General features: G+C 40.0%; 1 protein-coding gene across 1 annotated transcript; it reads left to right on the plus strand.

The window, feature by feature from the left end:
* Window positions 1-7,492: 7,492 nt before the first annotated feature.
* SLC30A8 (solute carrier family 30 member 8) lies at window positions 7,493-36,080 on the plus strand. The gene is made up of 9 exons (XM_082752674.1): window positions 7,493-7,598; window positions 17,274-17,478; window positions 21,384-21,522; window positions 26,429-26,582; window positions 27,080-27,269; window positions 27,651-27,756; window positions 29,782-29,916; window positions 30,939-31,106; window positions 35,674-36,080. Exons 1-8 carry the CDS (start codon window positions 7,519-7,521, stop codon window positions 31,082-31,084), a joined length of 1,155 nt encoding a protein of 384 aa, XP_082608800.1. The 5' UTR covers window positions 7,493-7,518; the 3' UTR covers window positions 31,085-31,106; window positions 35,674-36,080.
* Window positions 36,081-72,089: the final 36,009 nt, after the last annotated feature.

Genomic DNA, 72,089 nt, shown 5'->3' on the forward strand with positions numbered 1-72,089 from the left:
CCTTCTTTCTTCCAGCATTGGCATGGCCCCATCTGGAGCACTTTCCCGGTCGTGGCAGCTCCGGTGCAATGCAGTTGCTGGTGAGCATCCAGGGGAGAGCAGTGAGAACAGTCCAAAACCACAGCCTGGAGGAATCGGAGCTGCTTGCTCCCTTCAAAAGGGAAGGAGCACAGAGACGCAATTACCACTTCCAGAGCTTTAAAGGTAGCTGCGGAGGGTGAAAGAATTAATTCTCCATTATAAAATAATAGCTTAAATTACAGCTAGCTTTACATTAGGAACTAGGAAAAGCTTTCTAATAGTAAGAGTAATTAAGCACAGAAATAGACTGCATGAAGAATATCCACCTTGGAGGGTTTTAAAAAGAGGCTAGAAAAGTACAAGTAAGCCATACAGAAATGAACACACGTAAGGCTGACATAGGCTGACATAGGGCTGAAAGGGAGAAAGAGCAGTTCTGATTTTGTCGCTAGTGAATGGAGAGGATTGACATTTTCTATGTGCAGACCTCATGGCTGTGAGAAGCTGTTATCTGTGTAACACTAGAACACAGTTGACCTGGAGCAAGTACTTCAATTATTGATGTGTGCAATTCCTAGTAGAAGGCCTATTTTGACAGATGACACCTCAGCATACTAGGAAGTCAGGGGACAGGGCATCACATCAAACATTCACCCCTACGTATGAAGTTAGCCCAGAGGCAATGCAGGAGTCTGGACCCAGCTGAAGCTGCAGTGTACTGGTATGCAGGAAAAATCTTTGATCAAGCAAGCAAATACAACCAATCTTTGTAATAACAAGCATGATATTACCTGATCTTACCTTTGTAATAGCAACCATGATATTGTCCTGCCAGATTTTGCTTAAAACATTTTTTTAATTAGCGTTTGAAAATTCTGGCAGTGGGGAAGTGAGGAAAGAGGCTGGTGAAAAAGTTTTTGGTTTTTTGTTTTTTTGTTTTTTAAGTGGGGACACCAACATGAATTTTACCAAATCAGTTCATATGTTGGTATCCTAAAGATATCTATAGAACCTGGATCCTTTGAAAAGAGGAAAACAGATCCAAATTTATCAACAGGATTTTAATATTAGAAGAGGCAAGCACCAGAGTCTATAAATGTCATATTAAATGCAAACTTATCAGTATTTACCAGCTTCACGCTATCCCTGGTATCATCAGGTAGCTCAGGGACTTGATTATAGTCATCATGACAATGCTATAATAAAAGATTATGAATAGGTTGTTGCTGGCTTGGGAGCAATCTGGAAATCTCATATCATAAAACCAGCATTCAGTCTCTTTAACTTTATTATATTAAAAAAAGTTATAAAAACTCGCTGTGTAATTTTTACTGTGCTCCATACACAAGAGAGCCATTATTTAACTCTTCATTTAATTTCCAGATGCTGTATATGCACCATATAAAAGGCATCCAGAGAACCCAGGCAGGAAACAGGCTTATGGTAGGCAGCTCAGAGGTAAGCATGTGTGGAAAATACCATTAAAATTATAGCTTGTCTAGTGTGCTCTACTTCCCTAAACTAGAAGTCTTTCAACTATTTCCACAGGCTGAGGGCTTCAGGCTCTAAGGTTGACATCTCTTTGTCTCTCCCAAGTGTCCAGGCATGGGCTGCCCTGGGGATCATGTATGTGCTGCACCTCTGAAGTGCTGGACCCTAGATCCTGTGGTGCTGTCTGCCTCAAAACCGAGCTGGGGCCCCACTGGGACCCCTGTGTGGGTGCATCACTGCATGGGGTACATCTTGCAACGCAGTGCAAAAGTGACAGTATTTGGAGTCCCGACCCTGGACTCACACTGGACTTTCCACTTTTTCTTTAGCAGAAAGGTAAAGAGAAAAATCTGTGGCTGTGGAGAAAATCTTAGCCAGGCAACAATTTACAGGAGACAGAGCTATGTGGGCTGTAATTCACCAACAGGCTTTAACCATGACGTCCCAGGGAAATGATGCAGACGCGCTCCTGTAGCTGGGGAGCCCTCACTCTCCAGCTGGGGTGTTGCCGGCTCTGCGCACATTGAACATGCTCAGAAATTGGAAAGGGAGTAAACAAAAACAACTCACTTTTTCAAAGTCTCACAGTTCTTGAACATTTGAATTGCCAGCCCTGGTTTCCTGACCTCCCAGCTTGGGCACTGCTCTTGGCCTTTCATCCTCCACCAGGAACAGGAGGAACAACACGTTTAGATCTTCCATTTGCTCTCCAAAGTGCCAGAATCGAGTTCAAAGCTTACATGACTACCTTGGACACCGTCCTTTGGTCTGTAGACACAGCTGCCTGCTGCTTCTTGAGGCAAGTGTGGCAGACTCCTTTTGACCTGGCTTACAGCCAGTCTGGCTGTCACTCCTCACCAGACTGCATGTCAGCTATGTAGCTAAATCTCCATAAAACCCATTGATTGTGGTGGTAATAGTAGCCTTCAATTCATGCTGGGTGTGGATAAAAGCAGCCTGTGGATCTCATGTTACATATTTTTGCAAATAAAATTTTAGAAGTCCTCCAGGAATGAAAAAGTGCTGGAGCAATGGTAAGTGCCTGCATGGCACAAGCGAGTAGGACATGGGCACTGTCTGAACAACAATGTTGTTTGGCAGGTTTGAGACATCATGGTTGCTGGGATGCCTTTATGTAGGATGTCCCTGGAAATGCTTTCACCAGGTTGCTCTGTCCTTTTCATAATTCAAGCTGCAATTACAAGGATGATAAAATTGGAAATAAATATATATATATGGAATAGCTGGGAAAAACCAATTAGTTTTGCACCGGTGAGAAATAATGTAGATCTCATTGTGTCTTTAACAAACTGACTCTCAATATATATTGTAATGTACCTTCATGACCCAAATCACTTAGGAAGAGCATGACAACAAAATGTATGTTGCAAGTATAATAAAGGAACTAATGCAGTGAAGTTCTTATATTTTATTATGAGAAGAAAACAATTAAAATGATATCCAGGTAGTAACTTAGGAACCAAATGTCATAGCTGTCTCTTTTGCTGCCAAAATATGTGTACTCTCTTCCTAACAGTCTCTTTCCCCAAGGAAAAATAAATGTATCTAAGAAATACTTGTTAGCAATGCAATTACAGGCTTAATTCCCCAACCAACTTCAGACATCATAAAAACAAAAACAAGCAGAAGCCTTTTGCAATAGCAATGGAAAAGAGAGAGAGAGAAAAACACTTAGTGTTCAGAGAAAGATAATAATATATTTTTATAACAAAGGCTGACGCACGCCTTGACAATAACATTTGAGGAGTCATTAGCATTTGTTTTTCAACCGTACTGTCCTTTTCTTTTAAGCTATGGACTAGAATGAAAAACCTTTTCTAAGGGTAGCCTATTTGCTACTACTGAACAGGACTTTTGGGACACTCCAACACCGATGTAGCTTGCCAGAGTCTCAGAAAAGCAAAGCAGCCATATCAAAATAACATTTTTTGGCATTGCTTACTTCTCAAGGTCTGGTCTGCCCAAGGAACTTAATGAAAGCTGGGTTATTTGGACAATGTGGATTCAACCATGAGAGCTGATATGCTGGGAAGCTTATCCAGAGCACTTCTGAAATGTTGGCCCTAGGAAAATAAGATAAAATAGAAAGCTCAAATAAATAAGATAAAAAGGACAAAAAGTGCTAAGCCTTATTTTTTTCTGTGACTGCTTGGATTAAACCCATATTCATATGACACCTGGGAAGGAAATAAATAAATAAATAAATAAATAAACACTTCAAGAGGCCTGGCATTGGCCATATGACATTTGTGCAAGTTTTATATCTGTGGTGTCTTTCAAGATTTCTACCTTGTACATACCACATCTCCTCACATATTTACTTTGTGCTCCCTGCTGAGCCTGGGTACCCTGAGGACTCCTGGTATCCATAGCAAGGTCTTGAGCTTCTCCAGGGATGCCTGTCTAAGCTCTGGAGGGACTGTCTCACACCATTAGGTTCACAAGGAGCCTAAGAGCTTAGACAACTCCTTGTGTGGGAAGAAGCTGTCTGATGCTCCTGACCTGAGGCTCCAGCCTGTGGAAGAACTCCTGTTTGGTTTAGTATCAGCATGGACTTTTACTTGTGAAGGTAATGGTGTACACCACAAAATGGTACCAGGCTTTGCTCTTCTAGATCCCCGCTCCCAGTGCAAACTCTAATCTCTTTGACAAGGGCTTGAAAAGTAAAGTCTTTTTCTCTCCAGCAACTTTGTGCAATTGGAAACACCCACCTAAGACACTGCAGAGGACATCTACCCCTCAGTAGTGACATAGTCAGTGACTATCAAAAGTCTCTATTCTTTTGAAATATTGCAATCAAACCCAAGATAAAAATATTGATGTTTAAAAATTCATTATTTTAAAATATTGAACATTAACTTCCTTTTAATGATTTTTAAATTGGCCCTAAATCAGGGTAGATATTTTCCTTTTGACAGTCACTTATAAAAGGTTATTGCGTTACTAGTTTCACAAGAAGAAAGTGCTTTTTCTCTCAGTTTGTCTTGAGAGAAGGCCTCTAGCCTTGGATCCCAAAATGACATATGCCTGGAGAGGTTCCAGCCAAAGACAGTAGAGCTCCATGTGGGTGAAAAAGTGTGTTCTCACTATCAATACAAAAATTCTAATAATGAAGCCCCAAAATCACAAATGCCTGGATCCCCAGGTTGCAGGCAATGAAGTGCAGAGCTACTTGAATTACCCCCAGAGAAAGGTGAAGAAAAACTTTGCAATGTTCTCTAAGATGTCTCATGCCTGGTAAAATTGACTGACTTCACTAGCATTTTCAATTAATAGATGTACTGAATTTCCCTCTTTACATTTAAGCTGTCAGTATCTACTGCCATAATGACAGGATGAGAGTTTTTATTTTTTCATTTCTAAAGTGTAGCTGATTAGGGTTGAAATGGGATCAAGGATATGCTTTCTTTTTATTTATTTATTTTTTTAAACTGATGGAGATTTTGGATAACAGTGATAAGGGACTTGTATTTGCAAAAGCCAGTGTGATGCCTCACATGTCTGCATTGGATGCAAATTTGGAGAAATGTCCTTGACTAGGGTCATTAGAACCAGTGTGATTGGTTATGTGACATTTTTAATGTAGACTCGGAAACAAACTGCATTATTACTGAAAGCAGAAGATGAATTTATTAAGATGGTCTGAATAATTTCTCTGAAGCAGAAATTCCACAGACAGCTGCTGTCTCTGTCTTAATGAGTTTCAGAGTCTGCATAAAGAGGAAACCCAAGTCTTTGTGGAAAATTCTGAAGAGATTTCTTCCTATCCTGCCTCACAGCCGGTCTCCTGAGAAGCACAACCTTCAGCACTGACAACAATAAACACAAAACAAAGGTCTGGATTAAATGCTGGGGATGATCTATGGCTTTGTTTTGTTGGAATGCACCTGAGGCTCAAGACCCTTTTGCAAAATGGTGGAAGGCCATCTATCTCACTAACAAAAGTTACATGCTTCCAGTGATTTGAAACAGAAACAGGCTTTATCTGCAATCTTCTGAGGTGGACTTTAAATTTTCCTTAAACTGAGGATGCTTAGACCTAATACTTTGGCTTAGCACCTTCGAAATATCGAGATTCAGTGTAAATCAGATACCAGCCCAGGTTTATTTTTCAGACATCCCTAATCAGTGACATGACGGTGGTGTCTGGTAATTTCTACAGGAAAGATGAGTTGAGAAGCACAGAGTGACACTGCAGTAATGGTGGCATTTATGGGATTGGAAGCCAGCAGAAGCTCTTGTTGGGTATGAATTATGAGCCTGTGTCAGGTTCCAGGGCAGACAGCTGGAAAGGCTGCTTTCCTTTTCCTTCCTTCTTCCCTCTTGGCTGCAGAATGAAATTGTTATTTAATAGCATTTCTGGGGTGGTAAGTAATGCGGCACTTTTGTTTTGTAACATTTCTACAGATGCCCTGGGTCCAAACTGTTCATCCTGGGAGCTGATATTCTTCTCAAAGCCAGTCTTGCCAGACAGCCATATTAGGTGTCAGGCCCCAGTAAGTGACTGCCACTGGAAAAAAATAAAATAAAATAAAATAAAATAAAATAAAATAAAATAAAATAAAATAAAATAAAATAAAATAAAATAAAATAAAATAAAATAAAATAAAATAAAATAAAATAAAATAAAAAGCAACTTTCAAATGTCCACAAGAAGCCAAGAAGTCCCAGAAACGGGTCAGAAAATAAATCTCTTCCACCAAAGGGGCTTTAAGGGTTCATATAAGCACCTGGGAAAATATTCTTGAGGAAAGGACATTAGAGGGGCAGTGAGGATGGATGCATTGTGAAAAAAATTATTTCTACCTTTTGTCAGTGGCTGCTCACAAACATGTTTGAGATACCATCAGCTCCTTGGCTTGCAGACTCCAGGGAAGTGTTAGCACAGCTGACATGTGGGAGGTAACATGTGGATGGATGTCAAAAAAAAACAAGTTTTTTCATTTATGTGATGTAGAAATACCTCTTCAACATGTGAATCTCAGGCTGGGTACATATCTATATGTCCTGCAAGCTGAGGGAAGGGAGGGGAGATCCCAGCTTGTTGTATCCATATTACACTTCCCATGACAATAAAAGCCAGTTTTTAAATGCAGCACCCATCATTTTCTCATTGCCTATTTCTAATCTCAAATCTGTTAATTTTTAATGGTGTATGATGCCAGCAGTGCCGGTGCAAGATTTCCCGTTAGCTCTGGAGGGCACATCTGAGGCCAGGCTATGAGTGAGGTGAGGCTGAGGTCCTCCCCATCCCCCAGGATGGTGTTTGCAGGTAGCTGTAGACAGGACTGGCAAACTGAATAAAGCAGCAATAACAACCCACATTCCTTTCTGGTGAAATGAAGATTTCAATAACCTGTGTCACAAACAGCAATAATAAGCAGTCCCTTTTGGTTTGAAATGTTAGGAGTAAACGTGCCAGGGATAGGAATAAGTCTTCAGAGCAATCATTTAGATGAAAGAGGCTTGTGCCGAGCTGGGTAAGGGAGGTGTGTGTTTCTTCTGAGCTGCGGAAGCAGAAAGGCAAATGGTGTTTTGACTGTTTCCAGGCAAATGGGTCTGCTTCAGCCCCTTTTAGTGTGTGCAAGTCAGTGTGCACACAGCTGTGCTTGACCCTGAGTTAGCAAGTGCGAGAGCACTCGCTCACCACATGACAAAAATCATATCACAGCATAAAAAATTGATGGGAAAAAAAAAAAAAAAAAAAAAAAAAAAAGAGAGAAAGAGAGAGAGAGAGAGAAGGAGGCCCAAACCCTCCAATCTTGCAGGCTCAGCGAGTTACTGTTTGGCTTGTTAGTGACGCCACCAGCAATAGGAAAGCCGCTTTCTCTTGCCGTGGGTTTATTGAGAAGATTATTAAAACCTTTTCATTGAGAAACATTTGGCAGAGACTTCTGAATAAGTCGAGGTTTTTGCCGGCATCCACTGCCAACGGAGCAAGGAGCATTGGAGGGGGAAACAAACAAAACTCCAACGATTGTCCTCATGGCTGCCAAAAAGGGACTTGAACGAGCGTGCCTTGTGAGTGAGAGAGACACCAAGAAGTACTCCTTAGCCCTAGACAGGTAACACAGCTCTGTGCTTCCCTCTCTGCCATTGCTTTGTCTCTGCCAACAACATGAAAGCACTGACCTGCAGATGAGCTGCCAAAGCTGAAGTATGGGGAGTTTCACAGTGTCTACAGGGAACATCTTTCACTACTTTCCAAATGTTTCGTTTGCTTTTTATTTTTTTTCCTTTTCAAACTTTCTTAGTAGATGTTTGATACATTTACTAGACAGCAGCCTGATCTATCTGCATCTGTGATGGATTGAACTAATCTGCTGCTGTAGCAAGTGTCTCCTGATACCCATTTTATAAGCTTAGTAGATTTATTGTAGGATGCAAAACCTTATGGATTATGCTGCAATTTTAGGCTGAATTATAATAGTGCTATTGACACCATGTTTGATTCAAGGCTCCTTCATGCTTGGATGTCTAAATAATCTATCTGATGTGAAAGAAAAGTGATACTGCAAAGGACTTGATCTTTCAAAGCTTTACTTATGTGAATAGTCTATTAGGCTTGAAGCTGATGTGCCAGAGGTCCAATAAGTAAATGTTTGCTTGAGTGAAGAAAGACCTTCTGAAAACATATGATGTGTTGTAGTTTGACTTCAAAATGAGTATAAATGTCTATCACAAAATAGTTTTACAGCTGAACTTATTTTCATTCTTCCTCTTGACTCAGACCAGCAAGTATTTTTAAAAGAAAATAGCTGCTCAGTTACAGCTTAGCACCTCTTGACATTTCCATTATCTCATTGGTTTTCAGGTTATTTATTGCTTGGCTCCCTTAAAAAGCGTAGGACAGAAACTTGGCATAAACACTGTCAGTTCTAATGGAAATCTGTCTCCCCATGTTCCTATACTGGGGTCACTGCCATCGTATTTTAGTCTTTTCAGTGTCTGGATTATTATTTAAATATTATTACATGGCTCCATAAATATACATGGCACTGTCCAAGAGGACTTTTGTGGTAATATTTATATTTTTAAAAAATGTCACATGATTCTGCAATTCATTTTTGTTACTGAAGAATCTCAGAGCCTTTTTGATAATTTGCAATGGTGTGGGCACAGCTCCAGTGGTTGAAGTCCTTTGACCCCTTTCTCCCTCTGGACACATGGACATCTCTGGACAAAGCCTTTATATGGTGCAGGGAAGGGTGTCCTAAGACAGGGCTTGTTGTTAGGACAGGGATGTCATACAAGTACCTGATATTTGTGTTGCACCTATTCCTGGCCTTTTTATTTATTTATTTATTTATTTATTATTATTATTATTTTTGTCAAGTGAAGTTTTATTAATGGAAAGAACTAATTAGTCATTCACAGACATTATCATCAACACATTCCAGGATCCTCTTGGGTTGCTTATGCCCTGCTGTGCTGTTCCTCCAGAAGATACCAGGGCAGTTGAAATCCCACTTGAGGACCAGGGGCTGTGAACATGAGGCTGTCCTATCTGTCTGTAGAGGGCCTCTTCTGTTTGGTCTTCATGGCCAGGTGGCCTGCAACAGACCTCCACTATAATGTCACCTGTCCCTGCCCTCCCTTTAATCCCGGTCCATAAACGTTCATCAGCCTCTCATCCATCCCTGGGGACTCCATCTAGTCATAGACATAGAGAGCAACCCCCCCTCCTCATCTCCCCTACCTGTCCTTCCTAAAGGGCCTGTAACCTTCCATTGCAGCCCTCCAGTCACAGGAGACATCCCACTATGTCTCTGTGATCCCAGCAAGGTCATAGCCTTGCAACTGTACCTATGTCTTTAACTCATCTTGTTTATTCCCCATACTGCACGTTTTTGTGTGCAAGCACTTAATAGACACACCCCAGCATGTTAGGTTTTTGGGGGATTTCTCCATAATGATGCCTTGTATGAACTTCCTTACCTACATGCAAGTGCTGATGACCATATTTAACCCTCATTTTGTTGATTTTGTCGTCCCTCCCTATTGTGTCACCCCATGCCTCTGTTCAGCAACTCTGTTCATTGCTCCTTCACAGGGCTGATGGTTACAATTTCCCTCCCTCATTTTTATTCCAGAAATGAGAAGGGAGAGCCACAGCCTCCCGTCTCCCTCCTCCTGGGAAGATTTGGTTGCTCAGGGGAAGCCCTCACAGCCCAGTGGCACAGAGGACACATCCAGTCTACCCCAGGGACCCGGCATGGTGGTGGGGAGGCAGCCTGCTGTGCTCGGGCTTGCACAGACCAGCTGCGGGCACAGCTTCAGGTGTCTTAAGCCGATCAGTAGCAATAAGCTCATTTTAGCCTTTGGTATAAATTACCACATTTTTCCATTCCCTGTGTGTAGGCTTAATGAGCAGCTCCAATGCTTTCAACAGAATCTATTTTGCACACAGATTGCCTCTTTCTTTGCCAGCCCCCAGCCTCTTTCTTTTTAATAAATGCCATTATTACAATACACAGGGAACAAAACTGTTTTTATCTCAATCATATGAGTAGGAAGTCTGAATACAGGCCCCATTCCCTGCACACAGGCTGTGGGGAAGAGTGTTTTGCACATGCCAAGCCTGTCAGTAGTCACTAGCGGGTTTGGATGTGTTGAGGCTTCCCCTGCCAAACTTCAGATTCTTAAAAGGGGCCTGGATTTAGCTGAGCTCCCTGAAAATCAGGTCAGCCATAGGCTTATGGAATAATTCAGGTTGGAAGGAACCTCAGTAGGTCTCTGGTCCAACTCCCTGCTCAAAGCAGGGTCAGCCCAGAGATCACACAGGGTTGCTCAGGGCTTTATCCAGTCTAGTCTTGAAACTATCTCCCAGGATATAGACTGCACAACCTCTCTGGAGAATCTGCTCTGATACTGAATTATCCTCACAGTCTTCTTCTTTTTTTTTTTTTTTTTTTCCTTCTTCTTTTTCTTTCCTTTCCTTATATTCAGTCTGTACCCCTCTTTTTTCACTTTATGATCATTGTCCTCATCCTTCCTACATGCACATTAATAAAGCTTCATCTTCTCAATAACTTCCTAAAAACATTGTAAAGCTGTTGCTAGGTTCCTCTGAAGCTAACTCTTCTCTAGGTTTGACAAGTCTTGTTCCCTCAGGGCAAGTGCTCCAGCCCTCAGCTATCCTGGTGGCCCCCTGCGGATCCCATGCTTCTTTCCTGCACTGGGGGCTCCAAACTGTGCACAATATTCCAGAGGTGGTCTCAAAAGTCTGTTTCAAGTGTATTTATCCTTGCTGAATTTCACAGTATTTCTGTCATCCCAGCTGCAGCCCTGGGTTGGAGTCATTTGCCAACTTGATCACGGTGCACTCCACCTCCTCCTCCAGGTCATGGATAAAGATATTAAACAGGACTGGTCCCAGGATAGGCGAGAGGCTCTACTTTTCACCAGTCTCCAAGAAGGATATGAACCATAGTTTTTTACAAGTGTCTGAAGCCGAGCACTCAGAACTTCCTGCATTATTCAAAAAATGTCTGTAAGTCAAATCAGATTAGACTTACATCACCTCTCTTTAAATTAGGCCCACAACAGTTTTCTATTGTTTTTTAACAGTCAGTGGTGGTGATGTGGGAGGATAAATTCTTCAGAGAGTTTATCATTTGGTATGTTGGTTATCTATCAAGTGATCTAGATAATCACTTATAAAGACCTAGGGAAATATCTTGACCAAATTCCTGAAGTTTCCATGAATTCAGTTTCTGGAACGGGCCAGCTTATTTCTTGCTGGCAATAGATCAATGTAATATTGACCAGAAATATTCAATATGCCACCTCATAAACCAGAGGATTTGCATCAGATTGTACCAGCTACACTGTGAGCTATATATTGGCTTGATGTAGCACAGATTTATGATTATGTTCTTTATATATCATTACAGTGGGATTTTGAGTACAAGTGAAACCCAAGGTTTCCTGTCTCAAGGTTTATATTTTTATTTTACTGTAACTGAAATGAAAAGACCAGCATATATAGAGGTAAATGAATTCAAAGTTTTAGTCACCTTTAGTCTAAAGCATAGAGTTAAAGTGGCAAAACTGCCCCTACATTTACTTCTTCTGTTGAAGGTACATGATGGAAATAAAGTTTTGCTGCTCTCTGCTAAATCACCCTGACATCTATCCCACATTACTACTAAGGGCCTACGACTTACAGAAGAACTGACTGTTACCAACTCCAGCCCAGCTGTATAACAATAAGCTTTTGAGACAAGAGACAAGAAAAAGGGCAATGCTGAAGGCAGGAAAGATGTGTAACTACCTTAGAGCATGTCTTCATGCATAAGTTTATAACATTAAATTAACTGGTAGTTATTCTATCAGTGAAGCCTTAGGCTTGTACTTGATTCTTATCTGTTCAGTTCATATCACGAGGCAAAAAGTTTGAAGAGTACTTGGGAGATGATTTCTTCAGGTGGAGATTGATTTTCTATTAGAGATGTGTAGGAAATATTTTCTTCTTTTTCTGTGTTCATGTAGATGATATGAAAACACTTACAGGACCAAAGAGCCCTCATCAAATAATGGCTTTCCACTACTCCTGGTACCTTGTGAAAGCCAATGATGAGGAAAACTTTAAGTGCTTCTTGTGACTTCTGAAAGGTTTTTGTTGTGGGCTCTGTGGTTATGTCTCCTTCATAATGGCTTGCCAACTGACACCAAGACCAAGCAGTATCTTAGGGAACTCAACACAACCCGTCCAATTGCTTTTGGACTCATGTTAGGTGATATGAGGACCTTGTAGAAAGGACTGTGTCTGCCCAATACTGCCATACACCATCTTCATAGAACAGTGATGCCCACTTCATGTCAGAAAGAAAATTATAGCCAAGATAGTAAGAGCTATGAAACAGAAATTAATTAACTCAGTCTCAGAAAATTGATGGTGGAAGGTTTATAATAATGATACATAAAAGCATGATTGATGCGATGAAGGTAAACAGGGATTGGTCATTCATTATTTCTAACAGCACAAGAACTAATTATAATATAAGGCAGACAGCTTTATTTGCATTATTTTTACACAAATCATAATTAAACTGTGGAACTCACAAATTTTTAAACAGCCATGTTCATAGAATCCCCGAACTGCAAAATGGTTGAGGTTGGAAGGCACCTCTAGAGGCCATATGGTCCAACCCCAGCTCAAGCAGGGACACCCAGAGCAGGTTGCCCAGGACCACGTCCAGGTGGCTTTTGAAGATCTCCAGGGAGGAGATTTCACAGCCTCTCTGGGCAGCCTGTGCCAGTGCTTGGTCACCTGCACAGTACAGAAGTGCTTCCTGATGTTCACAGGGAACCCCCTGTGTTCTAGTTTGTGCCTATTGCCACTTGTCCTGGACCTGGGCACCACAGAAAAGAGCCTGCTTCTGTCCTCTTTGCACTCTCCCTTCAGGTATTGATAGACACTGATGAGATCCTCTGAGCCTCCTCTTCTCCAGGCTGAACAGTCCCAGCTCTCAGTCAATCCTTGTAGGAGAGGTGTTCCAGTCCCTTTATCATCCTGATGCCTCTCTGCTGGGCTCTTTCCAGTACATCCATGTCTCTTTTGTACTCAGACCCCAGAACTGGACACAGTACTCCAGTTCTGAGCAGAGGTGAATGATTACCTCTCTTGACCTGCTGGTAACACTTTGCTTAATGCAGCCAAGTAAACCATTAGCCTTCTTAGCAGCAAGGGCACACTGATGTTCAACTGACTCATGTTCAACTGGGCGTCTACCAGGACTCTAGCTCCTTTTCTGTCATGCTGCCTTCCAGCTTGGTGGCCCCCAGGATATACTGGTGGCTGGAGTTTTTGAGTTTTGTACAGAAAAAAATAAGTAAATAAAGGGCTATTAAACATAAGCTGTGGTTCATCCAGCTCGCAGTACTGCCCCAGAATGCCATACTGCCATGTTTGTGCAGCCTGGAAGAAGGGACCAGGGAGGCACCCCTCTGGACATGTTCTTTCCTTGTACTTTGTCCTTGTGTATTGCCTCATGCTCACAAGAGAGGCTGGATGCTACAAGCACCTTTGCTCTGAGTACAAGTGTTGCTATGCTGTTATGCAGAAGGAAATTTATTCAAAATAGATTCATGCATACATGGCCAAACCCTCAAAATGAGACTAAATAAAATAACCATCAGAACAATTACCATCTAGTAGATATCTAAATGTATGCAAATGCGCATTTGCCTTTGTTTTGTGTCCAAAATGCCATGTAAGAAAAATAAGTATCTGGATGGCCAGGCTGTAAAAAGGTATTAAGTGACTTGGAAATGCTCAAGTTTGGTACATCAGTTGAAATCAGAGTGGCATAAGAGATGTGACTTTGGCTTAGGTAATTTTTTCTCCAAAGGCACTTTCATATCCTTTCAGGCACCAAAAATTACTCCTTTCCCTTGGGAAGGAGATGCTTTCCTGCGGGAAGTGCATTGATTCCACATTTTGCTCTTTTCACTGGGGTCTCATAATGGTCTAGGAGGACGGCAATTATTCCCATCAGCCCGTAGATCAAGGCACCCAACAGATCAAGTGAAAACAAACAAAAGGAAGTTGCAATCAAAAACTCTTACTAATGATCTGTGTGGAATCTGCAATATGTATTTTCTCCTTCCATCCTTCCAGGCATGACTCAGTAAGTGCCTTTCTCTGATGTTTCCCCTGACTGTCTTTTTTAAAGGAAAGAGAATTTGAAATGGAGAAAAGATTATTTTTTAATCTGGGACTCTTCTTGTGGTGTGCTGGTGAAGAGATCTGATGCTCAAAGGCTACATCTTGCTCTAACACACTCAGGAGGGGTTTATAGTTTGACAGAGCTGATCTTTGCACCTTAAGCTTTTGATTCACACATTTATAAAACCGTATCTTGGATTCTTTTAATTAGTGGCAGGCTGCCTTTGGAATAATAATAAAAAAAAGGTAGCACACAGGAGCCTTCCTGACTCATGGGGCTGGATGCTGCTCTCTGAGTTCAAAGAGAGCAGCAAATGCTCGCCACCTCTGACAACCGGGCTGCTTTTATTCAGGCACCCCTTAGACAGAAAAGTGTGACATTTGTGGGTTTATGCTGTCTCTGTTTGCTTTTGCATCTGTTCAATGAGATCTGTGGACAGTGCTTTCCTACCCCTTGACAGTGCTCTAAGGTTTTGTTTGCTGATGAAGAGACTTGAAGATTAAAAAAGGGAGGGAGGTCAGAAAATGACCCATTTTGTTAGCAACAAGGAAAGGATTTGGTGGCTCAGAAATCAGCAGGGGTAATTTTGGCATCCCTGCCCTGACAGGCTGTTGAGCGGATCATGACTCATGTCGTTAAGATGATTTTAACATTCAGTGCCAGCTGATGAAAATTGAGTTAAAGGGAAATTAATTTTACATGCAAACTGCAGAGCATTGGAAGTTAACTCCAGAGAGGGATCATGAGAAAGAAAAACTCGCATGCCCCAACCTCCAGGGGAAAGTGAGAAAACTACAGTATTTTATTCAGCCATCTGGAAGGAATCAGTTTGTGGTACCTTCTGAGTCTAATTCATCAGCAAAACATTGTGTGCAAGTGACATGGTGCACACGAGGAGTCTGATGGATGTAAAACTCGAGCAGTGGAGAAGGACTAGCTGCAGGCACCCAGCCTGCCAGATGGGCAGCCCATTCCCCAGGCATCTCAGCTCCCGTTTATTTGTTGTTGTGAGGAAAATAAAGAAAAACACAAAGGGACTAGGAGAACTCAGCGTCTCCAGGCATCGGTCACTGCTCTTTCTCACAAGCTCCATGGAGGCACATAGGGGGAATCGGTTGCCTCCACTGAGCAAACAGAGACCACATGGTGACCTGGCTGGGAACAAGCTGACTCAGGGGAACACACTGAACCCTTGGAACATCTCAAAAATATTTACCAACCCAAATCCATGTTGATTATCTACAGTCGTGGGTCTCAGCTGCCAAGGAAGTGGAGAAAATGGTGGTGACCAGGTGGGGCAGCTCTTCTTCCACCAGGACCTCCGAGGAGGTGATGAACCCAATGGCTCTCACCCATGGGTGGGTGAGGGCTATGGGGTGCCCTGGTGGGACTCAGACCCACTGAGCAGCTGCAGCCCAAAAAGACAGCTGGAAAAGCTTGTGACTTTGGGGCAGCTTTTTTTTTTTTTCCCTCGACATTGAACAGAGTTGATTGGCAGCATGATTTCTTTCCAGAAAATCATCCTAGATTTTAGGCATCCTGACACTTCTCTAAACAGTGCAGAAACACCACAGAAAGCCACTAAGATGCTTGCACTTCCCCAGAGCACAGCTTTCTTTCATGCTTAGATTAAAGAACTCTTCTTGTCCCCAAAGGAAAGTCCTCACCACCCTGAACGGGGAAAAGTCATTACAAGGTGCAGTGAAACCTAGCTTCATGTCATGCCCCCAGACTGATTTCAGACTGAAATAGCAGATCTGGGGAGTTTAGTGCACTCCTGGACAGGCTTACAGACCATGACCTTGCGCACATGAACCATGAATAGCTGTAACATGATTATATGAACGTTACAAATGTGCATCTGGGCAGAATTCCCCTTTGCATACCACAGTGCGCTCCCACGAGCCTTGGTACATGGCAGGATGTATTTTGCCATGGGGGTATTACATGAGGAGCAGCTGCAGCAACAAATGGTGTAGCTGGAGTGGCATACTGGTTTTCAGATGAGCTTTTTTTTATATTTTATTTTCTTTTTCTTTTTTTTTTTTCTTTTTTTCCTCTTTGGGCTCTTCTTGGTTGGGAGATATGGAGGAGGGACCGTCCTTGCTAACCAAACCACCTTGGAACCTCACAGAATAAGCTGGGCAGATTCTGGGCTGCTCTAGTGAAAGCACTATGTGCAATGGTCATCCAGGAGCTCCTGCAGTTGCAATGCAATGTATCTCCAGGTTCCTCTTCTCCCATTCCATGTTTCCCAGGCAAAAATGATAAGGAGGACAGCACTGAAATTTTGTGACAAATCCAATTTGGCTGGGAAACCATCTTGAGTGATGCTCCAAGACCCACTTCTGCTGGACTTCTCTTTTTTTAAGAAATCAGTGGAACAAAGATGTCATCATCCTTTGGAGAACTGATTTTTTTATTATTATTTTTTAAATGCCTTTGAAACTTTTGGGCTAACTTTTTCCATGCTCAGTCTCTGCAGAAACAGTGATAGTTTTTGTACTTAAGTGGGACTTTGAGATGAAACAGTTCTGCATGCAGGGAGAGAAGAGAAATATCTTTAGACAATTATATTTGTAAAATATATATATATTTTTTTAATTTTATTTTTAAATTGTCTTCCAACAAAGCCATTGGGAATAGAAAACTGAAAATTCCCACAGAATTATCTCCAAGCTACGCCAAGCTTGGCTAGTATTTGCCTGAGGTATGACTTTTTGAAAACCTCATGCTGTGCAATCCAAGTCCTTTCCTTTCTGTAACCTTTATCATTATGTGCACAACATGCACAGCCTAAGAAAGTCACCCTGTGCTCCATAAACTGGTAAATGATGTAGGAGTGCCTGAAGAGCTGGGAAACACAGCCAGAGAAGTCATTTCGTGTGCAGCTCCCTCCCACAGAGTGCTGCTTGCATGAGCAAGCCTCTCCTATGAACTGCTGTTCCCAATCCTGTTTTTATCCTACAGAAGCATTAATTACAAACTTTCTGGGGCTGCAGGGCTAGATGCTCAAATAACCAGGGTGTTTCTTTTTTTAACCTTCTGTTCCTTTCAATCCCAAAGGATGAGCTGGCATCAGAAGAATTTAAATGAAGAGAGGCAGCAGCAGGAAGCAGGAGATGCTGAAGCTAATCCAGCGTATCACTGTCACGGCTACTCTCAGGCCTATGAGAACAGGAAAAGGGAGCAGCATCAAGCCCGGAGGAAGCTCTGTGCTGCATCAGTAATTTGCATCTTCTTCATGGTTGCTGAGATTACAGGGGAGTATGTTTGCTCAAAGGGAGCTCATTTTTGTGCCCAGCACAGCTGTGTTCCTGCCCTTCTGCACCCACTCTGCCTGCAGTGACCCCCACTGCATACAGATGAACCCACCTGGGATAAAATAGTTCCCTTTTACCCTTTTATCCTTTTATTTATTTATTTATTTTTTTCCCTAGTGAAACTAACATATTTTCATATATTAACTTAAGGATTGCATCTGGGTAGGAATAGGAGGATCAGTTAATGGTCTAAGCTGTTCTCCCAGGTATTTAAGCTCAGCTAAAAGTGGCTACCGTGTCTTAGCATCATGTCACAAATGGGTTTTTAATAACTTGAGTTAGTTTTTTTTGGAAAAGATTAAAGGACTTTTCATGCTTATCCAGGCCAATGAGCCTTCAGTGCTGGTGAAGGCAGCTAGCAGCAGGATCTGATATTAAACTCAAAAGTCTTTACAAAATCCAGGGAAATCCAGGGCCAGATTCACCATCTGCTTTTCTTCAGTTAAGTCAATGTATTTATACCAGGGCACGTTTATCTTTTAAATTGGCCTGCTGGTATGTCTCTGGATCAATGGAAGATTATTCCCTTGCCTAATTAGCTTCTGATTCTGGACCTATCCTGCAACATCCAACATAGGTTTTTGGCTCCCTCCTAGAACATTAGCTTTCATTTTGTCTCACTGATCTGCTCTCTGTATGGCTTCTCTGATATTTATACCTACCTGATAATTCCTGGCTCTTTAATTTCCCCTTCTCTGATGAGGTGAGGTAAGAAATGAGGAATCCCACAGGCTTTAGCCACGTGCACCCAAGGGGATGTAGGAAAAATCAGAGAGGAAGGTTTCTAAAACCCATGGTTTCCTAGACTCAGAGTCTCTGGAGCCCTGTGAAGATGCAATAGAAAGGCTTTTTTTTTTCCCCACAGGTAAGAATTGGAGGCACTGAAGGAGTCACTGAATTTCTGCCTTCATTCCTGGCTGCCAAACCCAGCCGGATTTTCTCCAACTCTTCCCTCCTACAGGTTTCATCTGCATAAAGCCCACTTGTTTGTAGGTCACGTGCATTTCTCCCATGCAAATTGGTGCACGCCACTAATCCCCATGCAGTAATTTCCAGTGCCAGAAGTAAAGCGTTATTATCAAAGCCGTATAATCAGTAGGCCTAAGTTTGGTGAATGCAGCAATGCTAGAGGATAATTGGAAGGACAGATGATATGTTAACTAAATGTTTCATTTTGCTTAATGAATCATACAGCTTTTTTTGCAGTGACAGCTTAAGTAACAGCCTTGAAGACCATTTTGCTTCAGACCATTAAACTTTGACAAACCAGTTATTAACAGCAGTTACAGACAGCAGTCTATGGAGATTTTTGTAATTATGAACCACACATTTAATTTTTTTAATCATCAGGCTAGACAGCATGTGCCTGATGATTGACCAGTGAGTGACTGACATTTTCTACTGCTTTGTGGTATACAAAGCTATAAACAGCCATCGTGAGTAATAGTAATCATAAAGGCCACTTGTTGTGTGTATTGATACAAAGTGGTAAAAGCCTGCAACTAGTACACAAGCTTTATTCTTGAAAGTAAAGAACGTGTGACCCCTCCTACCACTCTTAAGGACAAACAGATTCTGTAGGCATTATTATGGTAAACAGAAGATACAGAGCTACATCAATCTCAAATATATTGAAAAATTGTGTTTCACTGAATCCCTAGATCATTTCTGTGATTTTTTTCTTTTTTCTCTAACCATCTGTGCTGGCCCTCACTGCTCTCCCAAAAGGGGCACTGTTTGCTGAGCCTGATACACCAACTGTCTCTGAAAGACAATTTTCTCTTCTTCTAATGCAGACCCACCACAATCTCCAGAGATCTGGAGATATCAGTCAAGCCAATGACACCCTATGTACAGTCCTGATATAAGTGTTTACAAAGGATTTTCAGTGGCTAAGGACCAAACGTGGATTTCAAAGTAGTTTATTTCCATTTGGAAAGAGAGACAAACCTAGCATGATTCATCATAATGAAAAGAAACACAAAGACTTGACCAGGTTGCTAAGATAAACAGACTGAGATCTCAGAAATTCACCCAAAGCACCAGCTATGTCACAATAAATAAAGTAATCATTTGCCAACATTAGTCAAAGACAGCAGGCTGGAAGCAAGCTTTTGTAATGTTGTCCCAAAGAACATGGAAATACAGTATCAAAAATGCAATTGGGCTTTGCAGACAGCTTGTGCTCTACATATTTGTTTGCTGAAAGATAGCTGATGCCTTGGCTGTTAACATCTGTGCACTGACAGACAGTCCTTCCCTCTGCTATGTAAAATTGTTTTCTACTTAGGAAAGAGTTGCCCTGCAAACAGTGGAAGTCTAGGAGCTGTGTCATGATCAAAAAGCAAATGTGATTTTACACCTGCTCATGTCTTGAGAAATCCCCATTCTGTTGAATTTTGCATTTTACTGCGAGGAATGAGATGCTCCAGAATTCTGCAGTCTTGTCTGCTCCCTTTTGGGAAGTGAATTTCGGGCAGCTGTAAATGGGATGTACAGGGAGGTAACAAAAAATATACTCCTTATATGAGTGATATGCATTCCTGTGTGGTGACAAACCACACAATATTAGATATTCTAACCTAAAATTTGAATATAGGAAGAAATCAGACAGGTAGTGAGTGCATCCTGCTGGCATGAAGACTTTCCATCTGTGATGAAACAAGAGTTGTGTCTACATGTCCCCTTGGCAGTGGTATATTGCCAAAGGTTTTGAATGAGGCATTTTTGATTTTATGATATTTTTCAAGATTCATTGATTCTCATATGGGTTGTGGTCAGGAGAAACAGGTGAGCTGAAATTAATTAAATGACTGAGGAAGGATGGAAGGATACTGCCAAATCAGAAACTAGATTCTTTGGGTCTATTATTTCACATTTCCATTTTCCTACATTTCCACTGCGATGAACACACTCCCCTGCTGTAACAAGTTGGCAGGACAGCTTTCTGCTTGTGATCCTTGTCTTCCCTTGCAGCCACCAGCAGCTGGGGTTGGTTTAAAGCAATCCTCAGTTTCTTTGGATTTGCCTGTAGCCCTGAGACATGGTTAGAAGAACTTGGCAAAATAGTATTTGGCTTACTGGGTAAAAGAAATGTGGTTTCAGACAGCCTATTTTTTTCCCCCAGAATTAACGTAAGACCAAAACCCCCAAAGTAAAATGACATACAGCCACATTTTTGAGCTCTAGCAGCAAAATTAAATCATGCATTACAGATGCAAAATGATAGATTAGTCCTGCAAACAGAACATTTTTTTCTATGCCCTCACCAAGATGCCCAGTTGTTTATCACAGCTCTTCTATTGGAACCTTTCATTTTACTCCTATTTTAATGTTGCCTATGACAAACAGTCTGGCATCCAGCCATCTAAAACTCAGGAAAAACGTGCACCTTTTCCTCTTACAAATTGTGAATTAATTCCATAGGCTAAGGCTCCGAGTTTTTGTACGTACATAAAATATCACCAATGTGAAGACATAGTGGGAGGATACAGGAAATGTGATGCCCAAAACTGGTTTTCACCAAGAAACATATTAAAGTTGTCATAGTAAAATAGCCCAATAGTAATATAAACACAGCACTTATGAATCACAGCTCTTATCCTTAGGACATTCTCAATTACGTATCTAGGATAAAGAAAACCATCACATTTCTTTTTATTAATTCATGTCTTTCACTGTGTGAATGTGGTACAAAATGAAGCAATCTATGAAGAGTTTTGAGTCATGTGTGATCGCTGAATACTAAATGTTCCTTCTGATGTGTAACAACTCAGGTCTCAAGTTTGATCTAGTTGACTCAAACTTCTGACCGGGGCCATGATACGGATACACATTTCACACAGGTGGGCAGATTGCTGGGAGCCTGGCGGTGATCACCGATGCAGCACACATCCTGGTGGACTTGACAAGCTTCCTTATCAGCCTCGTCTCACTCTGGCTTGCCTCAAAACCTCCCACCAAGCAGTTAACTTTCGGATGGCACCGAGCAGGTAGGAAATGTGTCAGAGTGTGAACATGTGAAACGGGAAAGGGAAGTCATCATAGAAAGGCACTGGAAAATGTGCTAATGTCCTACAAGGTCTGCAGAAATTGAAAGATAGTGTGCTAAAATTCTCAAAGCCTCCAGAACACATCACAAAAGTAGCAAGCCAATGAGCTTCAAAGAAGTAAAGAGCCCATTTATGCTTCCCTACAAACATGTCTTCCAGTTCATTATTTCGTATAGTTTTGGGCTGGTGCTAGCTTTGTCTGAGATAACAATGGCTTCCCTTAGTGACTTGAGAGTGAGCAGGACTGAATACTCAACCTACTATAGAGCTCGCTTCTATAATAGCAGAAATAGCCATTAAAGTGAGTATTTACTTAATTTATTAAAAGGTAACAAAAAGCACTAACTTACTTAGAAAAGACAATGTTACATTTATATAAAAGAGACAGTAATATTTACTGTTTTCTAAATCATCTCTTTATCTCCATTGTTTTTAATCAGTTGGAAACATGGGTAGGTTTTGAACATTCTCTGTCCGAAGCTAAAATTGACATATTTATGGATGACACCTAATATCAGATGCCTGAAAATCAAACGCAAGTGCAGTTTTACAAAATACAAGATACCAGCAAAATATTAACTATGAGAAAAAGAAATTAAAAAAAAATCTGGGGTTATGATTCTATTCAAAATTTGGACACATAAATATAAATACAAATAGGTGAGCATGTGCAAGCACAGTGATCAAGTTTCATATCTTCAGAAGAGATCTAGGTTCAATTCAGCTGCTTAAACATAGAGGTCTAGTGGTACCTGAACAGTCCTAGGCTGTCTGAGGCTTTTGCATGGTAATAGCAACTGTGACATGGGACCAATAAGAGACTGCACAGGATGCCAAAAACAAGACCAAGGCATCTCAAATGCCACCAAACACTCACAGTTAGGAAATGGGAATATGTTGTCCATCAGTCAGTGGAGCAGGGATCTTGGTGAATTACCATTCATTTTACATAAATTAAATATCTAGACCTCAATACAGTTATTCGAACATAGACATCTGGTGTCATGTGAGAAGTCTTTGTATCTTTCAGCTGTTATTCCAAAAGGATGTGGATCTCCACAGGGCCTTTGTCATACCTGACAGTCCCATGTGGGTGTCTTAGACAGGTAGCTCACAACTACATGTAGATATATTAATTTGGATGCCTCAGTCTTTAAATGAATCCCATGTGTCTGTCTTGTGGCTTAATTTAGTTGCTTACATAGAAGTGATTAATGCTGTTTGAAATGCTATATGTGTCCCATAGATCTCCAGATGCCCATCCAGAAGGTTATGGGTCATCTATACATTTTGTGTCAAGCCATACATGGAGGTGTTGGTCTATCTCAAATGGCTTTGGACACCTACACACATGAACTTAGGACTAGGATGGTGAATGCTTCAAGGATGTTCAGTATGACACTCCAGAAGCAGCTTTGGACTCAGGATGTCTGCAAGGAAAGGTTGCTTGTAGCTGCAGATCTTACAAGATAAGACATACCATGCAGACATATGTCCAGTTATGAGCACCCCAGTAAAAGAGAGACACACACATGCTGGAAAGAGTGCAACAGAGGGGTACCAAGATGATGAAGGAACTGGAGCACCTCTCCTACAAGGATTAACTGAGAGCTAGGACTGTTCAGCCTGGAGAAGAGGAGGTCTGGGGGGGATCTCATCAGTGTCTATCAATACCTGAAGGGAGAGTGCAAAAATGATGAAGCCAGGCTCTTTTCAGTGATGCCCAGGGCCAGGACAAGAGGCAAGGGGAAAAACTAGAACACAAGGGGTTCCCTGTGAACATCAGGAAGCACTTCTGTACTGTACAGGTGACGAAGCACTAGCACAGGTTGCCCAGAGAGGTTGTGAAGTCTCCTCCTTGGAGATCTTCAAAAGTCACCTGGATGTGGTCCTGGGCACCCTGCTCTGAGCATACCTGCTTGAGCTGGGGTTGGACCAGATGGACCCCAGGGGTCCCTTCCTACCTCAGCCATTCTGTGATCCTGTGATACTCATCCTGTCTTTATATTGTTCCCTAAATATATTCTACCAACACTATGAAATAGGCTGTTGGATGAGATGGAGTTTTAGTGTGAGCCAAGTGTACCTGGTATTATGTTGCCAACACACAGCTAAATTATGCAGCTTTAGCAAAGTAATACTTACCATCCATAATTTTGTGTGTGTGTGTGTGTGCATTTGAACTCTCTTAGCCTTGGAGGAAAGGAAAGTGAGAGACCTTTCTCTTAATGACAAGGAGGTGGCAGGCGGGTTCAGCCATCTCATGGAATTTCACCCTCAGTCTGTGTGAGATTGTTCATGTTTCTGTCATTGCAACGTGGAACCTCAAAACCTATCATTTACTTTATTGTCTTTTTATCCTTGTGGCAATGAGAGATCCACATCAAATGTCAGTGGCTATTTAATTCATTCTGTGATAATTATCCTGTTGCTTATTTCCCCAGCTCTATTTCCAGTTTAACATGCAGGTGGGTGCCTTAGGGAGCTGAGAGAAGTCTGATAGGCAGCAGAGTCACAGTGTGCTGACCGCTGAAGTCTTACAGCCTTCTGCAACACTGGAAGCTGTATTTTACTGCTTCTCTCAGACTGATAGATTGGCTTTGTCATGCAAAACTGTGTATGACAGGGCTCGGATTTAGCAGGAGCCACCTGAATGCCTCCTGTCTTCTAAGCCAGGAAGCAGAATAAGTCAAGACAGTGGTTCAACACATTCCTTAGGGTGAGCAGCTGCTTTCAGCAGCTTAGTTAGAAACACAGTATTGAATCAGATTGATGTCTGAGCCAGACCTACTCCCAGGCAGGAGAGGTCTCTGAAGTTTCAATTTCTTTCTCTTTCTTATGGTCCAAAGTTTCTCAAGCTATTTTACAGCATTGTATGCTGTGCTCTGGTAGTGTTAACAGTTCAGAAGAAATTTAACTGAGAACATTTTAAGTAAAACACCTTGTACTACTGAACTGGTCATAAGATTAGCTTAGGTTTTGCTAAGATGCTACATACAAAAATAATCTGTATTTTCACCTACATAGGTAAAGATGACTTCTATCACTTTGAGTGGTGGAGTACATGCACATTTGCACCCAGACATTCATGCAGGTGTCCACAAAAGCTGTTGGTTCCTTCACAGTTATCAAAACTTTCCTCTGGGCCAAGTTTGCAGGGTTTCATTCTGTAACTTGCAGAAAACATAAACACCAGATATACTTTATTCTAGATTCTCTCTATGTATTTTCAAGCAAAACTAGGTTTCCCTGTCAGTGCCATTTAATTCATTATTTGTCAGTTTTAGACAAAATGGTTATTTTTATAAGCATCTGTAGCCTGGACTGCTGCAAAATTTGTTACCACCATGAAAATACATTCAAAATCATAAACTGAGTTTCAGCTGCTTTCATGAATTGATAGTGGAGGTCTGTGAATTTTCATTCTGCTGTGAATTTTCATGTTCTTTGCGACTGCGTCTGTTGTGTTTGTAAAGTGCCACGTTTACCCATTGAAGTCAAATGGCAACTACTAGTCCCACAACCTATTAAAAATGTTCTGCACGTACACACAAACATCCCCAGACCTTGCCTATGGCAGTGCAATAAAAGGTAGCCTTGGGGACAGTGGATTTATTTGAGCCCCACTCAGAGCCAATAGAGACAAAATTGAATTTTGTTGCCCCAGGGACAAAATTACTTCTTTTGTCCTTATCAGTACTGGTGGCATTGGGCAGGACAGGTCCCAGGGGACAGGAAAGAGAGGTTTTGCTGGCAGGGCCTTGTCGGGAGCTTTCACTGACTTTCTGAACTGTGAAATGAAGAGAGGTAGGCAAAAATAAGGGTGGATGTTGGAGGCTGATTATGTCTTCCAGTAGGTTTGAGTGAGCCTTGTTTTCCTCCTTCCCTCTCACCTCTATTCCTGTGGCCAAGATAATCTCACTGGGGGAGGTGAGCTGGTTCCTGGGGCTCTCACACAGTATTGCCTGGGGCAGGCACATATGCCAGATTTCTCCAAATGCTCCATGATCTCAACACTGGAAGGGGGACAAAAGAAACACGGTGAGCAGGTCAAGGGAGGTGATTCTCCACCTCTGCTCTGCTCTTGTGAGACCCCACCTGGAGCCCTGCGTTCAGCTTAGGGACCACAGCACAAGAGGGATGTGGACCTATTAGAATGAGTCCAGAGGAGGGCCACAAAGATGATCAGAGGTCTGGAGCAGTTCTTCTATGTAGACAGGCTGAGAGAGTTGGAGTTGTTCAGCCTGGAGAAGAGAAGGCTCTGGGGAGATGTTACAACGGCCTTCCAGTACCTAAAGGGAGTCTACAAGAGAGGGTCTCCTTGACAAGGACTATAGTGATACGACGGGGAGTAATGGTTTTAAACTAAAAAATTGTAGATTTAGATTAGATATTCGGAAGCAATTCTTTGTGGTGAGGCAGTGGAACATGTTTCCCAGCGAAGCTGTGGATGCCCCATCCATGGAAGTGTTCAAGGCCAGGCTGGATGAGGCTTTGGGCAACCTGGTCTGGTGGGATATGTCCCTACCCTTCACAGGGGGCTTGGATTTAGATGATCTTTAAGGCGCTTCCAACCTAAACCATTCCATGATTCTAAAGACAACATAGAACAGGGTTAGGCCACCATGTGCATAGAGCTGCTCTGGGCAGCCACTGGATTTGCCAATGACCAGAAAGGATTTTGACTTTTTGACCCATTCTTTGTGAGCACCAAAGCTGCCTACACACAAAGAGTAACGCTTCTGACTATAAGACTCGCCAACTTGGAATCATTAGCACCAATTCATTAAAATTTCTTGTGTTTCTGTAATGATTCCTGCTAAATTTAGATTTCTTTAATTCCTAGAGATTCTGGGAGCTTTGATATCTATGGTAATCATTTGGATGGTGACTGGTGTGTTGACGTATTTGGCTAGCATGAGGCTGATACACCCTGATTATGATATCGATGCTACAGTGATGCTCATTACCTCTGCTTGTGCCATGCTTGCCAACATCCTGTAAGTTACCTTATTTCCTTCCCCAAATCACTTTTTAACCTTGAATCTGCTGGTGTATTTCACTAAAAGATGATGGATAAATCTTGGCCTCAAAAAATATAAAGGCTTTATGAGTTTCATGAGAATATGGAGTGGGTTAACTGCTTCTCACAGAAGGTTGTAGTTGCTATTCTCCTTTCTGGTGGCTGCCAGATGGGGAGGGGTAATTATGAATGCGAAAGCTCTACAAAAAATTAATCTCCAACTCACATTTTATTAGACATACGAAAATTCAAGAACTCTGTAGAAAATTAGGCCTCTTTAATTCCCCTTCTCACAGGCATTCTTGTTTGTATGCAAAACACTGGAACACCTAGGAATTATCTGCTTAGCCACTCTATTTTTATCCAATGTGTCTGATTTTACTGTTCAGCATTCAGAAGCAAGATGGGCAATGACGTGTGTGATATCACTGGTTTCAAAGACACAATCACCTCACAGTTTTACATCTCTTTCAGACTAAGCCTGATTTTGCACCAGACTGGACATGGGCACAGCCATGGGGCACAAACCAGAGAAACCTTGTCAGCCCCTCCGGAAAAGCCAGCTCTGAGAAATGCCAGCCTGAGGGCAGCCTTCGTGCATGCCATTGGGGATCTATTCCAGAGTATTAGTGTGCTAATTAGTGCACTTATCATCTTCTTTAAGGTTAGTTTTATTAGTTCACATGCTTTCCTTGCAATTAAGAATAACAGTTATTTTCACAGCATCATGACACTAGGTATTATGCAAAAATTTTATCTGTTTTAATTATATAGTTTGTAAGTTAGTCAAGAACAATTATACTAATTCTTGGGAATTTAAAAGACTATTGAGAGTGTCACACTTGCTTTTTGTTTTTTAAACTGCAAGAAGGATAATTTTATTTCTGCCCCTTTCTTCACCAATAGCACCTTCACCCCCTGTTCTAACGTTCCCTGACTGGCAAAGCAGTTTGGCATTGATTCTGTACTAGATGACTGGAATATAATATTCTTTGAGATTAACTAATAATGAAATTAACAAAGTGATGCCTTTGTATTTTTTTAGCCAGAATACAAAATAGCTGATCCAATCTGCACATTTGTGTTTTCCATCTTTGTTTTGGCAACCACCATCACCATTTTAAGGGATATTTTGATTGTGTTAATGGAAGGTAGGACCTGATTCCAGAATCAATAGTTATATTTTGTTCTTTCTCTCTGTCTCTCCATAACACATTTGCTGACAAAAGTATAATAGCACACTTATGTATTATTTTCCAAGATTCTCATAACTGTGATCATACTTTAATCTTAATTGCAATTTTAATCAAAATTGGTTTCTATCATTGCACCAGAATATTTCAGTCTTGTAAAAATCTGTGCACAGGTGACGAACACCCAAAAATCTTGTATTCCTAAAGCTAAGTTGCTTTCTTTTGCCATAACATTACTTTTTATCACACCCTTTAGCATATGAGATGTCTACTCACTTTGTTCATTGTGTGATTCCTTTACCCATGTGAAATACAACTCCTTGCCAAAAAGACCAAAGAAAAGAAAAAGGCTGTGCTTTGAACTGTATCTGTGAAATAGGATGAGTGCAAGAGACAGAAGTTTAAAAGATTTTTAGTTATGCCAGTCCAGAAAAGCAAGGCAGCAGAGCTTTCCAGTCACGTCCGGGCACAAGGAAATAGACAATTCCCAGCACATCAGCATGAAGGCAGCAAGAAGAACTAGTCTCAGTAATATTTAATCCTGCCAGCTATGGGCCTGAACATTTGATTTGAAAGGCCAAATGACTTGAGCAGTCATAGATGCATACTTTTGCCTTCCTTACACTAAATAATATAATGCAACCTCTTTCTCAGCTATGAAGACAGGCTTAAAGGGAAAAGCAGCTGTAACAACACAGCTTTTGAACGGATATGAGTTACTCACTGTGACTATCTGCATGACTATTTACTTTTCTCTTTCATTTTGTTCCTATTTCTGCTTCAAGAAAGGAAATTTCCAATATTATTTTACAGTAAAACCTAATTCTAGGGTTCTGTTGTCAGTGATCAAGAGATAGCAATACGTTTGTGTAGAAGTGGACCTGGATAGGAGGCAACAGCTAGTAGTGTCTTGGCTGCTGACAAATAGGAAGGTCTCTTGATTACAGAAAAAAATGAACTAGCAAGGAGGTCTGGCAGCCCCTGATGCACGTGGATCTCCTTCTCAGAGCAGTGATTGCCAGCTTCTGTAAGCAGCACTCACATGTAAGAAATTGGCAATGCTCTGCTCCCCTCTGCAACAGGCCCTTTCATGTTGTCCTCTGGGGAGGTCCATGAAGCCAGTCTCCTACCTCCTAAGAAGCATATTTCTGCCCAGAATTTTCTAAAGAGGACTTGGAGCTGGTACTGACAGTGGCTCATTAACATCAGTTATGGTATGAAAGACCCAATTAACCAATACTGTACTTATCATGATTATACCTCATAATTGGTGGTATTAAAAATATTTTTTCAATGTGCTGATCCAAGTGAATCATGACAGGCATAGCTGTTCAAGTAGGCATAGAGCTGCACTTCCAAATTCCCATGTCTCATGCCAGGAAAGACCCGTAATTAAGTTCTTTGGGCAAATTTGAATTGAACTCTGAATTTCATATACCAACTAAACCTATCACAAGTGTCCTCACTCTGACTAAGGCTAATCATAATCATTATCACCTTTTGTACAAAAGCTCATGTAGGAAAACAATCACTGATCTACTAATTAACTAGACCTGTAGTCTAATCTTATCTATTCTAAGATTTCTGTGGCAAGACATTTTAATCTTTGTTTGTCTTTCTATCTCTGTTAAACATATGCTTCTGTATCATATATGGAGGACAGAATCCCTGACAGGTGCTCAGGTGATACCATAAAATATACAGTCACAAAAGACATGATCTGGCTAAACAGTTCACCTCCCTGTGCAAATCGGAGCCTCAGAGTGTCTCCTAACATATGCATGAACCTCAGTCCATGGAGAAGTCCAAGAGATAGGATTAAATTTCACATTGAACTCTGAAATAGACAGGTTTCCCCTGGTGTGAAATATTTTTATAAAACTGTACATCTAACTGAGTAAAGATACATAATGTATTTTCCTCTAATGATTATAATTCATCTCTCTTCAAAATATGTTTTTTCTGCCGATTTCTCCTTCTAAGGAACAGCAAAAGGACTTACTTATGATGAAATAAAAGCAAGAATTTTAGCAGTTGAGAAAGTGGAGTCTGTTCACAGTCTTCATCTTTGGTCTCTGACAATGAATCAAACTATTCTATCTGCTCATGTTGCCACAGGTCAGTACATTTCTGTAAACAGGGAGTAAGTATTCAGCAGCTGCCTGGCAAAGGTCAGTTACTTCTGATAGGGATACAACTGATGGTATAGCTGGTGCTTGTTAAAATAAATGTCATCATTCTGCTGGAAAAAATAAGAAAATAAAAAAACTAAAGCTTTCAAACCTTCCTCCCGGAAATCTTGCCAAAACAACAAGGACCTGTACTTAGCCAAAAAATTTGAAAACTGCAGAGGCTGTGGAACAAGGAAGTAAACTACAGGATATTTTAAATAAATTAAAAGAATTAGACTCAGACTGGATTTTTCTGACAATATCAAATAGATTTTGGAGTTGTTTTGTCATATGTAAAAATTGTTGATTGCTATAACAAAAACTTATAGGGCAAATCTGTGTTCCTGATGCCTCTTCTACTGCAAAATAATCTTTAAAACATAGCTTGGAACATAGAGGTGACTTCAGGACAACAGTTCATCTTTAAAAATATATTTTTTAATATCCTTATTCCTGTTGACAAATTATCCACAACCCAAATCAGATCTCTTGTTTGCTTTTTGCAACTTATACATTTTATGGTTTATGTAAGACAAACACTCCACCTGTGTTTGGCCATGAGATGTTTCATAGGCAAAATCCCCTATGGAGTCCCACCTTCCCACAAGGAGTAGGTCTATCAGTAACCCAAATCACTCAGCGCTGATGCTGCTCTGTGACTGAATGATTATTAAGTAATCTTTCTTTCCTCTAGAACTTATCTTCTGCCAAACTGAATTTCTTTAGTGATTAAACATAGCTCAGTTCTTGCTAAAATCACATTCTCTTACCATACTTGAATGAACAAACCTTTGCTGACATGCAAGCTCCTGAAATGAGGATAAAAAGGACAAGGAACACTTCTCAAAATCATCTTCTTTGTAGAAGTGCCAGACTGTTTGCGAATAGTTTCTGTCGGTAACCACTTACTCTTTGACTACTACTATTACACGGTATGCAATTTGATTATTTTCTGCTTGCTCTTTATAGCAGACACAGATGACAGCCAGAAGATTTTGAAAGACATCACCCAAGCCCTGTTTGAGCACTACAGCTTCCACTCCATCACCATTCAGATTGAATCAGGAGAGGATCAGAAAGAAGACTGTGTCTTCTGCCAGGAGCCCAGGGATTAAAGGAAGCAGTATGCTATGCAAAGTAATGATCACTTCTCTTACGGGTCAATGGAGACTATATGTGCTGGTTGTATGTAATTGATTAACAACAAATGGTAATTAAGAGAACTAAAAAGCCCTGTGACTAAAAACAGCACATGTACCTTTGTTTGTTGGTACTATCTACTAGGAGAGAACATGTATTAGGTCCTTCCACCAGCTAGATTACCTGTCCATCAGTGCTTACCTTCAATTAAAAGAGAAAGGCTCTAAATTATTCTTCACTGTAGTGACAGACTGATACTAAAGCAACACTAAAGAGTCTCTGTTTGTAATCACAGGTAACAGAAAACTAATCAACCTTCAAGTTACAAACAGACTAATTATCACAAAATGAAATGAAATGTAAATTTGGTGTTAGCAAAGCTTAACATGGTTATTCAGGATAAGGAAGAAAATTTAAGCTAGCATGAGGGATGAAGAGATCTGGGAAAGAACAGCATGGGGATATGTGCTTTCCTTGCTTTCTGGTGGACACTCCTCCTCCTGAATATTAGCAAATTATCAGATGTGTACCATATTCTGCAGCATGTCCCTTGACCGTAACAATGCAGCTTCACTTTCCATGCAGAACTAGACTGGGTATTTTTCCACTCCATAGTTCTCACTCCTGCAGTTGCAGGGCTCATTTTATTAACAGGTTATTTATAACATAAATTATGTTATATTATAAATAAATATAAATATTATTATATATAAACTCAGGTGGTACTAAGTTTCCAGGCTGGCAGCTGGGAAGTGTATTGTGTTATTAAGTTTAAAGAAGCCTTGCTTTTTAGGGAATGCAGGTTTTATTTGGAATAGGTTCACATTAGTTTTCTGCTTTATCAACCTGAAAAGATAAGAATTTACTATTAGGTGCTTTTGGCTATAGATAATACGTAACTATGTGATGATAGATTGATATATTAAGCTGCCATTTGTTACCTGGTAGGGGGAACAAGAAATTACTCTGCTTTGTGGAGGCATCCCAGAAGATCTTGTTAGTTAAACCTCCCAATGAAATCGGATAAGGTATTAAAACACAGCACCCGCTAAGAATTTCATGAGTCTCTCATTATTTACTGGCTCATAAGAACTGAGAACATAGCAGTGGTATTCAGTACAGTGATAAAGACAATTCTTGCCCTTATCAACTGAGACTCCTGAAGATAAGACATAGATAAATCAGAGCAGAGTAAAAAAAAAAAAAAATAAAAAAGGAATGAAGAAATTAATTTTGATTTTGGCCAGTTTCTCTGCTGCTATAATTTAGCAAGGTTGCCTCCTACCAAAGGCAACACAGCTGTGCTTGTTAAATAACACAAACATCCTTTTCATTAGATGGGGAGGACAAGGTAATGGTATAGCTTTTAAAGAAAAATGTTTTGAGTGAGACAAGGATATGGACCTGGACATAATGAGGAATTTAGGGGCACAGTGGTCAAGGACAACATAAAAGATAATCAGTGGATGAAAGAAGCACCCATGTGAGACACAGATTCAGTTTTGAGATTTGGGTTGAGGTGGAGAAAAAGACCAGAAGTTTAAAAACAAAAACAAAGCAAAACAAAACAACAACAACAACAACAACAACAAAAGAGATATTCAGCAGCCACAACAAGGACTGATGAGGATATTGTCCAGATAAATTGAAAGGATAGGGAAGACTTTCATTACAACTTTGGAAAAAAAAAAAAAAAAAAAAAAAGTGGTGAAATATAGACATGTGAGTAAAGAAGGAGCTAATTCAAAATATTGATCCTTAATGAAAGGCAGTAGGGGAAAGTTGTAAAAAAAAAAAAAAAAAAAAAATGAGGTGGCAGCTGCTATCTACAGTAATGCTGCTAACCCCAAAAGCCCCTCAAAATTAGGAGTAGGTATATAGTAAAGTTCAGAGCAGGAATGGGGAGAAAGACAACAAGAGTGGGTTTGTTAAGAGCAGCACACCTTGTACTTCAGGCAGAAAATTGACAATACTTCTCTAGCAAAAACTAGAGACGGTGTAATTGTCTCTTCTTTCTGCTGTGGAATTTCCTCCAGCAGAGCAGTGTAGCAGCCGTAACACAGAACCATATGTAATCTAAGGAAATTTTACCTAAACAGGAGAGACTGAGCATGCTTTTAGAACAAATATTTACCTGCAGTTATGAATATTGCTATAAGGAACTAGCTATTTAATGCTCCCATTATAAATGAACTACAAAATATATATTTCTTTTTAATCCCCTTCTAGTCTGATCCTCAGGGATATTTTCTTGGTAAAAGGTTGTTTTCAGAATACTGTCTGACTGGCTGGCAGGGATTTCTGCAGAAATGCTACTGTAATATAGAGAGGAAATATAGAGGGCCAGGAAATTCAGAAACAATTTCTAGACTTCTCTGCTTTTATTAGTTTTACATTCTTTCAATCATCTGCAGAATAATTGTAAGAAAATGATAAGAAATTTCTTCCTTAAATCCATTCATGAAGCTAGTGTGAAAAAGAGAGGTATTTATCATGAATGTGGTCTGTTTTCCATGTCTATATGTCATTTGGTGTAGTTCCCTTCCTGTGAACTTATGGCTTACTGGGTAGCACTGAAATTTTAAGTCCATAAGTATGTTCATCTCCCTCTAAATTTTAATGTAACCATTTTGGAGCTTGTAAATTATGTAGTTCTTCATTCTCCAGACTATATTTCTCTTTCTACAACCAGAATCTAACACTTCGAGCAGAGCCTAAGGTTAAGGAATTTGTAGGATCTCAGGACTTTTTGGAGTAAAAACCATGAAACCACCAACCACAAGGCTGGACTTTCCTCATTCAGCAATGAAAAAAGGCCTAGGTACCAATATTATGCCGAGGTGCCCACCAAACAATGACAGAAATATTTATAGTGACTTGAATTGGAAAAAATAAGGCACAAATCTGTCCTTAGCATCACTGGAATAGACCCTTACTGTAACTATGATGATATACATCCCCATCTGTTCTCCTGTCTGAAATGCGCAGTGAGTGTAAGAATGGGATATGAACTACGGGATATATGAAATGCCCACTTAGTGAGTGTGAGATATCACAGCAGCAATTCATCATCTCCAAAGGAAGGTCAAACAAGACTTCCCGTGCTACAATGGCAGCAAATGGTAGCCTGAGCAACGAGGGCCGTGTAGGACTGCAATATCTCTCTTACCAATGTCAGGAGGTTGTATCAAGCAATTCTGGAGCTGTTTTCTCCTTTCTTGTGAATTCTGGCACACTCCACCACACCTTCCTCAGTGCTGTACCCTCAGCAACAGTACTTGTGCTTTCCTACATCCTTCCCTTTTCTCCTCCTTGGGCTATTGTCCCCTTCTAGTCCCTTCTCCTTTATTTTTCCCCGTTTGTCTTTTTTCTGCAATGCCTCAACTGGGTGCCTATTCAAATTCCAATTCCAACATAGTATTTATCACATATCTTTTTTGCTTACAGCCCCTCACATTTCTTTTCATCCTGTGTGGTTAGACCAAAAGTGCCCCAGAAAGAAGCTAACTGCCTTTTGCTCCGTGTTTGTTGAAAACTTGATATAATGAATAATCTCTTTTTTTTTTTTTTCATTTGACTGTTGTAAGTACAATTAAAATGGGATCTTAATAAAAGCAAAGAACAATGGCCATTCCAGGCATTGCACATTGGCCCACATCAGGCACAACAATACAACAATATATTTAGTTTGTATTAAAATTATATAGAAGTTTCACATACAAAAAAAATCACCTGAGGTATCTCCAGCTTAAGGTACTCTTTTATATTCTCAAGCCTGCTGATAACTTCTTTCAGCTAAGAAAAATAAAAACCTTTCCCACCTGAGTACACACAGTTTAAGCAAGAAAGGAATCAGAGACAGACAGTCTCTTAACCGCCTCAGGCATCACCACCTTCCTGAGGTTATTCAGTGGGATTTCTCACAGCCTCGACTTCATGTCAGACAGTCAGTATCTAGCAAGAACGTGCTGCAGCATGGAAAGCTTTGGAGAGCAGCCCAGTGAGAAAGGTGGCTGCGATGGAAACACAACAGAGGGTTTTTACATGGATACTGATGCACACTCACAATTTTCCATCCCAGGTGTTACATTGATGGGAAAAGTGGCTGCTGTTCACTAAAATCTTGGGCTTTGACTTTTTATTAAAAAAAAAATAATAAAAAATGAACAGAAGTTAAAAAGGTTGTATTATGGAACATCCCTTGTGGCTTCAGAGGCACTTTACCCCATGGCTTGCATTCTTCTGTTACAGCAGGGCTCATTAACTTTGCCTCCCATATTGCACTGCCTCGTGCTCTGCCTTGATGTGCTGCCTCTCTTTGCCAAACACCACAGAAAAAGAGAATCCAGCTATCCTAGAGATCTGAGGCAAAAAACATCCAAGCTATGAGTGCCACGACATGCCAGGAAAGGTATGCTGCTGTGGCAGATGCCAGATGACTCCTTGCATGCTACAGCTATGAGGTTCTCAGCTATAGGGACTCTTCCTGAACTACATGGGCAGATAAACCATTGAGCCTTTGGTGAAGCACAGATTTTTATTTTATTTTTTTCCTGCTGTGCAGTTATATTCTCCACTGACTCTTCTCAGAGACTGAAGCTGGCTGGAACAGTTCATGTAGCTTCTGCCTGAATAAGAAAGAGCAGGAATTCATTAATCATGGCACAACCTGCTCATCCTCAAAGAGCCACGAGCACTCAGGGCTAGCTCCTGGACTAGCAGCAATTCTGATGTCAAAACGCTTGGAACCGGTGCGCTTCCCAGCAGCAGCGTGCAACCTGAATCTTTAACTTCTGGCTCCTGCCCTGCTTTCTCATTTGCTGACAGGCAACAGCTAGACACTCTTTGAAGGATGTGCTGTGCTTTGAAGGATGCGGTGCACTTTGAAGGAGCAGCAGAAACTGCTGATGAGCTTACGAGGATGTTGCATCCAGCCACAGAGACTTTTTTTTTTGCAAAAGCAGATCCTTTGTAGGAAGCAAGAAAAAATGATAAGGACATAAATGGGAATTCCTGTGGGTTTCAGTGCTATCACAGTGCCAATCATCTGGGAAATGCTGGGGAACAAGCTGTGAAGCTGTATTTGGCCTACAAAGGGGTCCATTCCCCCTCAAAATGCATGAGCAGCAGGAACAATTCCACAGAGGTGCCAACAGGAGGAGAGTGTGAATGTGAAGTGAAATTTAACAACTCCCTCTGCCCTTTAAACTACGCTTACAGAATTAAACACAGAATCTGGGATTATAAAAATAAATAAATAAATAAAATTTCTCTTACAAAGAATAGATTTTTGACTTTCTCTGAATACTTTCTTCACTGTGTTTTTTAGAATTGATTCACCATATTCATTTCTACTGTGTATTTGCAGAAAATAGCTGGTCATCCATTAGTCTCCTGCTGAGTTTCCATTGCAAAGATATGACTGAAAGCTGGTATTAGCTGTGACAGAGAAGTTTAAGAGTCATACAGGCTTCAACATTGTATAAAAGACATGAGTCAATAGGACCTTTCAACAGTGGTTTAATGTTATTAATTTGTATTCATCAAACATTCTCCTGGATTTTTACCAGGCACAGCTCGGGTTTGTATGGGAACAGACGGTTCTGGTCCCCAAAATATTCTCTCCTGGAACAGAGGAATTGCCTTGGGAGAAAAGGCAGTATTATGGGAGAAGATATTTGCTTTCCTTGAGCCCTACATTATATCTCCTGTGTAATGTCCAAGCAAGGGAGACACCCTGGATAAAGGCAAGATGGTTACTCAGGAATGAATCCAGTATTTGCCTTCAAACAAACAATATAGCAAACAATATATATAACTTTTTACATTTATCACGGGTCTTTCCTTCTCTACCAAGTGTAAAAGTGCTGCAGACCTACCTAGCCATGCACGTATTCCAAGCCTGGGCTACAAGTATGAATCACTTTTTTGACTAGAAAAATGGATTTTTTATTTTATGATTCACTAAATGGTGAGAGGAGACACCCTGTCATGGAACAATAATTTCAAGGTTAAATCCTGATGGTGGGAGGAAAACAAAACAAAACAAAAAAAATCTTTCCTTGTGTAATTTTTCAAGCAACTTTTAAATTTCCCCAGTGTATTTTAAGCTCAGGTAACACAGTAGTATTCCATGTAGTCTTTGCCTATTTTTTTTCCCTTTTCGTTTCTGTAATTCCAATTCCTTTGTAACATAGAAGCACTTTTTAATCAGGCTTGGGTTATTGTAATTGAGATGACCCCCAGCTGAGCACTTTGCTGTAAAAAAACGTGTTCCCTACAAGGGACAGCTTCACAAGGAAGAAACACTGTCACCATTTTAGGGCAAGCACACAGAAGAAATTAGTCCTGGTTTTCCATATGTGGTCTGTGCAAACCTTAACCATGGCACACTTCAGTAGAATCACTGCACCCCCAAGGAGCTCATCGGTAGCTGGTAATTTGCGGAGGGGGCTCAGATGGTCACTTTTTTTTTTTTCTGTTTAAGATCTTAAAACTCTTAATTTCAAACCCCAAATCCTATGGGGTGTTAGTTGAGAAGTCCCAGGACCAAGGCAGCCATTGTTCCTCATTACCCCCTTCCTTTTGTGGTGACCCTGCTTGGAAACAACCTGGACTTCAGCCAGAGGATGAGATTTTGGTTCCTTGGAAAGACACTTCTGGGACCTGATAAGGATTCCCCCTCATGCAGTTGCCATTTGCATCAAACCCCAGGGATCAAATATTCTGCACAGCCATTGCACAGCATCTCATTTACAGCTTACCCTCCTCCAAATCACTGATTTGAGTTAAGTGAATAATTAAACACTGAATAAAACATTTTTAAAAGAATCAGTGGGATTATTAGCTACCAAAAAGCAGCAAAACACTAGGAAGTTTCTTCGATTTTTTTTTCAATTTATGTAACAAAACATTATTGAGAAGAAAGAATATAATCAATATCGAGTAGCATTATAGCTAGCTGTGCAGCAATTTAATGTTAGAAATGGATTAAGGTGACAGGAAAAGTCAATGCAGTCTTAAATTAAAGGTGAGGAAAGTCAATGAAAAGTCAAAGCTGCTTAGGAGCCCATGAAGTAAGAGAGGCTAAAGTTCTGTAAGTACAAAGTGCCTTCATAACCTCACCTTATCTCTAACTGTGTTTTACATGTTCATTCACAAGGGTAACTGGGTACATGTTTATTCTAAATTTGAACCATTAAATCATCTGCATTCACTGGGTTGTTTCAAAGAGGAATTGCAAAAGGGGAGATGTCTGCATTTGTATCTTTTTATTTAGGGAATAAACAAACAGGTAGATTTTTCTCTCTTGGTTTTATTTTTACATTAGAAATTTAAGTCTTGGTTTTTGTTTGTTTGTTTGTTTGTTTGTTTAATTTTATTTTTCCTGAAAGAGCCTACAAAATAAACTCACTTTGAACAAACAGGGTTATAACACTACTAATACTAGAGGAAGCACCTTTGGTTAACTAAGGGAGAGTTATTTTTTACTTGCAGTTTTATCTTGAACTGTGGCTTTGCTTTTTATATTGAAAAAAATGTTAATGAGAAAAGTCCTCTGCATTCCAGCAACACCTACTCTTCCTAGAATACAAGGTGCACCAGAAGAGACTAAGACCATGATGGTAAAATTGTTATGATTTATACAACTAAAACCTTGAATAGATGTTGAGTTTTCAGCATTGCATAAACATTAACCAGTTCATAACAGGAAATAGCTCTGTTTTTTACCTGGAAAGGAAGTCATAGTGATGGTAAGTGCTGGGTTCTAGATCTTATGTTGCTCAAAGTGATGTTTATGTAGCTTCACTTTTGATGACGCTGAAGCTTCAAGTTACGCATCAAGCCACCTTTCAGTGTTCAGTCAGAGACAACCTGGGAAATTTGTTTTGCCTGTCTCACAGTTTTCAGTACATGAGATATCAGGCAGAGCTTTCTCTTGCTCTTAGCATCTCCCAGGTCTGTAATAGGACTTGAAAGGACTTGCATTTCTTGTACCCACTGATTCTGAGGGACAAGCTGTTGTTTCAGGGCAGCTAAGGTTGGGTTTGCTCCCTTGTTGCTTAGCATTTGCCCCACTTGGTGGAATGGCTGTAGTAGTCACAAATTGCATGCAATCTGCTAAAGTGGTGTGTTCAGCCAAGCTCCTTTTCCTAAGCACAATCTGCAACATGTAACATGTGTGACTTTGCCCTCAGCCTTCATGGCCAGACAAACACAATGTTTTGTGATATGAAATAAAGTAAATCCACACTGAAGTATACCTCATTTCTTCTCTCTCTGCAGAAGATTGAACTTTCTGACAAATAGGAGAGAGAGAAATCTCTTCCACCACAGGGTACAGATAAAGAGGCAAAACAGCACACTGGGCAGAAAATTTGGGGCTGTCAATGCTCAATTCTAGCTTATAAACATATTCTTACACCACAAGACCAGGAGATAAAAAGGGTTGTATTAGATCTAATCTTTCACTGTATTCTTGACATATTCCCTGACTCCTCTGGCTGGTGTGTGTAGAAGCTCTACTGCAAATGACGTTAGCTTTTACTCCAACAGCTAAAGAGATCAATGCAGTTTGTACATCTATCACCAAGAGGGTGGTTGGGCTCTGGAACAAGTTCTGCAAGGAAGTGGTCATGGCACCAAACCTCCCAGAGTTCAAGAAGCATTTCAATGCTTTCAGATACACAATTTGACTTTTATTTATTTATTTATTTATTTTGGGGGGAGGAGGGTATCCTTTGGGTACGCAGGAGTTGGACTTGACGATCCTTGTGCGTCCCTTCCAACTTGGATATTCTAATTCACATAGAAACCTAGGAGAGAAGGCTTGAAGGTACAAGTCATCAAGACTCAGCTTGCTTGTTAATTGCTTTTTCATCATTCTGCTGATTGTTAATGAGAATACACTCAGTAAAGACAATGGGACACAGTCAGGTCATAAGCACTGGTTTATTTACTTATTTTTCTTGCAGTGGTATATGTGAAAGATGTTTGAAATCAACTGAAGTGGTAGTGTTGCTCTCTAACAGAGACTTCTATTTAGAGGTGAACACCTAGCAGAAAGTAACTGAAGTAGCAACAGCCAGCAGGCTAGATTTGTAGATGGTGGCTCCACAGAAGGGTCTCTTTAAAATCCATACTTACTTCCTTTTACAGTGAAATGAATCCAGACTTTCTGCTATTTGTGGTTGGTTCATCAACAGACTCATGGCGAAGACCACCCTAGCTGACTCATTTCTGAGTCTGAAAACACCATAAAATATACCATGGCAACCTCATTGATTACACTGATCTCTTTAATAGAAATTGCTTCTGCATCAGAAGTGTGTTTCATCCCATCTTATATCCCTCGTTCACAGCTGGCTCTAGTGCCCCTCTCAATGCTCAGGATGCTTTTGGTCCAGGGATCTCATTGGGTAGTAATCTCATGGGTGAAATGTGACTTTATGCCTGTTTTCTCTAGTTTATTTTCCATGGCAGAGCAAGGAGACTGAGGCTCAAAGGCATTTTCAGTGATCTTCATACAGAGAAGATTTGGGATTTTAATAGCGTTCCCCATGGTTTCACTATGGGGACATGGCAGAGTATTGTATTGCACTGCATGGGTTCACCATATACTCTGGGTGGGTTCACCATAAACACTGATGTGTCTGTCATCAGACCCAACAGAAATTGACTGGTGCTTTACAAACTGGGGAGCTTTTTTGGGTTCTGTTTGTTTAATAAGACCCATTGACACAGGCTGTCCAACCAGTTTTTACAAGTTTGCAGAGGCCTAACACATCTGTAGTTTCCACGGAGGCTGACAGTTCTCCCCAGAAAACTCTCAGAATCTCTCACTTTCCTACACAGATTTGCCCTCCCTTTATTTTTTAAAGTTTCTTTGCCATGTTTACCACTAGTTTACCTCACTGCTACTCTACAGTCTCTTGTACCAGCCTGTGTTTTTGCCATGTCCAGATTGCAGAGTATGGAGCATCTTTGTTCCTGGGGGTGTTTCTGTGTGTCTCTGTGGCAATGGTATCATCCAGACTGAGTTGTGGCATCAGGGAGAATTTTGTCTTGCTCCCCCTAATCTTTTAAAAGTGCTCATGAACCTGGGAGCACTGTTCTTGTAAAGGCATCTAGAAGATCTGGTTTTGATAAAAATAAGTGAGGTTACAAGAGCAGATTACTGAAGTATTTAGCAATTTTAGTTGCTCAAGGGAAGAAAAAAAGAACCTGGAAAGGAAGCACATGCCAATTTTAAAAGGATGTTGCTGCACCAAGTAGTTTTGTTGAGATTTTAAAGTTGGACAATTTTTGATGAGCCAGGCCTATACTTCTGCTAATAGTGTTCACATTTAACCTTGCCTTCATAACCAAACTAAAACTGAATGAGTTTTCAGTCCACAAACCCATCACTTTCACATGCTGTTCTAATCTTACTCACACGCCCAGGGAATTTGTTTCTCTAGCTAAATCCCTAATACAACATTACACTGATAACTTGACAGCTTATATAACAAACAGAACTGGGGTTGGTGAATGTGTACGGAGAGTGTGGAGAAAAAGAATAAAATAAGGAGTAGGTTCAAATAGGAGGGAAAGGAGCATTGTGAATTATTCTTCTGTGCGTGTTTTTCCTTCAACTGCTAGAATGCCAGTGTGGAATGAGATGAAGCAGGGAGATTAACCTGAGAAACTGAGTAGCACTGAGTTCTCAAAGGAAAACCCAGGAAAATGCTCCCAGGCTTTATCTAGTCACATTTACTTTACTCATATATTTCCCTCAGAATTCAAAAGAAGTAAACTTGGTCACAGGATAGTTTTTGTAAGTTTTTATTTTATTATGTTTTCACCAAATGACCACAATCAGATTCTCTTCTTCTCCTAAGGTCCTGAACCAGCAGCTGCAGCTGAAACACACAGCATGTCACAAGGCTTCTCCAAGACCTTATTCCTTCACTTGAAAAAAGCCCCTTAAGGAGCATGACACAGAAAAAGCTTTTATACTCCAAATGTTGGATTTAGCCATCCTCAATGGTGCTGACCTTCTGTTGTTTCCTTCTGCCTGACTGTAGTTCCCCAGGTAATGCTCAGGACTCTGAAGACCCAAAGAGGTTACATGGGTACCTGCTGTAGCAGAATCTGGAAGCAAGGCTTGCTTCTTCCTCATCTGGTTTCCTCTCTGCTGACACTTCAGAAAGATGCTATCTCATTGTAGAAACCAAAAGACATTGAATCAAACAGTCAAAATGTCTTATCAGTCTGGACTCACAGACTCACAGAATAATTCAGGTTGGAAGTCACTGGTGGAGGTCACCCACTCCAACCTCCTGCTCAGTGGAGGCCCAATTAGAGCTGGCTGCTCAGTGCTGGTTGAATTTTTGATGTCTCCAAGGATGAATGTTCCACAACCTCTCTAAGCAATTAATTCCAATATTTGACCACTGTCACAGTAAAATAAGTTTTCCTTGTATTACACAGAAATCCCCCAAATTTTGTATTGGATCTGTTTCCTTTCCTCCTGTGCACCCAGGGCAGATGCACACAGGTGCACGTAGAGGTGTGCATCCAGGCACCTTTGAGTACCTGAGGCAGGGCCTGGTTCTCTCTTCAAGGTACCTTTCCATTATGCACTTTCAGACAGCAGTAAAATCTCTTTGAGTCATCTATTCACCTGGCTGAACAAACTCAGCCCTCAGTGTCTTTTGCTCCAGCCTCTGACTATCCTGGTGGCCTGCCCATTGCGTTGCTCCAGTCTGTCAAAGCCTTTTTTGTTTTGTGAAGCCTGAAATCATAATCACAAACAAGACATTGGAAAAAGGAATAATCCATTAAAGAATAATGAAACTTCATCAGGAACTTTAGGGTCCCTTATCACAACTTTCTTTGGTCTTATTTCAGGACATATCAGTCTTAGTACTAAGATCGTAACAGGTTAATATGAATGCTTGTCAATTTGAAGTACAGACTTCCAAGAAACAACAACCTTACCAAAGAATTCTCATTGGGAGCTGAAATTAGAGCTTTAATATGAAGTTTAATACAAAGATAAATGTAACCCCCATCAATTCACTGAAGTTGTTACTCTAATCCTCTTATGTGAATAAGCCTTCCTCACTCAGGGGACACAACATGCACACAGAGCTTCATTATCTCTGTTCTTCCAAACTTAAATGAGGCAACTTATCCACAGATGAGGGCAGAGTTTTTTGCAGTCACAAATTTTGCTGAAGGCACCTGATGCAGCATACCTGTTGTGTCTGTTTTTCTAAGTCAAAGGCTAATTTTGAAGGTACCTGTTCTGAAGATGCTGTTTTGACTTTTCTCACTGATACAATTAGCAGATTAATCAATGTACATCTTACATGTAGCAAGGTCACTGTTATGTTTTACAACCACAGCAGCACAAAAGGATGTAGGTAAAGATTATCTCTCTGAGAATTCTGCCATAAGTTAGAGCTAACCAAACATCTAGTTCACCCTTGGTAAACTGTGCTTATTGGTTAATATTTGGTTTTCAAGACCTTTCTCTTACACTGCATTCTGTAAATACTAACTGTTTGAACATGCTCTTTGTCTCCTTCTGTGTAAAACAACAACCAACCAACCAATCAAAACAACAACAACAAAAAACATTTCTAAAAAAAAAAAACAAAAACACTTCTCCATGAAAATATTTTCCTTTAATTTTAAGGACAATTTAAAGACTTCCCCTGAGGCACTCTAGATTACAACAGTGCCTCAGAACATCTCTGTGCACTCAGTTTTCTCTCATGAATACCATAAATGTGGATTATGATTTTAATTTCAAAACAAAAAATTATCTATCATGGTTCCCATTCCAGGATGAAGTACGCTTGACAAAATTAAAAGGTGGTGCGCATTTGTTGCCCAATGTCTTTTTTTTTTTAATCTTTGTTTTCATATTAAGATAGTTCACTTCTCCAATTTAAAAAATAAATAAATAAAAATTAATCCGAGATAACAGAGAAAAACAGTTCTTATTTACTTTTTAATTTAGTTTGCCAGTTATATTCAGTTATTCCAGTGTTCCACTGATCTTTCTTGCCTCTTGTGAATTTTCTGTGTACCTGTATTCAAAGACTGGCTCAAAGACTCACCATGTGTCCTGCCTTTTCTTTTCTTTTCTTTTCTTTTCTTTTCTTTTCTTTTCTTTTCTTTTCTTTTCTTTTCTTTTCTTTTCTTTTCTTTTCTTTTCTTTTCTTTTCTTTTCTTTTCTTTTCTTTTCTTTTCTTTTCTTTTCTTTTCTTTTCTTTTCTTCTCTTCTCTTCTCTTCTCTTCTCTTCTCTTCTCTTCTCTTCTCTTCTCTTCTCTTCTCTTCTCTTCTCTTCTCTTCTCTTCTCTTCTCTTCTCTTCTCTTCTCTTCTCTTCCCTTCTCTTCCCTTCCCTTCCCTTCCCTTCCCTTCCCTTCCCTTCCCTTCCCTTCCCTTCCCTTCCCTTCCCTTCCCTTCCCTTCCCTTCCCTTCCCTTCCCTTCCCTTCCCTTCCCTTCCCTTCCCTTCCCTTCCCTTCCCTTCCCTTCCCTTCCCTTCCCTTCCCTTCCCTTCCCTTCCCTTCCCTTCCCTTCCCTTCCCTTCCCTTCCCTTCCCTTCCCTTCCCTTCCCTTCCCTTCCCTTCCCTTCCCTTCCCTTCCCTTCCCTTCCCTTCCCTTCCCTTCCCTTCCCTTCCCTTCCCTTCCCTTCCCTTCCCTTCCCTTCTCTTCCTTGCTTTGCCCTTCCCTGCCCCACCCTGCCTTGCCTTGCCTTGCCTTTTTTTTCTTATTTTTCCTGGAACTAAGAGAAAGGTAACTTCATTTCAGTTCAGAAGGTGGTGATTTGAATTGCTAGCACCTCATGTAGCATGAGGACTGACTCGATGGGTAGCCACAGTGGTTTGGCATTTGTAATGAAGAGGAGTTGACAACTGATTTGTTCACAGGATCAGAGCAGCATGTCCTGCTGTCTTGGATATCTTCTGGGATTTAAAACGTGGAACATGTAACTTAATATTGTTTGCTTTATCACTGCATCTAACCATCACTGATAGGCAATGGCATATGACAAATCCAGGGTTTTGATGTGGCTTGTACCATGAAGCTATCACGTGGTGGTGATTTAGGACCCTGGCGCCGAGGATTAACTTTGTTGATTCTGCCCAGATGACTCTTGGAACATGGTCATCAGGGAAGGAAAAAAGAAATAATATGTACGTGCCAGATTTCATCTATGGGGGAAGAAAGGGAGAGAATCGTAAAATCATAGAATGGTTTGGGTTGGAAAGGACCTTAAAGATCATCTAAATCCAAGACTCTGCCATGGGCAGGGACACCTCCCACCAGACCAGGTTGCCTAAAGCCCCATCCAGCCTGGCCTTAAACACTGCCAGGAATGGAGCACCCTCAGCTTCTCTGGGAAACCTGTTCCACTGCCTCACCACCCTCTGAGTGAAGAATTGTTTTCAGATATCTAATCTAAATCTACTCTTTTTTAGTTTAAAACCGTTGCTCCCTGTCCTATCGCTACACTCCCTGTCAAAGAGACACTCCCTTTTAGGCCCCCTTTAGGTCTGGAAGGCAGCTATTATAAGAGGGGCGGAGGTACAACAGCTGTAAATGGCAAAGAACCACACCACAACACCGAAGAAACCCAGTGATTATGTGTAACACACCATAATTATGCAAATACACTTTGATAATCTTTTCAACAGCAAACTTTTGGGCTTCTAGAGCATTTGGAAAGGCTATTAAGATCTTCATTGTGAACAAAACATAACTGAGTTTGTGTTTGCTGGCTATCTTGGCCAACTGCTGTGCAGATAGGCAGATACTTATGTCCCTTAGCATGCTATAGACCGGGTTGAATTATGCAGATCGTTATCAATTTATACTGAAGACAAAGCAACACATTCATTATGCAGGGCCTTCTTTCCTTTCCAGCTGTGCCTTGATACTCTGATGAAGTGAAGTCCTACTACTGGCTATGTGGCAATGCTGGGTGTCCAGAAAGCTTTTGGCTTCTGAAATGAGTTGAATCAAGGTAAAGTCTGACTTAATATTTGGGAGAGGAGAAGGGACTCTGTACCAAAGAGAGAGTGAACAAAAGTCTTCAAATCTATCAGGGTAGAGACTGACCTTTCTGGAACAGTCTCAGCCCAGTCACAGTCTGTAACTGTGACTAAACATTAAAAGAGCAAGAAATTCTCTGTGAATGAATTATTGGTGAAATACAAACTAACCAACTTCACCTTAGCTCAGGACAGAGGTAGGACCCTGAGCTGGGTAATGGTGTGAGTGCCATATGAATGCTGACATGTTCATTCTCACCATTAAGAAGTTATTATTCCTACTTCAGCTTACAAACAAGTGAGAGGCAGGGAGAGTAAGTGATTTGCCCAAGGTCACAGTCAAAATATATTGCATAGATAGGAACTAAATCCTGATCTATTGAACCAAATTTTGCATTTGAACTGCAAGATGACCCTTTCTTGATTATATGAGCAGGTAGTTAGAGTACTTTCTGATGTGAATGTGATGAAAATGGTTTAATAAACCTGGCAAACATGCGACAAATCCATGGCTGTTGTGTATAAATACCTCTCAAATATAACTGCACATCCCAATTTGTCCTCTATTCCTTTTGCTGGCTCAGCAAGGTGTCACATAAAATTAGACTGTGAAGTTAACACATTAAGCATTTATTGATCTCAATAAGTTACAGTCAAATATGACCAGTGTCTTAATGAAGAGAAATAAAAGGTCATTTACAATACGCATATAGTAACTAAAATGAAATATAAATTATTAGCTATTGTAAGAACAGACTAAAGAAAAAAAAAAAAAAGTAAAAAAAGAAGAAAAAAAAAAAGTGTTGCAGTCTTTATCTTCTACAGTACCAAATATCTATATGGTCAAGATCCAAAATTATCCTAATTTTGTCTGATCTGCTCCTAGTTCATCACAGAAAACAACTATATTCCCTGTTGTCATTACAGAAAGCCTTTACTAAATTCACTGACTTCTAACAAAAGTTATTTCTATTCTAAACTAGAAACATTAAACACATGGTAGTCTCTGCTTTGTCCCTTTCTTGGACAGGGTATCAAACAGGAGATTAAATTTGGCTTTTAAAATGAAACTCTTTTTTTAGTAGTAGAAAGCCTCTCTTCCCTTTGGTTCCCTGGGAAGTTGAGTCGTACACTTTTTGCACACATTAGCAGAGAGGAAAAGCCTCAAACTCTGCAGGTGAAATTTTTACTCTCCTCAAGGTGAGATGGAAAAAATTCAATCAGTTTAAGGCTGTAGTTTCACTCCTGGGACTTAATGAGAAACAAGAAAAAAGCAGCCCAAAACTAAGATCTCTGCCTTACAAGTCCCAGTCTCAGATGTCTACATCTGCATGGCCAGCTGGTGAAGCTACGTGTTTTTTCCAGCTACTTTATGTGACTGAGAGGGAGCAGCATCTCTTGTTAGAGATAAGGAACCTCCTACTAGTCCTTAGATGTCCTTGCCTTGATCTAACAGAAACTTTGGGACTAAAAGTGATGTGGTACCTACTGACTTGCAAACCCTTGAAGAGAGAAAGCCTGGGGGTAAGGCAGGACAATTGCTCTTCAGCCCCTGAGCCTTCATAGAAAGGCAGATTAACTTCTGTTTTACAAATGATCAATTTAATCCAAAAGACAAATGGCCTAAAGGGTGTCCTGATGACACTCAGTTTTATATTTCTGCCTCAGAATGTGTTTGAGAACTTCAGGAAGCCTCTTGGTTAGGAAGTGGATAAGAGTAAGGTAACACTAGGGTAAAAACAAATTTGGGGAAGTGCAGAAAGTAAGGGAAAAACTGTCTCTTTTATACTGTCACAGTCTTTTACAAGTTCTTGTAGTGCTGGGAATTCAGTCACTGATGCTCAGAGCCGCAGGGTTCAGTGAGAATTGGGGACTTTGCTCCTTCTCTCCCAGCAGATCCAAAATGGATTCTGTACTTGCAGTCTCTCATGACACGCAGCATAGATTTCCTTAGGAGAGCTCCTTGGGGACATCAGCGATGAATAGAAATGCAAGGTGTCTTGATGTCCTTCAAATTTCCTCTTGACAACCCTTTGCCTTGCCTGTTCATTAATAGTTGCCATAATATCATCAAACCCTGTGGCTCATCTTGATGGGATGCCCCAGCTAAGTTCTTCAGAATTTCCATTTCCCTCAGTCCTAGAGAAAGCAAGTGAATGATGAGCACTTTGTCATTCCTCCTGACAGCAAATATGTCAGCACAAATAAAATATGTCCTCATAGCAGCTGGGTCACTTAATAAACCTTTCGTCTTAGCCCTGCCCTTTGCCTGATCCCATCTGTGGTGGCTAGGCAGAGGGGAGCTCAGCCCTACTGAGGCTGCTGCCAGACCTGTTGTCAGCATCTTGCTGGGCTCCAAAATGCAGCATTTCCAGCAAAATTCCTACTGCAGCTCATTGACAGGGCTCTGTGAGGGAGACAGGCATCCTGACAAGTGCAGTAAGAATAAGAAGTTCTCCAAAAAAGAATAAAACACAGAAATTGTGAGTTGAACCACCTTCTGTCACCCCAGTGCATCTCTGACTTTCACCTCAGCAAAACTAGTCTGGGGTTAAACCACTATCACTGAAAATAGGCATTGGCCCATATCTGGCAAATAATGGGGATGGAAAAAGATATTACTCTATGAGGGCATTCTGCTGCCCTAGGGACTGTAAAATGTTATTAACAATGGATTACTAAATTAAATTAAATCACTAAATTAAGTCTAAACTCATAAGGCTATGTTAGCATTTACATTAAACAAAACATCTACCTGTGAAAGAGAGCTTTTGTAGACACAGAGAAACTTTCAGACTGCTAAAATTCTTCAGCAAAAGGTATATAGGAAGAAAAACTTGCTAATAAAGGAGAATATTCTGCTTCAATCTACCTCCAAAGTTCTCGGACCAGTAAAAAGTTTCAGGCAGACATTTGGAAATGTAACCATATGGGCAGTGGTCAGGAGTCATATGGAAATGAGAACATGAATCTGACAAAAGCCTTTCTTGCCCCCAGTTCTGCTTGCTTTGAAATTGCACTTTGTGTTACTCATTTCTGCAAAGCTGAAGTCAGATTTCTGACACTTTGTAGTATATGTGGTGCTGACAACTGTCAGTATTTCATTGACTCTTGCAGTAGTTTATGGTATACCTCTGAAAATAAGTGACGCAGTGCCAATCTCAGCTCCTTCAGCTCCCTATTTATTTATTTTTCTAAAGAATAAAAGGCAGCCACAAAGTCCAACCCGAACGGTCACTGGGAAATTTGAAAATGTAACACAAATGCCCCCTTACTACCAGGCTCAAGAATCAGGCTGCAAATGTAATAAACCTAACCCTTCGTTCAATCTTGGGAGTTTCAAGTCAGTATCATTTTATTTGGACCTGAAGTATGACCTTGATTATTTGGGGATGGGCAATAATAAAGTCTTCTTTTCTTCTTTGAGAGAAGGTGATGCCCTTCTGCCCTTTCAGTTCTCTTGAGGACAATTTCTCATCCAAGTTGGCAGCCTGTCCTTGGCCCATGAGACATTTAATGCCACAATTATACTAACAAGAATCAGAAAAATTCTGGCAATTGCATGAGAGAAACGCATCTTCCTTCCTCTGATTTTGTTTCTCCTCTTTTTTTGTAGATTCCTTCTTTTGGTTGTAATGCAGCTCTGCTTGCACACAGAGCCAAACTGGGATAAATGGCTTGTTCTGCTGTGGTAGAGGAGGTTGTCCTCATCTCATTTCTTCCTGTCCCTGCTTCCACCCTTTGCATCTGTGTAGGTCTCTGCTCCAGGGCTGGAGAATGTCTTTGCTTTGTAAGTGGGATGCCTCTAAAAAAAACATTTAAGCTACTTTGGGAACTTTCCTCACAAAACCACAGATGATTTTTCCAATATTGGACATACCAGCTTATCATTAGGACTGGGAGAGTCTGACATTTATTTTTGCTGAAAGCTGACAGCTGCAATTTTTTATATTCATCTTTAAATTTAAATTATTCTATTTTTTTTGTCCATTTCATATGTTCAAATGACACATATTTACCAAAACTAGAATTTATCCGACCAAGTACTGTCAGAGTTAGTCATAAACTTTCTGAGAGAAACTGATGAATTCCTGACATGCGCGGACACCACGGACACAGGCAGACCACTTACTGGCAGTTCAGGAATTGATTGCCTTCAGGAAATGATGCCTGGTCATTTTTTCCAGTAATGAACTGCAGTTTTTCCTTTATTTTCTGGTGCACTTTCTGCCATGGAGATATTAAATGCAATTTTCTTTTCTGATAGTTGCATCGAATTATATTCATTAGCACTTTGTATAATTCAATGTCTTTCAACAATTGGATTAAAGCTCCTTCCGAAAAGTCTTCTTTCCAATTCTGGAGACATTTTTGTCTTTATGCTGTGTCAAATGCTGTCTTCAAGATTGCACAGAAGCTGCTCATTAGTTTCTTTAACACTTTCTCTTACCTGGAGGACTTTGCCTTTCTGTTTGCAGCTGTACCTGGAAAGATATAAACTGAACTTTTTGAAATGTTAGCGATGATGATGTCCATTAGCTGCAGCTATGAGGAGAGTGGCTGCCTCCTGATTTCCATTGATAAATACAAATTTATTTGATAATAGAAAGTAGAAAGCAAAGCCTTATCAAAATATAGCTGTTATTTTTATCATCTCTGAGCAGATGTCCGAGTTTCCTCACATTTTATATGTGTTAGGTAATTCCTCTGAAGTAAGCAAATCAGCAAGTCTCCTAGCTGGGCACGCTGACTGCAACCAGAAAAACCACCACTACAGTGGGGAATATGAAAATCCGTTGTGGCAACTTCATTCCCCGAACTTCAAACAGGAACTTTCCATAGCTTTCACAGTCCTGGACTACATCAATGGGAAATACAACAAATATGCAACAAGGGAAGATGCTCTTGAAACAGATCTTTTGCAGGATCCTGTGCTCTGGGATGCTTTATTCTCACGCTGTGGGACCAATTAGGCAATTTAATAGTACAAGGCTCTGAGTACAAGAAAAAGCTGTTCAAGATAAGACTCTCAAGAGCATGAGTATGCACTGGGGAGAAGAAAAAGGACACATTTGATACCAAAATATAACCTTAATTTATTTTTTCTTTTTAAATCAAAGAATGTAATGAAAGATGTAAGTGTACTAATTGACTATGACTGATCAAAATGGAAACCCTCTGATCCTCTTTGCTTGTTGCAGGCTCTACAGACATGACAAGAGAGACAATGTTCATGGCATTCCTTCACTGAGGACTCCCAGCTATGCAAGGACACACAGCCATTTCAAAAGCTAAACCATGCCACGGGATATAGCATGGTTACCTCTGTGTCAGCTCATTATCTTGAATCTGCCCTGCTTTAGCCATCTATATGTATATGTCTGGATAATTTTATATACATGGGTAAGTGCATGTGTGGATTTTTGCACACATGGGAAAAAATGACAGCAAACACACTGTTTTCCAGCTTAACACATACTGTTTAAAACTGCTTTGATGCAATCTAATGAAAACTCAGGGGAGTCAGAATTCACAGAAGCGTTTTGCTGGTGTTTACTGAGAAATCAGACCCAATGAAGACGGTGCAATATGCTCCTGCTAATTGTGGTCAGTGGAGTAAATAAAATCATGTTCATTTCTTTCAAGAAACATTTCTTGATAGAAGATTCTATCAAAACAACAACATGAGCAAAGGAGGAAAATCGCAATGACAAGAGGAGAAAATCAAAATGAACAATCAAAATACATTTTTTTAAAAAATAATAAAGCCAGGAGAGAGAAGAGCTTTTTCCATCTGCCTGCTCCAAACAATAGCCTGTCCCCACAGCACTTAGCTGCTAGAAATCCCTGCTGCAGTGGGAAGGTGAACCCTGACATATTGTTCCACATGCAGGATGTCAAGCTGACAGTGTGGTCTTGATGCAGGGGTTCTGGCAACAATCAAAGCAATGGTGATGGATGGACTGTTGACTAGAGTTGACAGCAAGAAAATAACAAGAAGATATGGCAGAAAGCAGCAGTCGAGGTTTACAATGACAGAAGCTGCAGAAGTGGAGATCCCTCGTCCCCATGTGTCATGAATAAACAGGAATGAGGCTGGTAATTCCATGGAACATGTTAGCACTGAGTACTTATGCAGTGTCTTAAACCTATGTGTCTGAGCTTTGTGTAAATATATGCCAGCATAAATCAGATGAACTTTGGATTTCTGGATTAAAGGTTTTTTTTGAGTGTGGATTTCATTTCCTGACTAAAAACAGGCTTTGAGGGGAAGCAGATGTTTTCCACAAATGTTTCTGTTGTACTAGAAAGCTGTTTTTCTTAAAAAAGGAGAAACATCAGAAAGAATCTTCTCAAGACCCTTGAAAAAAATAGGCCAGGAAAAAAAAAAAAAAAAAATTATCCAATAGAAGCATTTTTGTAGTGTACAAGAAAAAGGCTTGAAGAAAAAGTACAAGTTTGCATATAGGAGAGATGCAGTAGAAGCAAAGTAAGTTCACATTTGTGTTCTTTTTTTTTTTTTTCTTTTTCCAACATTTCCAATTATTTCACATATATTAATGCTTGCAACCCCAGAACAAAAACACCTCTGGAGGTATTGTATCTGCATTTTAAACCTGAAATTTCAATAGAACTGTTGTGCAATTTTTTCAAAACTTTGTATGAAGAGGAAGGTGAAGCCAGACAAATTTTCCTTACACCAGCACGCTGTATTTTTCCTCCACCGCATTGCAGTATAACAACTGCTTTGGTTGGCAGAATGACATTTCATTACCTAGACATATGGGAATTGATTTTAAAAAAATAGCCAAAGAATGAAAGTGTCCAATTAATAACAATAGTTGAGGATTAATCCTCATTGTCTGAAAATTTTTCCTAAGTAAGAGAACCGCATATAAATTCATGAAGACTACCTGCCTAAACTAATCATATGAAGGAATTTCTGACCTACTCTCTTTGATGACTAAATTGGGAGTTAGACTTGAGCTTCTAACTTTTTCTTCTACTTCTGAATGGAAAAGTACATTTATTTTCATAATGCAACATCACTCTGGTAACCACAGAAGCACCAGAGATCACTGACAATCAGCTTGCAGGAGTTTCCTTTTTTCTGGAAAAGATCTTGAGCCTCCCCCCGCTCCTTCTCAGGGCATCTTGTCTTAAAGGATATTATATTGCAAGACCAGTGTTTCAGGTGTCTTTGAAAGGAAGGAGAGAGGGAATTATTTCCCTAGCTAAAAGCAAATCCTCTCACTCTCTTGAAGTATAGCTAGAGAGCTGGGCAAAGAAAAACAGTATTCAAAGATATAATTTTTTATTTTTTTTTAATATATACATATATACATTGGAGTATTTTCTAGGAAGATAGGAATTGGATAAAACTATTAACTGAAAAATAATATTCTGAACATCTACCACAAATTTGCTGTTTCTAGGAATTTGCAAATTTCTACCACAAATAATTCTATCTTAACCAATGTTTAAGCCAAAGGCAGTTCAAGTAAATAGAAAAGTCCACAATTTAATTTATTACAAATTTCAGAGGCAAGAAAGACTAAGCTGTAAGTATGTGCATGTTTACTCTGCAAGCATATTGTAGCTTTTGTTATAGTGTGGTAGAAAATATCCTATTCATGCACACCTGTGTTATCATAATTGCCAATACAGTTCGTTACCATTTTAGTTCTTGTGGTAGTAATGAACCTTTAAATGCTTGTGGAGTCCCAGTGATGTTATAGATTTACTTGCAGGATAGAAAAACAAAACAAAACAAAAAAATCCCACCTCTTTTTTATGTTTATTTTTCCCAAGGTAGAAATGTTAATAATTTGAACATGAGCCAGCAGTGTGCCCAGGTGGACAAGAAGGCCAATGGCATCCTGGCCTGTATCAGGAATAGTGCAGCCAGCAGGAGCAGGGAGGTGATCATCCCCCCATATTCTGCTCTGGTGACGCCACACCTCAAGTGCTGTGTTCAGCCTTGGGGCCCTCAGTACAAGAAGGACATTGAGGCCCTGGAGTGTGTCCAGAGCAGAGCTACGAAACTGGTGAAGGGCCTGGGACACAAGTCCTGTGAGGAGCAGCTGAGGGAACTGGGGGTGTTTGGTCTGGAGAAGAGGAGGTCTCAGGGGAGACCTCATTGCTCTCTACAGATACCTGAAAGGAAGGTGTGGGGAGCTGGGGATCAGCCTCTTCTCACAGGTAACCAGTGATAGGACCACAGGGAATGGCTTCAAGCTGTGCCAGGAGATGTTCAGGTTGGAAATGAAGAGATATTTCTTCTCAGAAAGAGCAGTCAAGCATTGGGACGGGTTGCCCAGGGAGGTGGTGGAGTCACCATCCCTGGGGGTGTTCAAGGAAATGTTGGACATGGTGCTTAGGGACATGGCTTAGTGGATGACATTGGTGGTAGGGGGATGGTTGGACCAGATGATCTTGGAGGTATTTTCTAACCTTAATGATCCCATGACTCTAATTTAAGGAAGGTTTTTCTATGACTTTTTCTAAAATTAAGGAAGGTAGTCAAAGCTAGTCACTTCAGTGCCATATAAAATCAATGAAAACAGATAGAAATTCCAACAGTAACTGATAAGTAAATGAATATAAAGGAACAGGGAGAGGCAGGCAGACCACCTAGCCCTGTGCCGTGTCTCCAAAAGTGGCCACCATAGGATGCCAAGGGGAAAGAACCAGAACAGCTTAAGCAGGTGATCAAATTTCCCCACAGTAGTCCCCAAACACTGGTAGCCTGTGGGTTTGTGGCTTCTGATGCTGGGAGCAGTGCATCATTCCTCCCTCTGACATCAGGGCTCCAAGAGATGTGACAAAGTTCAGCCTTCCGTGTTTTTTGGGGAAAAACACAGCTGCCTAAATGCTTAATTTGTAGCTGATGTCATCAGCTGTGATGATGCTTGTCCATGGCTGGCAGTTTCCCACCAGGCAGTTTCCACTCAGCTGATGAGCTGCTTTTAGAAAGGCAGGACAGCTCAAAATATAAGGGTACCGCAAGCACTGTCACACCATTGCCTGTGGGGTAGTCACCAGACCCACCACCGCACCAGACCGATGCAAGAAGCCACCCCAAAAAGCCATTAATCACTGAGCTTGGCACAGTGGCTGCTTGAGTTACTTAATGCACAGCTAGCAAAAGAAGAGCTATCAGACCTTCTCTGCAGCTGTGGGCCTGCTTCCCAGTACTCAATGAATGGGCAAATTATTAATAAATCCTTGAGCAATGGTATGGATTTTATTATGATTATTATTATTATTTATTTTAGGATGGTAAGAATGGCTTGCTATTTATCTCTTGTACAAATGAATCTCAGTCTGCAAATGCACCATCTATGATTTTGTATATCTACACACATGCAAAGAATCTTACTGTATGTTGGAGAATCAATAGCAGGGTGCTGATTTCCACTAGTTTTATCCAGACACCAGTGTCTCTATGGGATGTTGGTCTTTCATTAACTGATGGCTTTTGTGAACTGACTGTACATATAAGTTTATAATTCATTCTGCTTGGTTCTGACAGAAAGCTGAAGTTTTTAGCAAATCATTCAGGGTAAATAACAAGCAGACCAATTTCCTCCTTCAAATTTTAGTTATTTTAAAGATATTTATTAATATGGCTGTCTTCTGTCTGAATCGTGTCCTGACCCTGGTAACTTGGCAACTGCATTAGTTATTTTATATTTGGCAGCTCACACTGCCTGCATGTTAAGAGGTTGAGCAGACCTTCTTTTCTATAACCCATCTCATTTCCTAGTGCTGTTCTAATTGCTGCACACGTGGAGATGATTGCTCCCATCACTGATGGGAACATCACAGTTACAAGGACTTTGCACATTCCTTGTTGCTGATGCTGTGAATTTTGGAGGAAAACTACCACAATACAGGGATTTGTTCCTTTACAAAGCACACCGATATGTTCATGGCACTGGGTAACAGGAGAAGGAGTAAGTCCAGTACCATCTTCAGTGTGTGGTTTAAATGGAGTGAAGGTTTTAAAGAGAAAATAAACAAAAGAGAGGAAAAATAAATAAAAAGAAACTAAAAAATATTATCTTTCCCCAGTCCTGGGTAAACAATTGTCTTTTTCTCCAAATCATTCTCAAAACCCTTTTCAGGTCATCACCAGGAGAAAGAATTCTTTTCAAATACATATTTGATAAATCGCAGATCCACTTGTTTCTCTGTTAAGTGGTGTCGATAGTAGAATGGAGATTAACTGCCTGTAGCTAAGAATCATGCTAGAAGGAAAAGAAGCAGCAACAAAATAAGAAAATCTTAATGTTCTAGGAAACGTGCAAGGTTAAATATCCTATTAACTATCAGGAGAAAATGGCTCTCCTGCAATTAGTGTTTAATCAAATGTGAGGAAGGAACTTGAAAGTATTGACTTTAAGATCCTCTCTAATAATCTACTAGTTCTAAGAAATAGAAATATTTTCTTATTAAAATCAAAGTTATATCTACTAATATTGGATATTATCTAATATTACAGAAAATCTAATTATTTTCTGAATAATATCTACATAATCTCCTGGAAGAAAGTTAGAAAGACAATTAAATGCTGTTATACCCACTCTGGAAATAATATAATTGAAGCAGACATGAAGAAGAAAAAAAATATCCAGACACAATACATCTGGACTCAGTGCTTTGTCTTTCTGCTTCATTGACCATAAATATTGAGATATATGTTGTATTCTTTCAACCAACCTAGTCCTCATAGTCCATCCCCATGAGGGGTATGAAATCAAGCAGGAAAGGGAGGAAACCAGCATGGCTGAGCAAGGACTTGCTGGTTGAACTGAGGTGTGAACAAAATACACAGGCAGTGGGAGCTGGGACATGTAGCCTGGGAAGAGAACAGGGATGCTGTCCAGGTGTGTAGGGATGAGATCAGGAAAGCCACAGCACAGAATAACAAGAAGGGATGCTATGGGTACATTAGACAGAAAAGAAAGGCCTCCTCTGATAATCAAGAAAGGAGAATTGGTAGCAACAGACATGGAGAAGGCTGAGGTACTCAACGATTTCTTTTCACTTCTACAGGATTACCAGGTCTCTTGTTTCCCTGAACCTGTAGATGAGGGCTGGGGGCACAAAGTCCCTCCCGATGTAAGTGAAGAGCAGAGACCACAAGATGAAATGGAGTAGGTATGTGTCTATGGGGCCTGATGACATGCAGCACAGGGTCTAGTGGTTTTTGTTGTTGTTGTTTGTTTGTATGTTTTGTTTTGTTTTGCTTTGTTTTGTTTTGTTTTGTTTTCCCATCTAGAATCTTTGTTTCTTTCTCCCCAATACCCTTTTTAATGAAATAGTAAATATGGGTATTTTTCTGTTGCCAAATACAATAAATTCTAAGTCTAGGCCTGAATTTATCTTACAACATGGAAAAAATCCCCTTATGTCTGCTTCTAGAAATGTATCTCTTCTTAAAAGAAAGTATTTAAAATTTCCTAGTACCATTTGATTTATTTTTCTGAAGCAATTTTAGATCTGATCACCACTGGAAGTGTTCAGTGCATAAAAAACTTGTGTAGAGCATGTAAAGAAAAGTAATAGGAATGTTAAGATTGGTATAAGTGGGCAATGAATGGAAATGTCTGACAGTGTTTTAAAGACACAAACTTATTTGCAGTTCATCACGATCCTTTCACACAGGAGTGGAGTGTGAGTTTCTGAGTGTAGTTTCAACCGCAGGGTCAACTCTGAGGTCAGACCTGGTTTCTGAGGAATTTATCCAGCTGGATCTTCCAGAAATCTCCCGAAGATGGAGATTGCACATGTACCAATAGATACATTCTTCAAGGTTAAGAATTACAGTCGTGATAATGACTCAGTACTTATCTGCCTACCTAATAGTATTATAGAAATTTCCATCTCTATCCAAATCTGACCTGAAGGCAATAGAAGTTTTCCTAATCTCTATAAAACTTCTCATGCTCCAGCTACAAAATTACCTGAGAAGATTATTTTTTTTTGTCATGATATCCTCCCTCGTTTGTTAGCAGTCTATTGTAACTTACTCATGCAATTAATTTTTCTTCAAATCTTTCTTTCTCTAGTTGCTTCTTCCAGTGGAATACAAGTGGATGATTATTCCAAGAATGCAAGACAAACAGCCCTTACTTCTGAACGTTCAGCACTGTAGGTGAATTTATTAACATAGCAGGGCTCCACTAGACTCAGGACACTGATAAATTTGCAAGATCAGAGTTTTCTTTTACTACATTAACTTAAATGATGGCTGTGTGGAGGTGATTGGGCTCATATGAACACACGTGAGTCACAACAAAATGAAGACAGTAGAAGCAAAAATGGAATGAAAAGTAATAAAGATTTCTTAAAGTTCTCAGTAGTCATGACATGGACAATAGAATATGTATATTTGTTCTAATTTTGCATATCTGAGCAGGAATGCTAGGCTTTAAAGCAGATGATAGTTTGTCTGTAAGACAATCAAAGACCCTACCTGTTATGTGAGATATTCTGGAGCACTCAAGAGACAAATATCCATGTGTCTTTGTTTGAAATGTTGAGTATGAATGTTGCCCTTCAAAGGATACTTTATTCTGTCATCAATCAAGAACATCTACTCCTTGCAAGCAAGTAATCTTCTCCAGGCACCTCATTTTCATTTGGAAAAAAGTGTAAAATCACTGAGTATAGATGCCTAAAAGGATCCCCAGAATGTCTAGCAAGATAGGTCTTAAACATAGGCTTCCAGTTCTAACATGAAAACATATTATTAAAAATGCCAATAAATGAATAAATACCAGAAAATAAATAAAGTGGACATTAAACAGCAAGCTGTAATTGTAGAAAAAGTAGAAGCAGAACATAATCCCTTTTTGCTCAATTTTGTTATCTATTTTAGATCTTTTACGCACAATTTAACATTGAAAATAAATGATATAAAGAGAAATGGGTAGAGTGAAGAATATAAATCTTTGAAATATAGTAAATAGAATGAGCAAGGAAATGGAGGCTTTAAAAATGAGTCAAGAGGAAATCATATAATGAAGTGTGTGTTTATATATTTATATACATCAACAGTCTCAGCGTGGGCGGTGAGTATGCATGTTGTAAACATGCATGGATAAATCATATGTAAACAAAGACAGGTTAAATCAGTGCAAGGCATCTTAGCAACCAGTTCTGCCAGCTATTGTAAATGCTTCTCATCAGAATAAGTCATTGAAAACCCTACCTAGAAAGACGGGGGGTGAAAGAGGTTTCTTGGAAAGAAATACTAGCAGCAATATGTAAGATTTTATCAAATATTAACACATCACTTGACACATAAGGATTAGATAATATCAAATATAGCACAGAAATTACTTATGTTTTTTTCTCCTGATTTATTTTAAGAAAACATTTTTTTTTTCTTCATTAGTCTTCCCTTTTCCTATAATTCATTTACAAATCAGCAATTCAGAGATATCATATCTATCATTCTCTTGTCCAAATTATTTGTACAATTCTCATTTAGAATTGGTGATTTGGGTTAGGGCCATAACTCGAATTATTCCTTACCTCAGGTTTCAATGAAGTGGTACGATAATTCATTCTGAACATGAGCTCTGTAGAGTTCATTTCAATTTATTACTCATTTTAAGTGAACTAATCTAAATTAAAATCTCCTTGAATCAATACCTCATTTTTATCATAGAGTATTCTGACTATATCATATGAATCATTCATCTGCTCTTGTATCCAGCAAACCTGAAATGGCTTTGTGGTGGGCTTTTTTTTTTTTTTTTTTTTAACAAAAGGACTTATACACATAAGGCAATAGACATTACACAAAAACTCTCCCCAGGTTGTCCACCTCTCAAGGCATCAGCTTTTTCTATATTCCACAGCCAGCATACCTTAGCTATTTGCCTTTGCATCATTACAGGATTATCCAATGTATAGCAAAACATTAACAGGGTACAGGATTACAGTTCTGTAACCATCATGGAAAAGGATTAATTATTTACCATTTGAGCTTCCTGTTTTAGTTACTGGAACAAATAACCAGCTTGCATTCCATGTAATCAACATCACTGTAATCATTCTGTGGATAATTTTCATGTTTTTGTTGTTTTGGGGATGGACTGAAATAATTTTCTAAACATTTTTTTTTCTAACATTACATTTTTGTGTGAAAGTAATGACAGTTAGAAAGCATGGGATGAAGTTTTTGTTCTGACAAAAGCCATAAAAAACTTTTAGAAGACTTAGTCACATCTTGTTCTTTTCATTATTCTATTATGTCCCACTTGTATTACATACTCTACAGTCAATTCATAAAATACAATAAAAAATCTTGTTTTATACACACTTGAATTGGCATGCCTGCCTAAAATTGGTCCAGCAGATATTTTGTGTCTAGAATCCCAAATGTCCCTACGCATTTCTTCCATTTTTTCCTCTTCATTTCTTGTCCTTCTCAGCTATACTAATGATTTTTCAAGTGCAAAAGATATAAAAGAATATTTCAAAATGCTCTTATTCAGCAAAACACTTCAACGTGTACCTACCTTTGAAGAAGTGGATGGTTCCCTTGAAGTCCTTTGGACTTATGTGCTAAAATATCTTTCAGATTTTCGTCTCAGTGCTATAGAGAGATTAATACTCTGTGCATCAGTAGCACTCTTCAGCACATGCTTAATTCTAAGACAAGTATAATTCTACTTTAATCCCTAAAACCAAGCATGTACTTAGAGAGTCCAGAGGAATCAGTTACTGATGTTACACCTACATTACCGCAGCCAAGCTTTCTCCCCATGTCTGGACACACTATAATGAGGTCTTGATGCACTGGGGAAAGCCAGCCACATTCTTCCTACCATCTCACACACCCCAGCAGGTGTTTTCTGAATGGTTAGGAGAGAAGAAACACAGTACACACCAGAATCTAAACCATTATCAACAATGAGTGCTGATAATGTTGCTGTAAGGAAATTTGTAGACATTAGAAGCAAACAAGAGTCTGTGAGATATGACATAAGAGGACAGAGTACATGGCCTGGTTATAAGCCCTATTTAGTCCCTAACAGAGAATCACAACTCACAACATTCAAGGTCTAATTTTCTAAAATGCCTGTGTGCAGCTCTGGATTAGGGTTTTCCTTGCAGAGTCACTGCTGTATGCTTGTGCTTGTGCCTTTAGAGCTGAGAACACAGACCACTGTAAATAGAAGTGTGATTGTGTGGTTGCATTTCAAAATAGATCATTTCAAAATAAATCTAAATAAAGTCTAAAGAATTAAGAATGTGCCTTTTTTGTCCATGAAATATTGTCACTCAGAGAAACTACTGCATTATTTAGCTTTAAAATACCATGTACCAAAGTGGCTTTTTTAGATGCATCAACTCGGTTTTGAGGTCTCTCCTTTTAGTCTAAGCTAAACCCTGCCATGGTGTTGGAGCATATATGTCTTTAACTATACACTGTGGTTACCTGATTCACTTCTTTTGTCAAAAGCAAACAGTTAAAAAGACACACTGCTTACCGTCTTGTGGAAATTGTCTTGAAATTAAATATCAAGCTAATGATTCTATGATTATTTGAAACCGGCAGGTTTTACAAGAACAAATCAGAGTCTTTCAACACCTTCTTCCAGTTTTCCAACTGTTCTTCCATACTGCAAACCTCCTCTACCTCCTATAGGGGAGAAAGTCTACTGGAGCCCAAAATAGAATTATTTCCACCAGGTTCTCAAATGCAGTTCCCCTATGTAATCACTGTTGCCCCTAACAACCCTCAAAAATGTGGTAAGTGGCAACACTTATCTGCCAATCAAGCTATATTCCAAATTCAGGGGGACAAAACTCAGGAAATGTATAACACCCTCTGTTTGTCCAAGGGTATAGACCCGAAGCAAGACCTGGTAGGCCTATTCCACCTCTAACTACTGTCATGCTATAATTAGTAAAGTTAATAAAATGAGATTAACACTTCTCTGACACAGCCCCTTCTTGATGCAGAATAGAATGAGCCACACTATGGACCTTGTCTCTGCTTTGGCATTAAGCTCAAGACACTGAAATAATTTCAGACCTAACACCTTTAACATAGTGATTGCGAATGAGGTCATATAAAAGCAGCACGTAGCTCTTCTGAGAATTATGTTTGTTTTCTAAGACTGCATGAAATTCCTGATGGTAAAATTTCTAATTCCGAAATGTCTCAGTAAAAGCACACAAAAACAAAAATAAGATCCCATACTTATCAAAGTGGTGGTGAGATAATGAAAGGTGAAGACATATCACACTGTTCACATTGCATCAGTCTTTCAATAAAAAGGTATTTGCTATGCTGGGGGCAAAGGAGGAAAGAGGTTGGATTTTCAGAAGATAAATCTACTTGAAATTGGCTTTGCTGAAGAATAATGAGTATAGCATATCACACGTTGTCACCAAGACCAGATTTCAGAGGCATATAGGTATCTAGTCTCTACTACAAGAGATAAATGCTTATTTAGGCAGACAGCAGATTCAGGTTGTTATGGAAAATTTACTTTTTTGAGAAAGAAGTCTGAACTACATTTCTTTCCCCATAAATAAAGTTGCATAAAATAGAATTTAACCTGATGAGAAATGTAGCAAAGTGTAAGAATTTGTAATACTTAGAATCATGGAATGGTTTGTATTGAAAGGGACCTTAAAAATCATCTCATTAAAACCACGTTGCCATGGGCAGGGACACCTTTCACTAGAGCAGGCTGAATGTTTGTTTCCAGTATTACAGCTAAATAGTCTGAATAGTAGATGATTAAATACACTGTAGTTTCTTTCTGTGCTTCCATGACACTGATATTTACTTTTTTTTTTTTTTTTTTTTTTTTTTTTTGATAAACGCTTATCAGAAACTACTCCTGGATTATCTAATATGCAAGTGTTATGTATACCAAAGCAATGTATTAAGGACAGCTGTTCTTGTGCATAGGGGATCTGCAGACAGGCTGGGAAGGGCCTTGATTATGTTCAGAAAGCAGCTCTCTAAGGAACAACATGGTAGATTGCTGGAAAGGCAAGTTTAAGAATGTTTTTGGTCCTGTTTAGTTGAATGAATTGTGGCTCTTTGGGAATGGAAAAGTTTGAAGGTGTGTTTATCTCTATGGAAATCACTTTCACTCTCCTTCCCGAATGCATTATCAAAAGCTGTCAAACAGTGGCAACAAAAGTGCTCTATAAAGTAAGAAACTGTTTCTCCCTCATCTAGCCTGAGGTAAAAAGAAATGTCAATATACATGTAACTGCTAACTGAACCCTGAAAGGCTAGGAGCTCTGGTCTGGCAGCCAAATTAGTCTAGTTCAAAGCAGCAAATATGTTGTGGCCTTAACGCTTTAGGCGGACTTATTTATCAGCAACAGCGATAGGATCTCACAAAGGAGCTGGGCAGGAGTTCAAGAATCAGAGAGGCATTAACCATATCACCTCATGTGAGACAGTGGCTTCTGAGGAGCAGTAGATAGGGATCAGTCATCCTCCCCTAAATCTTCTGAAACACTCCTTGTTTCCAATTGACCACTAAATATGCCAGTTTACCTGCTCTGTTTATGAAAGAAGCATTAATTATTCTTTATAAATCATTAAGACAACAGTATATGTTCTGTTTCAGTTTTATTCTATTGATATTAGAGCAAAGCTCAAAAATAAGATTCTTCTTCTGGTTGGCGTGGGAACAAAACCAGAGAACAGACAAAAATACTTGATATGAGTCAAGTCTGGGTATGAGATTTCATCTGCACTGAAGATGGAGAAATATCACCAAATCCATGTGATGATGGAGTGAAGTTAAACGTTAATCTTTGATTTTGGATGCTGAAGTCCTAAAGTATTTGCATATGAGGTTTCATCTCCCTTCTTAAAGTAAAAAAAAAAAAAAAAGACTGAAGGTGTAAACTCCATGTCATGTGTTCTGAGAAATTTCAGGTAAACCTAAAACTGATACTACCCATTGAAAATTTGAAAATTACATCTTGTGTGTCTGACCTCGTATCCTGCCCAGAACTCATATTTGTGCCACATCTGCTCCTTTGATGAGCATGGCCTAGTTGAACCAGCAGATCTGTCTCATATAGGACAAAGCCACACTGATAGTTCAAATGTACAGTTGGTGGTTGGACTGCCTTCTAGTCAAACTTAGGTAAACCTGATAACTTCAGTGGATTTCAGCCCTGTAGCAAGACTCAACAAGCACAGCCTGAAATTTTATCTCATTCCAAATCCTAAAGCAAAGAGTTTGAGTTTTTCTATTACTGCTTTAGCTATACCAGCATTGTTAACAATTATTAAGATGTTATTTTTACAAGGATGTTATTTTTACATGCTTTTATAGGCAAGGCATGTTTTTTAACTGTATGAATAACACCAGCAGTCTAAAGTCTTATACAGTCTTCCATTGCCCTACATTCAGCATGCATCATAAGTCAGTAACGTGGGTAATTGCAGCTAGACTTGATTTTTTACACAAAGTGTCATGGGTAAAGAGCAACTTTTCCATCAATTTGATGATCACTCACTGATTGCTTTGTTATTGACAATTTGCCTTACAGATTATTTGGACTGTGGCAAATGATACCTGCATCCACTCCTGTATTTATGCAACTGAAATTGCTTAGGTACTGAGATGAAGATTTTTGATGGATAGAATGCTTAAGGAATTGAAAATGAAGATAGAGTAAATATAAAAACACATTGTTTGTCCTTGAGATATAGACAATATGTGCAAGTGACTGGCTAAATGCATGTCTTTCTTGTCTCTCATCTGTCTAAAGTAACATTTAAGTGGAATTGATATCAGTATAAATCTGGCTCTAGTTCTCCCCTCTTATAGGATTTAGAGGATGTGTGTAAGGAGTGAATACAGATATTCAGGTGACTCTGACACTGAGGTCCCTGAAAGACCTTACAAATCAGTACCCCCTGGTACTTCGTTGCACAGGGAGGTTCTGAAGGTATTGCACTTTCAGTGGAAGTTGGGTGGGAATTTAGTTTCTAACTGTTTTTCAGCTGAAATGTTTGTTGTAGTTCCTCATAATGATTTTCCTTCCAGGCCAGCAGTTTCTCCCCTTTTATGGGAAGAACTCAGGAAATGGCTGTACCCATAATTCTCAACCTTTTATTATTTCCCAAGTTGCCACCCAAACTAATGATGAAAAAGGCAGCTAAAATTTATGGTATGCCGAAGGCCCATCTGTGGGAAGCTAATTGTTTTTCCTCAGCCACTTCCATATTTATTTTCTTTTTCATCATCTCTGTAACTGTGTTTGAACCAGAGGCCACAGCAATCATGGCAACCACCCACACTGACAGCACATGCTTTTATTTTTCTTGGCAACAATTATTTATCCAGCTTGTCAAGTTGCTGATGACATTGAAATAGCATCTGTTTCACACTGTCTGCATCACTTACTGCAGAAAGACACAGTTCTCTGGCCCATTTTATTGATTCTTGTGACGTTTCCCTCTATTTAAGTTTTCTGTTCTTGGCATTTTTTTCTTTCTCTTGGCCTTGGCTTGTTAACTGTGTCCTTGTTCATTTTATTGGTTTATTTGCTGCAGCTAAGGAACAATTTCATTCTCACAGTGAGCTCTTTCCAAAGACCAGTCTCCAAATCTTTCCATTGTTCCCTGAGCTGTCTTGGAGCTGTGCAATCCACACATACTCTCTGGAGCAATGCTTTACTTGCTCTGCAATACTTCTGTGACAAAATACAGAATCACTTGGAAATCAATATAAGACTACTGTGCAACAGGTAAAATAGTTGCAAAAAGAGACAGTAAGCCAGGCATGACTGACACCTCAGGTGTCTCTGCTGAAGACTGTGACTCTTGGAAACATCACAGTAATGATCACTTCATGTTCCAGCTGTCCCTAGGAAAGCGAGAATGTTGTTTAGACATCAAAGTTCTCTTCTGCCAGAGGCATCTCAGTTCAGATAGTAAATAGAAAAAGATAAAAAATAGAATGATAGAATATCCTGAGTTGGAAGGGACCCAGCAGAATCATCGAGTCCAACTCCTAGCTCCAAGGAGTTACTCCATAACTCAAATCTTATTTCATTTCTAAGATCTTTCAGGATCCATGTCTTTAATCCACTATTTATCTTACTTGAGAGATGATTTCATAGAAGTGTAAGCAGTGGGGCTGTGTAGTGGGCTATGTGGTTGACGGCTCTTCTGTCTTTTTTTTTTTTTTTTCAGTAAGTGTACCTTTTGGATAAGTGACACAGATTCAAATCCTCCTCCAACCAAAGTGATATGAAAAGGCAGAAAAGTACCTCAGTATTGCCAGTGCAGGAGAACACTGTTCCTTCCTCTGGTAATGCTGTTTCATTCTGAACAGCCTAGCTATATGCATTTATATAGAAAATGTGAGTGTATTGGTCTAGATATCAAGGTACTTACTGTGAAGATGTCGAGAAAAGAATCCAGGACTTGGTATTTAATACAACACAATAGAAAGCTAACTATAATGCATTTCTTTACACCCATCCTCCTTTATTTTTTTATTTTTATTTTTTTAGAAAAAAGAAAAAGTGGCAAACTTACTGGATTTGTCTTATTTTAGCTGGTACCACCTCCTGGACCAGAATTCTTGTATTTCAGCCATCTCTCGCATCATTTGTAATACTTGCAGTTCCTGGACTTGGAATACATACTCATGCTGTCCTAACATAACCTTTAAAATAGAAAAATGTTTCTAGAATTGCTGTTGGACCCATTGCATGACTGCACAGTCCCAGAGGACATGTTTACTGTGACTAGCAACTTAAGTTGTTTGCACATATAAGTATACAAAGATACTGTAAATAAAATCCTGGCTTTAGACTCCAACTCAGTCACCCCAGGTACAAGAGATGTATATATGGAATACACTGGGACCTAAAGGACTACCTCTACTTTTTTAATTGTGAACTTATTGTTTAATTGCCCTAATATGCACATTTGCACCCTAACCAGATTCCCTCTGTGAATTTGCCTTTCAAACCATAGTTCAAATCACTTGCTTTCGGTATTCTAACTGAATCTCCTTCCTTCCTGATGGGACTATATGCCATAGATTGCCTTGAGACAAAAATATGTCTTTATTTTTTGGAGAATTGCTATTAAGCTGATATTTTTTTAGAGATAGTAAAGAATGGATGACTGAAGATTACAAATAAATACAAGAATTCTTGGTGAATTGCATTGTTCTTAAGGAGCTGTATTGTATATCTGCTTGACCTCAGTGCTGATTTATGTCAGTCTCTCGCAAGGTTCAGCACTGCGTGAATTATGTGCCTAGAGCATTTGATATTCAAGCTTAATCGGCCACACCGTAAATCACATACATGTGTGATTCTTGGCAAATTAATGAATTTTTTCTTGATTGAAAATAACTGAAGTGTCCTTGGATTTGGTAAAAAGAAACTAACCCTACTAAATTTCAGTCAGAATTGAGCTATTTCACTTATTAGTCAATATAAACTGGTAGATTTCTTTGATTAAAACTGTAACAGTCTCCTGAGCAAATTCCACCATGAGGAGTGACTCTGTTCCAACCCCCTTAGGCCACGTCTACACAGGAAGGAGCAAGCTGAACCGTACTCTCTCTGCTAACACTCTGAAATGGCCAGATATAATCTAGCATGGGTCCAAAAGCAGCATTAGTGTGGCACTGTGCCCAGGCTAATAAGTCTTGCTGACAAGACCAGGACCAGATACACAAGTAGGCTGGTGCTGTGCCAACACTTTCCCTTCATGTCACCACTCATAGCTGTCTTCTTTCACAGAGTATTTCCTCTTCTCTCCCACATTTTGGTAATCATGGGTGCCTCAGGCTACACATGGCTCAAACACTTGTGCAAGGAGGGTGGTCTAATTCCCCAGACTCTGGTTCATACTGTATCCAGGCTGCTCTCCAGACATATCCGCAAGATCAAATTTCCTGCATGTTCACACTGTCACATCACACCCAAGCAACCATGTGTGGTTTCTCTCTGTAAAGCTACACGTCCCTTGAAGGGTGCTCTGTCAGCTCTCGTGTTGGCCTGACGGCACCGTCACACAGCAGTGCCCCCCAGAAGGCAGGTCCCTCATACCGTGGACAAATCCCGCATCAGACCGTCTCCACAGAAGGGCAAAGTAAAACCAGTCTTCAGGACTGAACATCCTGCCTGCCTACAGGACTAACCAAACCAAGATCCTCTGCCACCAGATAACAAAACCAAGGTGAAAAAGGTGCTACTTTGCCTTTTTGGCATTATATAGCATAAAGACAATAATCAGAATTCATGAATACAAAGATGGCATATTAGAAATACCGAGATATTTCAAATAAAATCTGTCCTTAGTAGGACAGAAAACATTTTCCTTCCAGAGCCCAGCATCCATGATGCTTCAAGCTTTCCATCTCTGTTGCTGCTAACAGCTTAATTCTCCTTTCCTGCATGCTACAGTGCCAGGCAGAAGGGAAATTAACCAAGGCCCACAAGGAGCTGCCCCACTCCTGAGCCAGTTCATTGTCTGATGGAGGCTTCACACACCACCCACTTAGTGCTGCTTTCCCCTCTGCAGCACTTCCAGAGTCCAGCCTGCCCTTTCCCAGCTTAGCATTCGCAGGGGTTCCCTCGACAAGGACCTTTTCTTGCAAAGGACAGGTCAGCAGCATGTTTTCTGAAGAGAGGTGTGCCGAGGAAGAATGTCCTCATGAAGCTGGCCACTTGCCACGGGACTTATCACAATGATTTCTTCCACTGTTACCTATTGGTGTCAAGCTACCTGCCTTATTTCAGGCATGGACATCAGATGCAGAATAGGCTAACTGGATCTGCTAGACCAGAAAATCTACTCTACACCAGAACGTTTACTCTAACATTGCTTGCAAAAATGTAGAGCAATAAGCTCTCCAGGTTCACTCTGACACTCCTGGAACAATTAATCTTTTGCTGGTGGTGAGTGCATTTACACATGATCCTGGCAGAGATGGAGATAACAGAGCATCATCTCAGAGAGACTGTAAGGGATGAGCATGGCTAGCTACCTCCTCGCTGGTGGAGCAAATTGCTTCTATCCTTCCTTTGGCATCTAGGATGTCAGAACAGAGTAAAGTAGTTATCAGCTTTTCAGGCACTTAGTCTGGCCCTGTCCTTTTTCTGCCCTTTATTTCACTTTGGTCCTTCTTCCACTCTCCCATCTCTCAAGGCCACTTTTAATCACCCCAGTCTTGGTCTCTGCTGGCATGGAATCCATTAACTCACTGTCATTACACTGCCATATTCAGGGGAGAGAACCTCATGTCCATGTTTTAGTGTTGTACTTCTTCATGAACAAGACTTTAAATTGCAAGGAAAGTAAAGAAGTCTTTTGGGTATATTAGCTCTTCCAAAGATCCTGGACACATGTTCTTTCCATTGAAAATGATTGAGCTTAAGATGTCCAGAAATGACTGAGATGGCTATTTTCTACATTATCTCTAGGTGCATAACTAAGGAAAGACCTTTATAGTCCTATTTTTGCTCATACCAAAACACCACCTGAGTCCTGGGGAAGCATGGGAATCAGGGGATATCCAATAGACCCTTTTATAGGGCTTGAGGTCAACTCCATATAGATTTGTAGGTTCTCACTAGAAACAAATTGTGAGTTCTGGATGCCCATCCCTTCTTTAAGGCTTTTTAAGGTGAGATTGCTGCCTAGAGAGGAAGACTGTTATCATGGTGCCATAAAGATTGAGATGGAGAATTGAGATTTGGGATGAGGACAATTTCAGGGTCTTCTGGGGTACATTACCTTGCCCAACCTTTATGTTACACCCCAAGCATCATACCTGGAGCTGTCCTCAGTGCCTGATGTTTGAATAGGGTTGGTGGCTCTTGGGACTGACTTGACAGAGTAAAGTAAATTATGGTTCTTGTGATTTCTAATAAGAAAAGGGTGAGCCTTAGCTAATGCTAGATTCAGTGAATTTATCTTGTGAGACTAAGACAGCAATGAACTGTGCTAAGAAGTGCAGCAAGTCCTTATAGCTTGTTGAAAGATTTTTGTGGCCACAAATATAGGAATTTTTATTTTCTTATTGTGGCTAGGAACTAATCAGCTGACAGAACAAAGGACTAATTTGAGAAGAATAGAGACTTCAGGGATTTAGTAAAACCGTTCTTCACATTTGATAAGTTGAAACCACACACTAGAGGGTTGAAGGCTGGGAAGGAACCACAAATTATCAAAAATGTATTTTTAAGCCCTTGAATTTATTGTTTTGTTAGGTGGAACAGATTTTTCCTGTAGAATATGAAGTACCAGGACTTTCTGAGGTCAGATACTGACTTGGCACTATGAACCCATTATCTAGAGGCAGAGTTTAAATGCATTGGGTTGACAAGAAGGTGAATCATTATGGTAAAGAAAAGCTCTGGATATACTTTACACAAAAATTGAGCAGACACACTCTGAACTCCACCACATAAAGTCACAATGTTTCTTTACTGGATAGCAATGATGGAATTAGCATTGCAGAAGTCACTGTGACTGTGCCGGAGTGGAAGAAACTCAACAAAGGCAAGAAAACAGAGACAAAATGGAACAGATTGAAAAGTAGCAACATGAAAGAGCCCCTGCAGCTGGTGTAGGAAATTGGATGGTAAAAGTACATTATCTCTCAGGGCAGGATGGATTTCAAGCTGCCATAGACTTGAATGAACATGGGTTATGATATTCCCTCAAGTTGATTAAAGCCCTATTGTTGATTTCAGTGGTACAAGATTGAGTCCTGGGGTCAGTTCTGTGCAGGGGAGGGTGAAGGGAAGGTGCTATGAAAATAAAAGAGAGGAAAATAAAAGCAGGAAGGAGTTTTCTGACTTCCTTGATTCATGGACCTCAGCAATAATTGCATATTACCTCTCTGCCCACAAGCCATGGAGCCATCCATGCCCCTTCGGATTGGACATCATATCTGAAAGCTGATGGGGCCCTCAGAGGGAGATTCTGTAGCTTGCAGCCCCAGATAGGCCCCAAAAGCTCCCTCTAGTTTCTGAAAAGCAAAAAACTTCTCCAGAGATTGCTTGAAACATGGAAAGGATGATTCTGTTCTGACAGTCCACCTGGATGGGTTAGCTTGCACTCTACTGTGAAAACACAGAGACATTAGACAGAAGCCCAAATTAGGTGCTTCTAATATAGAATTTAAAGAGCTTCCTTGAAAGTCTGGGGCCAATAATCTTTATTCCCAGTTTGCTAAAAAACAGCTGGAAATTCTTCTTACAGTGCATGGCACATATGCACTGGTAGCCACTTCTGTCGCACAACTACTAAACATAGCAGAGCAGTGCTTGGTCAGAACAAAGGTCTTCCTAGCCTAGTATCCTCTTTTTAATAGCACCCCTAAAAATAAATTTGGGTAAAAGTAAGAACATAGCAAGCGTGTATGGTATTTCCCATGTATGGTTATTCTGCCAGACTTCAGGCACTGTCAGCACAGGATGCCTTAATCCAAATTTAGGATTCTGTAATCTATGCTTGTCTTCCATGAACATGTGCAGCCTTCCCTAAACCTAGATTAATGAATGTCACACAACTATGAAATCAGCACCAGCTTTGCAAAATGAAGATGCGTGGCAGAAACTGTCTCTGCCAGGAAGTGAAGCTAAGTGAGGACCACAGTGAGCAAAGAAAAGGGAATTCAGCTTTAGATTTTTTTTTTAAACTTTTTATTTGTATTCAGCTTTTAAGACAGATAGTGGAAACCATGTGCTGTTTTTCCTCTATCTGTATTATGAATAACTGTGCTTCAGGAGAAAAATATTAGTGTTGCTGGCCTGGGAAAACCATGCAGTTCTTGTAATAACTAATTTCTTTCCATGTCTTTCCATCAGAGATGTGAAAGAGGAACAGTTGGCTAAAATCTGCAGATAAGGAAGTAGATAAGGACCTCTT

The sequence above is a fragment of the Aythya marila genome (genome assembly GCF_965140915.1).
Source record: "Aythya marila genome assembly, chromosome: 2".
Taxonomy (NCBI): Eukaryota; Metazoa; Chordata; class Aves; order Anseriformes; family Anatidae; genus Aythya; species Aythya marila.

Excerpts from the sequence above, each read along its gene's own strand:
- SLC30A8 (XM_082752674.1), top strand. The coding sequence starts at position 7,519 with ATGGCTGCCAAAAAGGGACTTGAACGAGCGTGCCTTGTGAGTGAGAGA. Across the intron at positions 17,479-21,383 it reads CTGAGATTACAGGGGAGTAT|ATTGCTGGGAGCCTGGCGGT; the intron begins GTTTGCTCAAAG and ends ACAGGTGGGCAG. Across the intron at positions 21,523-26,428 it reads TTTCGGATGGCACCGAGCAG|AGATTCTGGGAGCTTTGATA; the intron begins GTAGGAAATGTG and ends TTTAATTCCTAG.